This window comes from Notamacropus eugenii, chromosome 3, assembly GCF_028372415.1.
Source record: "Notamacropus eugenii isolate mMacEug1 chromosome 3, mMacEug1.pri_v2, whole genome shotgun sequence".
Classification (NCBI taxonomy): domain Eukaryota; kingdom Metazoa; phylum Chordata; class Mammalia; order Diprotodontia; family Macropodidae; genus Notamacropus; species Notamacropus eugenii.
Genome location: NC_092874.1, coordinates 37,998,667 through 38,070,755, shown reverse-complemented (window position 1 = coordinate 38,070,755; position 72,089 = coordinate 37,998,667). Strand labels below are relative to the sequence as shown.

At 41.0% G+C, this 72,089-nt stretch overlaps 1 long non-coding RNA gene across 2 annotated transcripts; it reads left to right on the top strand.

Moving 5' to 3' along the window:
• Positions 1 to 21,209: 21,209 nt before the first annotated feature.
• Positions 21,210 to 37,912, top strand: LOC140532607 (uncharacterized). Of its 2 annotated transcripts, none has more exons than XR_011976600.1 (3): positions 21,210 to 21,459; positions 35,022 to 35,133; positions 35,791 to 37,912. It is a non-coding gene; the product is annotated as an uncharacterized lncRNA (long non-coding RNA). The 2 variants fall into 2 exon arrangements; XR_011976599.1 differs by having other exon boundaries at positions 35,022 to 35,589.
• The last annotated feature ends 34,177 nt before the right edge of the window (positions 37,913 to 72,089 follow it).

Below are 72,089 nucleotides of genomic sequence, written 5' to 3'. Positions count from 1 at the left end.
AACCATCAGTTACAACAAATGGAGAAGTTCTGAATGATGTGGATAAGTTCACTTACTCTGGTAGTGTACTTTCCAGAGATGTACATGTTGACAAGGAGGTTGATGCATGCATTGCCAGAGCTAGCTCAGGGTTTGGGAGACTCCAAAGAAAAGTTTGGGAGAAAAAAGGTATCAGACTGACTACCAAACTGAAGGTCTACAATGCCGTTGTGCTGACTTCATTGTTGCATGCCTGTGAAACATGGATAGCCTACCAGCACCATGCCAGGAAACTGAATGGCTTCCACTTGAACTATCTTAGGAAGATTCTGAGAATCACCTGGCAGGAGAAGGTACCAGATACTGAAGTCGCTTGCCTGAGCTGAACTGCCAAATATTCAAACTATGCTTCAGAGAGAGCAACTCTGATGGGCTGACCATGTTGTTCGAATGCAAAATGTATGCTTGCCAAAAAGACTATTTTTATGGAGAACTTGTATTATAAATAAAGAAGCTAAGTCACAGAGAGGTTGAATAATTTGCCCAAGATTATATACAGAATAAGTGGCCAATGTGGGACTCAAATCTAGATTCTCTAGTTCCAAATACTGTGTTATTTCCACAGCACTACTGATTCTCAAGGTTATAGGCCAGAGGTTTCTGACTAAATATGCCTCATTTGAGTTTTTTTAATCCTAATTTCAAAGGTATAGAATGAAGACCTTGATAGCAATTTAGAAAATTAGTAAAAGACTTGACAATTATTATAATCATAGCACCTAACAACCTTGGAAAATAAATTTAATCCTATTTCAACTGAAATATTTAATATTTAATTTGGAAATGTCTAATGACATCTTGTGAGTATGAAAGAAATGCTGTGTGTGGAAAAATGTATTTGAAAATTAGTTAGTAGTTGTGTGACCCTGGGCAAGTCACTTATTCTCAATTGCCTTGTCAAAATAAAAAAGAGAGAGAGAGAAAATTAGTGACAATAATTGGCGAAGCATTGTGATACAACAGAAAAGGTGCTGGTTTTAGCACAACAGAACTGGAGTTCAAATAGCAGTAAATCTACTTCATCTGAGCTGTGATACCTTTGGAAAGTCACTTTATCTCTCTAGCCTCAGTTTCCTTTTTTCTAAAATGAAGGGGTTAGGCTAGATTATCTTTAAGTTTCCTTCTAGCTTAAAATCTATGCTCTTATAATTTATTTTTCCACCTTATAAAGAATGGCTAGATTCCCAGCTCCAGGAGTATGCTAGAGCCCGCTTGAACTTCCTGGTAAGAGCTGATTGTTAACCTTTCAGCTAGAGCATTTAACACCTCAGAAATTGACAAATCTGGGTTTGATTTATTGTTTTGTTGATTGCCTAGACTTGAGAAAGTGATGAAGAAAATGTTAATCATGCAAATTAAAAGTAAAAGTGTATTATGCTTTTTCAGAGAGCTGGATATTAAAGTTTTATGAGCCCTTATAAAAGAATCCTTTCTTTCACATGGGTTTGAATTTTTGCTCTGCTACTTATTATGACTGTGACCTTTTGGCAAGACACAACCTCTGCGGTCTTCCATTCCTTACTGATAAGACAAAGGGGCCAGAGGATATATGCTTGCTCAGTCCCATTCATCTCTAAATCTATGAGCTCATGACCTAAGATGATGATAAAATAAATTTAAATCCTAATTTTAAATTTAAAAAAAGAATCATTTCTCTTTAAGATCATAGATTTAGCCCTGAAAGAGACTTCAGAGTATTCTGGTCCAACCATTTCATTTTATAGAGGAGTAAACTGAGGTCAATAGAGGGTGAGTGACTAGCCCAAGGTGACATATTAAGTGGCAGAGAGAGGATTGAATCCAGTTTCTGACTCTCAATCCAGTGCTCTTTCTATTATGGTATTATCACCAACACAAAGATTCAACTATGTTTCTCAAAATTTCAATATAAAATCATACTTATAAATAGTCTACCCTCAGTAGTGATGGCAGAGAGCTTCCCTTCTCTTACTATTTCACTTACTATATCCCCAAACTGGGAATGATAAAGAATGCCACTATTTGGAAGGAGTAAGCACTGGAGTCCCAGACATAGGTCAGGTAGATCTTAGGGAGAGGGGATATAGAAACCTTCTCTCCCCTGACATCTTTTCAGGCTCTGTTGCAAGGAAACTGGTGAGGAATTCTGTCAAGTTGCCACTGAATCTGTTTCGTTATCTAAATTTAACTTTTCTGTCATCCTTCTCACAGTTAATCATCTAGTTGCTTGAACCAAACCTCCCAGCATTTTCTGTAGCCTTGCAGGTGGGGCAGTGGACAAGACCTGGGGAGACAGTGTCCCAAAATGGAAAAAATAAAACAAAAACAAACCACTGGCTATGGAGTCAGAGGATATGGGTTCAAATTCTGCCTGCAATGCTTAATACCTGTGTGACCTTGGGAAAGTCACCCTCACTGTCAGTTTCCTCATCTATAAAATGAGGGAGTCAGATTGGATAGCAGCAAGGGTCTTTTCCAGCTCTAAGTCTCTAGTTCTTTGATTGTCTGACTATTTATGTATAATCATAATTATCATCTCCACCTTCTTTCAGCCTCCTGAGTCAGCCAAAAACCTTTGTGATTCTTCATGCAGGGATATTTTCCCAAGTACATCATCTATCTCCTTTGCCAATTTCCCTTCACAGAAAAATTTAATCTTTTTATTTCATACCAAGTCACTCATTTTTACTTAAATCTCTTCTAATCACCACAACTGCTAGCATAGATTAGTTGGATGACTTAGACAATACAGTGGGGGTTCTCAGGTGTAATTCAGAAAGGAACCTACTATATCCTGAACAAGGTGAGATGTTATCTGGATTAGGGAAACTTTTTCAGCCAGAAGTAAATTCTCCTTGTTTTGACTCTTTTTCACCCCACTCATGAGGCCTCTGTTCTGAAAGTGACGTGTGAACTTGACATGTCTTTGGTTACATTGATTTCAAATTGATAACAATTGATGATTTATGATCCATGACTTATGATTTAAAGCTAATTATAATATCTCAGTTCTGCCCTTGGATTTGGACTTTGCTGGAGACAGAGAGAAGAGAGGGGATACTAACAGAAGTATGTTTAGGTGCCTGAGGAGAGACTTGTATAGTTGTGCAGGTCCTCCAGAGAACCATGTGCAAGAAAATAAGTAAGTGGAGGAGTTCCTAGATCAAATGGACCCTGGAATGGAGATGCATCAAGGAACACAGTCATAACACAGAGGAGTTAACCTAGGTCTTGCCTTTTTCTGATATTCTGAGTTATTTATCCCAGAAGACCAGGGGAAGGGAACTGATTCTCCCTAAACTCCAAGTACTTCCCCTTGTAGTTGATCCTTGAGTTATGCAGTACTACATTGGTGCCTGAGGAGGCTAGGGACCCACCAGAGGGATAAGGAGAAGGAAAGGGAATATAGGTCCTTTCCATTTTTGTCACTGGATAAAGCTTGTCTTATATTTAAATCTTATTAGTTTGCATGGGAACCAGGACCTTTTCCCTATGTGATGGATACTTAGACCAAGACATCATGACAAATCTTGATGAAGTCCAAGAAAAATTTTATGAAAACCTAGAGACCCTTATCATCAATGTGCCAAAAGAGGACAAGCTTATAATTCTGGGTGACTTTAATGCTAGAGTAGGGCTCAGACTACCAGACTTGGTAGGGAGTCCTAAGGAGGAATGGAGTTGGAAATAGCAACAGCAATGGTCATTTATTCCTGAAGATTTGTGAATTTCATGACCTTCTCATCACCAACACTGTTTTCCATTTACCTAAACACAATAAAACTTCATGGATGTACCCTCACAGCAAACATTGACATCTAATAGATTATATGATTGTAAGGAGAAGAGACAGATAAGATGTGAGAGTGACAAAGGCAATGTGTAGTGCAGAGTGGTGGACTGATCATAGACTTATTCTTTTCAAATTAAATATTCTCATTCATCAGACGTGCCACTTCCAAGACAAAATGACTACCAGAAAAATTAATGTCAACAAGTTAGAGCTCTTCTCTGAGCATGAGCAGTTTGTTGCTAACTTGGAGGGAAAGTTGAGCCAATAAATAGTTGGCAACAGTGGAGCAGAAAAGGAGTGGGAAGCTTTCAGAGATTTGGTATACAGCACTGCATTTGCTCATCTGGGTCAGAACATTTGCAAACACCAAGACTGGTTTGATGAAAATGATGAGAAAATTCAGAAACTGCTACATGAAAAAGGAGAACTCCACAGGATATACCAGCAGTATAGTTCATCCACTTCTAAGAAGGCAGCATTTAATTCCATCAAAAGCAAAGTACAAGCAAAGCTTAGAGAGATGCAGGATTCCTGACTCAGTAAGACGGAAGATGAAATTCAGTTTTATGCTGATAATAACAATCCAAAGCACTTTTATAATATGAAGTGCTTAGTCATCAGAGTACACAAATCCATAGTATTCCCAAGTGTGCCCAGACCAGATTAAAATGTAATTGGGAAATGTTTAACAAAATAAATAAATGATAAATGCAATACAGTATAGGTAATATTAATTTCTGGTTTTCTGAGCCAATATGTGTAGCAGAAGTCCATCTCTATTTGCGCTTGATTTCACTTCATGACCTCTCAAATCTCATCCAGGATCCATCTTTTTTCCCAAGTAAGTTAGTTTAGTATTTTAACCAATAATTCTTACTAACTAGGCACCAAAAGTTATCTTGTTTCTAAGTGAAACAAATTTTAAATTGCATGCTCTTAATATTCTAACAACACTTTGTTTCTTCTAAAGCCTCATCTGTAAAATTAGTTGGAGAAGCAAAAGGCAAACCACTCCAGTACCTGCCAAGAAAATCTCAAATGGGATCAGTAAGATTTGGACATGACCAAAAATAACACAACATCAATCCTCTAAAGTAGTGCTAATATCCCCTTTAGGACTGTTTTCTTAAAGTTAATATAAAGTTCTCACTTAATACTTAGGTTGGTCAGTTGTGACTGATGCAAAACAGAGTCCTTCCATAGCCTAGCTGACAGTCTTTGTGAGTTGTTGTGGCCAAAAGAATTCATCTCTACCAGGTGGTCAACTTTGTGAAATGACCCTCTCCAGACCTATGTAAACTGGTCCTCAGATGACCCAATCCCATACTTTCTAGCTTGGTACTATGACCTACTAGAGCTTAAGCTGCTTCTATAGTGTTTGAGGACTCAAGGTCCTCTTCATTCAAGTCAAAATGAGTCATTGTAGGAAGAGCCAAGTAGAAGATCACCATAGCTAATCCTAATTATTTATTACTTAATAAACAGTTAAAATAGATCAAAACTGGATCAATAGGTATAAATAACTAAGTATAAATAACTGTTGATGTAATTCAATTCATTAAGTATTTACTAAGTGATTATCATGTTCCAAATACTGTGTTTAATATTAGGGTTACAAAAACCAAAACCAAAAGTCTCTTAGTCCTTGCCCTGAAGGAGCTTACAGTCCAGGAGCAGGAAGTAAGATACATGTGGCATGTACAAAGACAAATAAATGCAAAAAATAAACAAAGGAAATAGAAAGTAATTTTTGAGATGAGAGCAGTGGCAGCTTAGGATACAGGATGCACTTTATAAATGCCTACTGATTGATCAGGAAAGACCCTATAAAGGAAGTAATATTTGAGTTAAGAACTCCAAGAGACAGAGATGAGGAAGGAAACATTTTAGGTAGGGGGAGGTCTCTGAAAAGAGGGAGACTATGGAAGGTCACATTTAGCAAGTAGACTGATTGGCTATGACACAGATTGTGTGACCTGGGGTAATGGGCAATTATTCTAGATAGATCAGTTGGCACGAGATCATTAAGGATTTTTAAATACTTAACAGAGGAGTTTATATTTCATTCTAGAAGCAGTAGGGAGCCATTGAAGCTTCTATAGCAGTAGAGGGACATGATCAGATCCATGCTTTAGGAATATCAATTTGGCAGGAGGTAAGAGAATTAGTTAGGGAACTATGGTAATAGTCCAAGTGAGAGGTGATGAATCCCTGAACTAGGGTGATAGCTATGTGAGTGGAAATTTGTGGACGAAGGAGAAAGATGGTATTGAGAGAAAACTGATAGGATTTGGTGGCTGATTGGATCTGTGATGTTTAAAAAGTTTGAGAGACATAATTCCTGAGTAATTAATCATTTTATTAATAATTCTAGCATGTTATTAATAAAAGAACTCAGTGGTGCTCTTCAATGCCAAAGATAGTCATGCTCACAGGTTATATGCCCTTGGAAAAGTTGGTGTTCCAGAGGATGGCAATCAACTCTGATTGGTTAACAATTAATGAGAGAATGAATATTGTGAAGGTTGGAAGTTCAATTCCGTGTGGACGGTCTCGGGCAGGTAAAGGTGGGAGCTTCTAAATCTTAGAGTTCTTACGAGGCCCCCCAGGAAAAGTGCAGGGAATCGAGAAGGTCAGACCGAGCTAGCTCGGCTAGCTTGGGTATTTCCGCCTCTTCCCGGGAGATACGTGATGGGTGGAGCCTCCCTGCTCTTGAGGCTGTCCCGGATTGGACACACCTGTTGTCTCCTAACAGGCTCGATATTGATATGTAAACTACGCAACAGAGGGCTTAAGTAGGTCCAGGAAAGCCCGAAAAAGTCTCTTGGGAGGAGGGGCGCGGAGCGGACAGGACACTAGGCTCCGCTTTTCCTCTCTCTTCTCTCCCCTCCCCCTCTCTCCCCACTTACACTTCTACTTTCAATCTCTTATTGTAAGATCTTTGCCTCCTTGGGAGATTCTTCGTTCCCTCCTAAGGAAGAATTCCCCTGCACTTGTAACTAGACCCTGAAATAAAGCTCAACCCTTGTTCGACTCTGGAATGTCCTTTCTCTCATACAAGCATCCGGTTTGGCCAACCAAAGACCTCGGGATAGAGGTAAGAAGACTCGGGTAGCCCTCAGGCCTCTAGGCCTGGCAGAATATCACAATGAGATATAGGGTCATTCTAATGAGGGGCTGAGAGAATGACATTAAATTACTCTTGGATGAAGAGACTATCGCTATACTCAGACCCACCCCCCCTAGCCTTGGGCAATCTAGACAATGGGTCCATCTCCATCCAGTCTTGTTTGAATGGAACACAATGGGTAGGAATTCATCTTAGATTAGAGATTCCTTATAAGGTTGGATGGGATTTGACTAGCATTGAGGAGAAAGTTAATTCAACCTTCAGAGAACAAGTTTTGAAAAAGAGGATTTTAGAGAAGGGGCAAACTCTGGATCTCCTCCAATCATTGGTTGCTAATAATCATTTCTCTCAGATCTAAGAGGGGTGATGGAGAATGAACTGTTAAGGATGCCTCCAAGTTTGTGAATGTGGAGAGTGTAATGGTAAGGGAATTTGAAGATATTCCCTGCCCCTTAATAGATCCATGTGACTTTGAGCACTGGCTCAGGCCACAGTTTGACTCACAAGGAGCAGATGATGGGAGGATCTTGCTAAATGGGTGCAGCAGGAAGGGTGCAGCAGGAAGAGAGAGTAAAGTAGAGTTGAGAGAGAGAGCAGGCAGAACAGAGCAACTAGCCTGAGTGAGAGAGGGAGTGATTTTGCCTAAGGGAGCTTGTTTGTGGAGAGGCCTGATGAAGGGAAGGCTTGGGGATGGCTGTGCTCCCTGCATTGATAATGTGTATAGATTTCCTTGTTACTATGATGGATTTGGCTTTCTGGTGTTTGAATAAATATTTTGGTTTTGTCTTTGAGGAAGAGAATTTATATTTTGTGTATTGCATTAGTATTACAGAGAGGAAGGAAACAAGTATTTATTAAATGACTATTACATATTAGCTATTCTCCAAGTACTCTACAAATATTATCTCATTTGATTCTCATGACAATCCTGGAAGGATAGGTACTGCTATTATCCCCCTTTTATAACTGAGAAAACTGAGGTAGATAGTGATTACATGACTTGCCCTGGGTAACCTAGCTAGTAAGTGTTTAAGGCAGGATTTGAACTCAGGTCTTGCTGATACCAGGTTCAGCTCTATCCACAGTATCACCTAACTCTTTCTAGTCAACCTAGGTGATTGAAAGGATGGCATGCCTGTGACAAAAAATAGGCAAGTTAAAAAGATAGGTTGGTTTAGGATAGGGTAGGGGTGGAGATATTAAATTCATTTTGAATATGTTGAGTTTGAGATGTATATGGGATATCCAGTTGGAAATGATGAGCAGATGATTGATGATGTGGGACTGATGCTCTGGCAAGGGATGAAATGATAATTGAATCCATGGGAGCTGATAAAATTATCAAGATTTAAATTTTGTTACTCCATATAATCTCTCTCTGTCTCTCAATCTGTCTCTGTCTCTGTCTCTTTCTCAATCTCTCTCTCTTAGACTGGATCTGTGATTTGGACAGTATGGGAAACTTTCCATGAAGACACAGATGATGAAATTATGAATAAATATTCTAAACCCTTTGGAAACCCATAACATAAAAAAAAAATGATAGGATTTCAATCTGGAAGAGACTTTATGTATCATCTAATCCAAATACTTCATTTGGTAGATGAGGAAACTTGAACTTTGAAAGATGAAGATGACTTGCCCCAGATCCAGTAACTTGTAAGGAGCAGATTCAAGACTGAGACTTTTTTCAGACAACAGTAAACTCTTTGTAGAATGGAATATGTATTTTACATTCATGCAATGACATCTATCCGCAGCCAAACATATTTCATAGGAGATACACGTTCCTCACCTTCAAGTGTCTTCGCCATATGCTTATATTGTCCCATAAATCCTTGATGTATGTCCATTGCTCCCTCCCCAAGAATGTAAACTAGCAGGAAACTCCAATAACCAGTCCCTTTGAAAGAACCTGAAAAACACTAAATCTTTCCCCATACTACTCCCAGATATGTTAATAGAGCTGCCAACCAGCTTCCAATTCCCAAGTCTTCTCTGGAGAAGGAGAGGCATCATCAGCCTTCTCATTTGGAGGATGTTTCATTGCCAGTGGAAAGAAAGAGTCGTTTGGTGGATAGTCAGCTTTAAAACTCCTGCCCTTTGAGTTTTAAAAGCCATTCAAAAGGAGCCTGTTTTGCTGTTCCTCATACTGGCTGCTACTGGCTCCCAGTATCTTTATAATAGCTGCTTCCCAAGTCTGTGTAAGTCTGGAAGAGTGATTGAACTGATTGAACCAATTTTGAACTGAATTTATTTGAATCAGTCAATCAAATCAAACCATCCCCTCTTAAAGTAAGTGTTTAAATGCTATTCTGATACTTTAACCAGATGAGAACACTTCTTTAGGAAATGAACCAATCATAAACTTCCAAACTTGAAGTATGGAAAAAGCCTTTGATCAATTGAGCTGCCCTTGAAACTCACAAGATGAACTGGAGACAAATTACTTTGAATTGTATTCAGATAGGTTGAAGAAACTCAGGTATGCCCAGTGGGTCATCTATAAAATGGCAGATGGTTCACAACCCAAGGATTGGAGTGTCTGACAGCAGATAGGATTCAGAGCGAAGACACTGAGAAGGCATTTCTGGAGGAGGAAGGAGAAGAACTCGGACCTCAGCCTCCACTCTGGTCTGCTTCCCATTCTTGACCAGAGAAGACCCTTGTGAACTTGTCTTGAGGATTTGCATGTGGGATGAGCACCTTCCATCCTTTCAGCCTCTCTGTGCACTGGAGTTGAGGGCAGACTAGAAAAAGGAAAAAAGGCATAATCAAGGCTGTAGAAAGAGCCCAAAAGAGAAGCCATACCACACCCAACAGGAAGATTTTGAGGATTCTACCACAAGGTCTTCTAAGAGCTCTGAGTTCTCCCTAATTTGCCACATGTGTTCTGAAAGCTGGAACTTATCTTCTGCTGGACTCTATATTTACTAACGAGAGAATGTGCCCCTAATTCAGGCAACACATATCACCATAATTAATAGCTTTTTCTAAAAGCTAATTAAGTCTGACTGACTAGATTTTAATTAATCATTTATTTTAACAAACACTTATTTTCTCTTCTTACTTCCTCTCTCTATTGAAAAAATTGGAGAAAAATAAAACCTTGTAACAAATATGTATGGTTAAGCAAAACCAATTCCTGCATAGGAAATGCCAATATCTATATCTATGTCTGTATGCCTATGTGTGTACATATGTGTATGCATGTATACACACATGTGTATATTATTCTGCAATCTTAAGCCAATCAACTCTCTGGCAGGAAGTGGGTAACAGGCTTCATTATCAGCCTCTTGGAGTCATGCTCAATCATTCCATTGATCAGAGTTTTTAAGTATTTTGATTGAATTATCTTTACAATATTGTTGTCTTTGTATAAATCGTTATCCTGGTTCAGCTCACTTCACTCTGTATCAGTTCATGTAAGCATTCCTAAATTTCTTTGAAACTATCTCTTTTTCTTGTAACCCAATAGTATTTAGGTATATTCATATTCCAAGGTCTTACAAGATCAGCCCTACATTGTGGAACTAAATTCTAGGATTGTCCTGGAGCCAATCAGTATTGATATGCCCAAGATCACCTCACCTCATCTCAATCTCTAGCAGAGTATGGAAATTGAATTTATAATAGAAGTGGTGATGGGTTTGCATACCCCTAACCCCCCTGAACACTAGTGACCTCAGAAATCCTTAAGTAAGGAAGTCTGATCTCAGCTGAGAATGTGACGTGTATGGGTATTATTAGAGGGTGGCTAGATGGTGGTATGGTTGGGGGAGGGACTCTGTAGTTAGGGTAGAGGACCAAGCTCAAGAATATTGACTTACAATTCTTTTCTGAAGTTAATGTCAAGGTCTTAATGAGAATGGTTAAAAAGAAATCTTCAGGAGAGACAGCTCATTTTATTGGATAGAAATCTGCCCTTAAAACCAGGAAGGCCTCTGATACCTATTGACCATATGACCCTGGTGAAGTAATTTCGATCTCTTCCTGCCCCTAAGCAATTCTGAATTGCAGGATAGTTACAAATTTACATTAGCAGGGCCCTTCACTGGGCTGTGATGGTATCATCAATCTAATAATTAAAAAAACAAAAAGAAATCTTCAAGTACATAAACAGACCAGTTCTAAAATCTCTGACTCTGCATGTCTCCAGGCAGGGTGAAGTTATGGAAAGAACACTGGGTCTTGGGTCAAAGGAGAAAGAAATGGGAAGGGAAGAAGCATTTATAAAGAGCCTACTATGTCCCAAGACACTATGCTAAGCATTTTAAGGGCCTTTAGTTCTACTACTTGTCACCAAACCTAAGGCAAGTCATTTCTCTTCTCAGCCTCAGTTTATCTGTAAAGTGAGAGCTGGATGCATGGATAGGTGAGAGAGAGAGAAGAGAAAGAGAGAATAGGTGGACAAGATAGATGAATGGATAGATAGACAAACAGATACATGATAGATAGATAGACAGAATGGATAGATAGAGAGAAGAGAGAGAAAGAGAATAGATAGGCAAGATAGATGGATGGATAGATAGAGAGACAGAAAGATAAATAGACAGACAGAATGGGTAGGTAAAGAGGTAGAATGAATAGATATACAGAGAGTGAGCAGCATTGATTAAGCCCTTATTATGTACCAGACACTCTACTAAATACTACAAAATACAAGTAAGGATTGAGAGACATTATTTTACTATTATATTAATATCCACTCACTAACTTGAGATCCAGGCTTTTCTCCTTTATTTCCTCATTTAAAAGTAAAGTCAGTCTCTATAAAAAAAAAAAATCAATCTCTGAAAGACATGACTAACTGATGAGATTGTCCTAGTGCTCAAGGTACATGCTCCAATCTTGGGCAGGACCCCACTCAATTAGGGTAACTTATTTCTGTTTAGAGTGAAAATAGAATTTTATCTAGGTGAGTTCTTGGGGAGGGCGGGAGTCTCTGTCCTTGCACTCTTCCATTAGAGTTTAGGGTGACTCATCTCATGAAAGAGAAAATCAATTAGAGTGATATGGATGGAGATGGAGATGGAGATCGAGATGGCCAGATTGCTGGAGGCTGCTGAGTCCCATGATCAAACCACATTCTCAGCAGAAGCCCCCTAGCCTACTTCCTCATTAAACATCCACCAATGAGGATTGATTTTCACTTGCCAGGGGCTTTCCCTTTTGAAAAATATTTAAGGCTTTCAGGCTCTCCATGTCTGTCTTCGGTGACCAAGAGAAACCACTGACTCTAGCCTAAGAGTCATTCTACATTTCCAAAGTAGAGAGGATTGGAGGCCAATGATTTAATCTACAAGAAGACAGACTCATGTTTGATCAGAAGACCTTTCGTGGAATGGTTATGAGATGCGAGAATGCCTCATTGTACCAAAGGAAGCTTTGGCAGACTGTTTGATGAGTGGGGGTTTCTTTTTAGTATATACAAATTTCAGGTTACCAGTCCTTTGTCACCTCCAAAAGAGAAGAAAGGCTTGGGTGCAATGACCTAGCAGGAGAATGAGCTTGGGCTATTGGTTGTAGTAACAGAAGGGGAGAAGGAAGCAACATCACTGCCTCCATATCAGTAGTGCTGACCCAGGGCTAAAGGTGGAGAAATAAAAATGCCATAGGGTTTCATTTCACAGGTAGATTTAGTATGGCTGAAATGATTACATATTATATACAGTCATAAAAGATCAAAATAGTCTTCAGGATCTCAGCCAATTTAAAACTTTAGCGTAATAGTCTGTCATGCTCTCTACCTGTTTTCTGTTTCTCTGTCTCTATCTCTCTATAAAGCTATATACATACACATATATGTATATGAACATGTATATTTATATTCAGAACTAGATGGGACCTTTAAGATCATGAAATTCAGTCTCTTTATTTTATAGCTGAGAAAACTGAGGGTCAGAGTGGCTAAGTGACTTGCCCAGAGTCACACTATTAATGTGTGAGGCAAGATTAAAAATTCCAAGATCACTTCCATTCTTTATCCATTGTGCAACTCCCTCTCCACTCCTCCCCTTTTCTCTCCCTTTCTTTGTCCTCCCTTTCTATCTCTCCCTTTCTCACTCCCTCCTTCTCTCATTCTTTCATACACACAAACACGCACACTATATGTATTATATATATAAATCTATATTATATATTTTATACATACATGTATACGTAATATACACATAAACCTAAAATCTCAGAGAACCTGGGTTCAAATCTCAGCTTTTTCACTTACTACTTGTGCGATCATGGGCAGTTCAGTCTCTTTGGCCCTCTTATATAAATGAAGTGGGCTGGACCAGATAAATGACCTTTGTGGTCCATTACAGCTCTGACTATGATCCCAAGAGTCAATTCTCAGAGATTATACATAGAATTAATGACTAAACTCCTAAATATTCTCTCCTTCCAAGGCTTGACTCAGGTGCCCTCTCTCTTCTTGAAAGTCTTGATTTTCCCAGCTCTTAATATTTTCTCTCTCCTCAAGTCATCTCATATAGATTTTCTGTCTCTAGGTTGTACCACCCTCCCTCCACCATAGCAGAATGTCAGTTTCTTAAGGGCAGGAATTGTTTTGGTTTTCTATCCCTGTGGTTTGTACATGCTAGGTGCTTAATCGGTATTAATTGGATTTCCTGGTGTTGAATATTGGAGTGGAAGAGACAGAGGCAAAGGCAAGCTTGCTTACTTGGCACATCTGCTTAGGGCCATGGCTGCTTTCTTTCCAGGATGCTTTAAATACAGTCCCGCAAACCAGTAAGTTGTCCTGGGTCCTACTGAATTCCACCAGCCTTCAGGTCTGGGCTGCATTTAGCCAGCTAGCTCACATTCAACTTAGACTTAGCACCAGGGTGTGGCAATGAATTCCAGTCTATTCCCCAGGAAGACATTGATCACCCATGTCAATACAGGACAGCAGACTTGTTTTTCTCTGGGGGAGTAAGCATCATGAGTGAAGGAGATTGGACCTGTAAGTTTGTTAGTATAAGGAACTTTGAGGTGAGCAAACCGCCTTCCACCAATGCTGGCTGGTGCCTTTTAGGCAACTTAGAGTTTCCTTGAGCACTGACAACGTTTAGTGACTTGCTCAGGGAGGCTGAACCAGGATATATCAGGGTGCAACTTCAATCCAAGTTTTCCTGGCTTTGAGCCCATCTCTCTATTCATTAAGCCAGGTTATGTCTCATTAGAGAAGAGAGCTCTATTTAAATATGTATCTCTGCAAGAGGCCTTTCCTTTCTACCTCCATCTCCCTTTCCCTCTGAGATGACCTTCCATTTCCATTGCATCTGTAGCTCATAATTATTTGCATATTGTCTCTTCCATTAGAATCGGAGCTACCTCTGGGGCTTTTCCTTTTCTCTTCCTTCCTTCCTTCCTTCCTTCCTTCCTTCCTTCCTTCCTTCCTTCCTTCCTTCCTTCCTTCCTTCCTTCCTTCCTTCCTTCCTTCCTTCCTTCCTTCCTTCCTTCCTTCCTTCCTTCCTTCCTTTCTTTCTTTCTTTCTTTCTTTCTTTCTTTCTTTCTTTCTTCCTTCCTTCTTTCCTCCCTCCCTCCCTCCTTCCTTCTTCCTTCTTTCCTTCCTTCTTTCTTTCTTTCTTTCTTTCTTTCTTTCTTTCTTTCTTTCTTTCTTTCTTTCTTTCTTTCTTTCATCTTCCTTTCCTTTTTCCTCCCTTCCTTTCTTTTTCTTTCTTTTTGCCTTTCTTTGTATCCCCTATACCTAATGAGCGTAATACCTGACACATAATGAACACTTAGTGAGCACTTGCTCACTTGCTGCTTAGCGGAGATCGCTCCGACGTGACTAGCACTCCCATGGCAGGTCAATAAAGATGATGCTGCTTAATGTAATTGGAGTTTGTTGATAAGTTAATTAATCAACCAGAAAGCATTGATTAAGTCCCTATTGGGGGTCAGTTGTTATTCAATTGTTTTTTTTTTTCAGTAAGTGGCCCCACTTGGGGTTTTCTTGGCAAAAATACTTTAGCAGCTTACCATTTCTCATTTTACAGATGAGGAAACTGAGGCAAAGAGAGTTAAGTGACTTGCCCGGGGTCATGTAGCTAGTAAGTATCTAGGGCCAGATTTGAATTCTAGTCCTCCTGACTCCCAAGCTGGCACTATCCACAGTGCCATCTACCTGCCCTTTACTGTGTGCCAGACACAGTGATAAGCACTGGTGATACAAAGACAAAAATAAAGCATTGCCTGTTCTTTAGCAGCTTACTTTCTGTGGGTGCAGAGGTGGGGAAGAAAAGTCTTGGTGGATCTGAGACGTTTTCTCTGCTCTGGCCCAGCCTGGCCCCTCTTCTCCCCCTCCATGAATCCAAATCCTCATTCTTCATTTTTTAAAATATATTTTTATTTATTTTGTTTGCTATTCTCAATTGCATGCAAAACATTTTTAACATTCATTTTTTTAAAATTTTGAGTTCTCAATTCTCCCCCTTCCCCCACTTCTCCCTCACCCTTTGAGAAGGCAATGCTCGTTCTTTAGAGCTTTGCTCAAGGCCCAACTCTCCCATGGTAATTTGCCCTTCTCATTAGAGAATGAAAGATATTTTATATTTAAAGAGGGATGGAACAGTTGAGGTACAGGAGCCATCTTTGCCTCGGTCAACCTCAAGCAGAATGTGAAATCGGTAAAATTTGCTTTTGGTGCCTTTCCTACTGGATCTCCTGCCCTTACCCCTCCCATTGCCATTGGAAATAATACTTTCTTGTTTTTGAAAAAGTGAGATTTTTTGAATGGACATTTCTATATGCGCTGTGACCTTGGGCAAGTCACTGGACCTTTGTTTGCCTATTTCCTCAGCTGCAAAATGGAGAAAAGAGTAGCACTGCCTTCCAGGGTTGTTGTGAGGAGCAAATGAAATAATAACTGGTAAGTGCTTCACACAGTGCTGTAAATGCTAGCTATTAGCATTATTGTCATTTATTAAAGGCACATGTTGGGAGCAGAAGTGATTTTTAAAAACATTACAGCAAAGACATGGATGAATGTGTCTGTTCGTTGGAACAAGGGCTTAGAAATTAGAGGTAGAAGACAAAAGGTCATTGAAGAGTTCAACCCTTCTTTTATACAGACAAAGAAACTGAGGCCTAGAAATGGATCTGTCCATTTGCAGTGGCACACACAAAATATTAAAAGAACCAGTGGTAGATCTCTAAGGAATGTGATAAATACTTTACAGAAGGAGGGGGATAAGAATGGTGTAGAGGAGAAGGTATGGATGAATTTGTATTGCATAGTGGATAGAGTGCCATACTTGGCATCAGGAAGGCCTGGGTTTCTTCCTGCTAAAAGCTGTGTGACCCTAGGCCAGTTTTTGAGCCTTTCTGTGCCTCTGTAAAATGAAGGACTCAGTGCCCTCTAAGGTTCTTTCTTATGACACTAGCATTTCACTCTGCGTTGATGGAGGAGGAAGAACTCACATTCCATTTCATTTAATTGAAATGTATTAAGATGCTACTCTGTAGCAGCAAGGTTCTGAACTGGGTGACTGGATGGCTGGGTTCTAGAAAAAAAGTTCTCTGGGAAAGCTGTGGATGTGGAGGTAGTCAGGAAAGGCCGCCCAGGGAAGGGAGCATTGGAACTGAGCCTTGAATGAAGGTAAAACTTCTGTGCCAGAAGGGAAGGCATTCCAGGCATGAAGAAAAACCTGTCTCAAATCATGAAGCCAGGGGATGGAATGCTGAGGCCAGGTAAGAGGAGGAAGCCAGTCTGGCTGGGACATAGGATGGACAGAAACATGTGCCAAACCTGGAATTGTGGGCAAAATGCAGACTGAGAAGGGCTTTTAATGCCAGTCTGAGGGAATTTGAACGAACTTGAGAGCCACACTGGTCCCATTTGTGTGGGTTTAGTAGTTTCAGAAATTTCTTTTCAAGCATTTACTTTCTCCAGTTGAGGAGTCTGAAGGGAGTGAAATGGTTGGAAAGTAGAGACAATCAGCCAGATCCAAAGAGAAGTGCTTGGAGATTGGGTGGGCATAGAGTAGGGAACCTGCCCATTTCCTTAGCCAGGTGGGTGTTGCCCTCTGCCTACACCATTGCCCTGTATTTCTCCTCATTCAGAGCCTGCTCTCTGTGTCTGGCCGCCTCCCTATGGTCCTCTGGCTGCCTGCAAGGGTTGCGATGCCCCTCCCAGACCTGTCCTCCCAAGGTAGTATCCTTTGTTCCTGAACTTTCCTTCCATCTACTTAATCTTCAGTATCAAGATGTACCTCTCCGGTGTCTTATTCCCTAGGACTCTGTTCTCTCTGCTTTTGGAGGGTGACAATGGTAAACAAAAGAATCTCTGCAGTGTTGGTGAGAAAGAGATAGCCCCCTGGCTTTCCTACCCTCTCAGGTGACAGATGCTTGTTTTTAACAGTGGCCTTTTGAAATGGTACCACACCCTGTTTGGAGCATCCAAAAGATCACCTGGCTAGGATGCTGCCCCTGACACTTACAACCTTGGGACGAGTCACAAACTACTGAGGTTTCTGTTTCTTCTTCTGTGAAGTGTGGCAGCTGAACTAGGTGGCCCCTGAAGGCCCTTCTCTCACTGAACCACACAGAATTACAAGTCTTTATTTAAATTTCCCCTTGTGTTCATAGGATTGTAGCCAGGTATGTGCTCTCAGAGCCTGTTGTTAAATGTTCAATGTGAGCATTTACAGGTTGGAAATTGGCAAAATTACAAATCAGAGCTTGATTGTTTTGTTAATTGTCTAGCATTAGGAAACTGATGGAGAAAAATGTTAATAATAAAGACTGAACTTAAAAATGTGTTATTGTTCATACGTATTTGCCCACACCCATGATTATTGCAGGGTGAGCAACTCTGATCAATCCACAAGCATTTTTTAAGTACCCAGCTTTTGCCAGGCACTGTGCTAAGTGCTGGGAATACAGTGACAAAAATGAAACAGTTCTTGCCCTCAGGGAGCTTATATTCCATTGAGAGAGACAACAGACTCATATAGAGATATATACAGGATAAGTATATACACAATAACAAGTGTTGGGGGCTAGTTGCTGGAGGAATGTTGTAAAAAGTAGTTTCACACAGAGAAGATGGCATTTGAGTTGAGTCTTTAGGAATTCTAAGAGGCAAAGCTAACCAGAGAGAACATTCCAGGTATGAGGGCTAGGCAAAACATACAGACACCAAAACAAAAAAAAACAAGCAAAAAAACACAGAAATAACCAATACACAGAGACACAATGGAATGTGTATGTGAACAACCGAGACCTGCTGGACCATCAAGTCCAGCAGGAAGGAGAGTAAGGTATACTGAGTCTGGAAATAGGTTGGGGCAGGTTGTATGGGTTTTTAAAAGCGAAACAGAGCAGTTGTACTAGGTCCTAGAGGAGTCATTGGAGTTGAGTAGGAAAGGGACACGATGAGACCTATGTTTAAGGAAAATCATTTTGGCAGCTCTTTGGAGGGGAGTGAGAAGTGGGAGGGGAGTGAGAAGTAGGAGGGGAGGGGGGAAAAACACAAGGCAGAGAGGACCAATTTCAAGGCTGTTGCAATACTCCAGAGGGGAGGTGGTTCAGATTCAAGAGATGTTGTTGAGGTAGAAATAGTTAGTATGGGGTTAGCTGGGGGTATAGGAATTATTTAAAATTTAAAATGCATATTTAGAATGTCTTTATTAAGAACCAACCACCTAAACCCAGGTCAACAGTGAAATTTCAGTTTTGTATTTAGGAAGTTAGCTTCATTTGGGAATGAGGGTGGGGAATATCCTATTGCTGGAGCAGCTGGTCAATAACACTTGAAGGTAGCTATTTGTTTAGATGCATGCTGGACCTGGCATTAGGAAGTCCTGGATTCAAATCCTGCTTCAGACACTTACTAGCTAGGCAAGTGACAACCACTCAGAATGTCAGTTTCCTATGATCTGTAGAAAAGTAATAAAGATGGCAGTCAACTCATAGGATTATTGTGAAGATCAAATGAGATATTGTATATAAAGTGCTTTACAAATCTTTCTATTAATGACCTTGGGCAAGTCACTAGATGTCCCATCCCTCTTTTCTCCTCTATAAAATGAGGGGATTGGACCAGTTGACTTCTGGAGTCTCTCCCAGTTCTAATGATCCTGTGATCTTTGGGTAGATGGCCATTTTATTGGGCTCATAATGGTTCTACAAGGATATTCACAGGTTTTGTTCACAAAGAAGTCAGCTAAATCCATTTTCAGTGATTGAGATGGCCTTAGGCTTCGCTGATTGGATGTTTGTATTTTAAAAACAGATGGTGACCAAGTAAGACTTTGGGAACTAGGTTCTGATACCCCTCCTTCCCCCTTGCAAATGGTCAGATTTTGGCAGAAGCGAGGTTGGTTACTTTTCCTTTCTAAGCGTCTTTTCAGACAGATTTTCAATTACTGGATGTGAAGATTGCCAAGCTCCACCTATGCGGAGGAGATGTTTCCTCCACTTTCCTAGTATGCACTGCAACCTTGACATGGTGTGATTGTAGAGCTTATAAATAGAAAGTTGTGTTGTTGTTGTTGTATGTGCATATGTTTTAATAAACCATTTGAATAGAGCCTCTACCTGGGGCAAGAAGAAAAGCTGCTTTGCTTTTATTGTTTTAAACATACACATATACACACACAGAGTCTTTTCCTATATTTTTGCTGTGTTGACACTTGTGGAGTCCAGGAATTGTCCTTTCTGATCTCTGTTCTTGGCACTGAACATTCTTTTCATGTGTACGTTGATTTTGTAAACAAAGGAGTCTGGTGTCATAAAAAAGAAAGAAGAAAACCCAACCAACCTCTTTCCAGGATGTAAACATCCAGGCAGCAGAAATACCAGGAACTGAAAGACCGATCAATGTGAAAATACTTTTTTCGCCCTTTAGATTTTATTAGACTTTTCCTTACCTAGTAAAGCTTCTCCTTCAACATTTTCAACAAGCATTAGTATAAATACTTGTTGTAAAATATCTTTGCTCCAAGGCAACTGCATAGTGTCTCTTGAAATCATTATTTTATGGAACTAAAGAATTTAGAGGTAGAAAGTTTCTGAGAGAGGACCTAGTCCAACCCCTCTATGTTACAGAGGGAAAAACTGAGACTCAGAGAGGTGAAGTTATTTGCCCAAGATCAGATAGATAGATAGAGAGATGATAGATAGATAGATGATTAATGGATGGATGAATCGATAAGTAGATGGGTAGATAGATAGATGAATATAGATGATAGAAGGATGGATGGGTAGACAAATAAATAAATGGATGAATAGATAGATGGATAGATGCTGAATAGATGGATGGATGAATAGGTAGATGATAGATGGATAATGATATATGGATGGATGGACAGATGCATTAATGGATAGTTAGATGGTAAATGGGTAGGTAGGTAGATGGATGGATAGATGGGGGGACAGATAGATGATAGATAGAAAGAGCAATCATTTATAAAATTCTTACTATGTACCAGGAACAGTGCTAAGCAATGGGGATATCATTACAAGCAGTGAAGCCCTTAAGGAACTTTATAGTTTAATGAGAGGGGCTGGAAAGGGGAGATGAGAAGCTGGTAGAAAAGAGGACTAGAATTGAGAATTCATTGATGGAGAGTACCTAGAAGTGACATGGAAGCCTACATCTGCTCCAGATCAGGTAAAAACAAGTCTATCAAAGTTTAGGGTGGGTTTAAGGGATGGCGTCCAAGGTTCCTGCGGTGCAGAGGTGAAGATGATGGTTGAAGACCCTATGGTATGGAGATTACAGGGAGATAAGTAATTTCATAATAACTAGTAACAGCTAGTGAGTGGTAGAGCCAGGACTAGTCCTCAGAGTCCTTTCTAGAGCTCTTTCTTTTACCTCCCAGTTCTGCTTCTTACTATCTGTATGACCTTGGCCAGGCCATTTACCTTCTCTGCGCCTCAATTTTCTTATCTGTGAAATGAGGGAGCTGTGCTAGATGACCTCTAAAATCCCTAGATCTAAATCTATGATTTTCCTTTCTTTATTTATTTAGTTCGTGCCTAATGTGCCTTTGTTACTATTTGAGTGTGATTTCTTGTTAATGATCTATTTTGCTTGTTAAGAAAGCACCATAGAACCAAATGTTTTTGTAAACACAATGAAACCTTAAGACACTTTTAATGAACCCACTATTAACCTTTTTAATAGGGAAAATGGAAACATGTTATTCCCAATGTTCAACTCCCAAGTCTGAATTAACTAAAAACCTGTTTGGCTGGAAGTCACAAGACTATGTTTATGAGCATGTTCTATGAACATTCATTCATAGAAGAGATTTTGCAGGCAGATCAGCTAGACTGACCCCAATTATTTTTTGGGTGAGGAAATAGAGGTCCCCCATAACGAGCTGGTTGAATTGATAGTTAGAGGGAGGCCTACAGCTGTAGAAGGCCATGAACCACACCCTTGGTTATGGGTTTGCAGATCTCTGCTGACAGAAGATATAATGAGGTGGAAAGCGTTAGATTAAAAATCAGGATCTGGGCTGAAATCCTACCTCTCCCTCACTAACTTCCTATGTGACCTTGGGTAAGTCACCTTTGCCTCAATTTTTTCCCTCCTCTCTTTTCCCTCCCTTTCCCTCCTCTCCTCTCTTCTCCCCTTGCCTCTTCTTCTTTCCCCTTTCCTCTCCTCCCCTCCTCTACTCTCCCTTTCTTTCTTCTCCTGTACTTTCTCCTTCTTTCCCTGTATTTTCTCCTTCTTTCCCCTCCCCCTCTTTCGTCTCCCTCCTCTCCCCCCTTTTCCTCTCCTCCCTATTTCAGATCACTCATGTGTAAAATGAAGGGATTGGACTGTATGACCTCTACGGTCTCTTCCCACACAGAATCAGTTGTCTCTCCTTCTAGTTTTGTTTGTTTCTGTGAATCTCGTTGCCTTCTCAAGGAATTAATACGCTGATATTACCAAAGTACTGTTGCCTTGCTCCTGTGCCTACTGGGGCTAAGACCACTCACTGAAAAATGTCAAAATATCTTGAATATACTATGTTAACACTTGGAAAGTCTAAGAATTCCACATGGGCTGATGCTCCCAACTTTCCATGTAGTTGTGGACAAAAACCTCATCCCCAACGGCCAGCTTCTTGTGGATGGACCCTTCTGAGTTTAGCTAGTCTCTCCCTCAAGTCAACAGACAAATGTTGTTCTCTGAGCTCCTGGTATGACCTGCTAGAACTTAAGCTGTCATGGTGGAATATGGGAGAATTTTTCTTCTCTTTCTCTTTTAAATCTTTGCTCTCTCTTTCAACCCTCCTTTGTGGATCAGTTTCCCCAACTCAACAATTCCTTAATCCTTCCAGTATAAATGTATAGCGCAACCATTCCATCTTTTTTGTTATGTCTCTTTGTGTGGCTTTCTTTGTGAGCATCTCTGTCCTTGTTTCTTTCTATCTCAGTCTCTGTCTCTGTTTTTCTCTGTCTCAGTCTCTCTCTGTCTCCACGAATGTCTTTCTGGCTGGCTGTCTCTGAGGGTCTGTCATATTCACACCAGGTCCAGAAGGTAGTTTTGTCAGCAACCCACTAACGCCCCCTTTTCTTCTTTTCTGAAGCCTGGGCAATGCGAAGTCCTGCTATGCTCTGCCATTGTAGTGGAGGAGGCCAGTCAGGGCAGTGGGAGCACATGCTACCCTGGTCAGTTATCTGGTTCCTGCTCTTTCAATGACCCATCCTCGATGAAGCCACAGTTTGGGGCGCTCTCCTCGCAGAGCACGTGGGTTGTACATCAGGCATCTGCTAAGGAACTTGGGGGGAGGAGGGGGAAAGCAAGCTCCACTTTACACTCTCAGTGCACAGAAGGATTTTGAAACAGTTCAGAATTGCTGTATCTAGCAGAGCCCACCCACTTACACTCCAGGAAGTAGGAGGTAGAGCCAGGTGGGTGTTTTGTTCCCAAGAAAGATGGAGGGGGGCTGGCTTTCATTTTTGTCAGTCCCTTATTATGGTTCTTGAAGCTCTCTCGACTATGGGAGAAATCCTACGAAAAGACTGAAGTATTAAAACTGTAAAGCATCATTTGTTCCATCCCTTACGTAACTATGTGATAATTTTTATTTTGTATTTTCATCGATATCCTGTTGTCTTTGCATCACTTTCTTTCCTGAATATATCCAGCCTCCTTCCCCTTAGCCAATAAACCATTCTTTATAACAGAGAGAAAGAAAAAAAGAAACAGACAAGATAACCAGCCAATATGTCTGTAGGAAATATGCAACATTTCACACCCATAGGTCTCCCCCTCACCTCTCTAAAGGGAGAAAGGAGACCTCAAAGTGTCTTTTAGACCAATCAGTTATTATCTATGAACCATCTGCTATATAAAGGACATGGTACTAAGCATCGTGAATGATAGGGTGAAGCACATTACGGGCAATCTCTGCCCACAGGGAGATCGTATAAACTAATTGGAGGGTGCAGACAATTGTAAATGAAAATTAACTATGAATATAAATTAGTATAATGATAATAATCAAATCAGTCAGACTTTATTAAGCTATGAGCTTTATAATTATCTCACTTGATCTTCATAACAATTCTGGTAGGTAGTTGCTATTATTAGCCCAGTTTTACAATTGAGGAAACTGAGGCAGGAAGAAGTTGTGACCTGCCCAGGGCCACACAGTTAGTGAGTGACTGAGACTGGATTCAAACTAAGGTCTTCCTGAATTCAGGATTTGTACTTTGTCCATTGAGCCAAATACCTGCACATAAGTATTTATTGACTGACTATAGTACTTAATTTGGCACTAGCCATACACTTATTGGTGCTGACAGTTAACTTGAATTTGTTCATTCATTTCATTCCCTGGAGGTAGCGGAATGTGGGATAGGATTTTTTTTATTCTCAGCCTATAGTTTAATAATTCAGGTGTGAGGCTCTGGAGTCAGGAATCTTCTTGAGTTCAAAATCTGGCCTCAGATACTTCCTAGCTGTGCAACACTGGACAAGTCACTTAACCCTGTTTGCCTCAGTTTCCTCATCTGTAAAATGAGCTGGAGAAGAAAATGGCAAACCACTCTAGCATCTTTGCAAGAAAACCCTAAATGGGATCACAGTCAAACATGGAAAAAAAGACTGGAAAAAACCCCAAAATGATTAAACAACAACAAAGAGGTGATAGCTAATAAAGGAAAGGAGAAAAGCAGAGATAGAAACAATGAAAGGTAGTAGTTGATCAGTTGCCAGAAGCTAAGAAAAAAAGCAGAATGAAAGAAAACTATAAGATTCTATATCTGGTGACTGGAAAATAGTTGAATAAATATCCATTTACCTGTTTTTTCTTTCTATTTATTTGTCCACTCTATCTATCGTATATATCTATTCATTCTATTTATCTGCATTTTCTATTCATCCATCCATCTCTTTGCTGAAAAATTATCCACCACCTGACGGATGATGTATTCAAGATATAGGATGAGACATACATTTTGGGGATAGCCACTGAAGAAATTTATTTTGCTCAGTTTTTATATTTGTTACAAGGACTTTTTCTTATTTCCTAAATAAGAGGTGGTGGTAGAAGGGATGGAGAACACATGCCTATTAGTTGAAAAAATTTTTTTTTAAATTTAGAAAAAGAACGTTTGCTTTTACAGAAATAGGAAAGTCCTGAAAATCTCATTGAGGAGGCAGGATTTAAGCTAAGCTTGTTTTAGTTTGGCAGGAAAAGGTTAAATTTCATTTTAGACATATTGAGAGTGAAATGACTCCAGGATACCTCCAGTGAAGATCTAGCAGGCAGTTGGAAGAGAGGAGTGACAGAATTTTGGAACCGAAAGAAACCTTAGGGGTCACTTGGTCCACCTCCCACTTAGTGAATAATCCATTCTCCAACATTCCTGACAGATGGTCACCCAGACTGAGCTGAAATAACTCTAGTGAAGGAGAGCTCATTCCCCACTCTTCCAGGGCTGAGTATTTTCCTATTAGACAGGCCTATTTGTTAGAAAAGGTTTGGGTTTTTTTCTACCTGTGTTAACCTGGACCCTGGCTCCATATATCTTTCACAGATCGGTTCTAATCTGCTTTTTAAGGAGCACCACAAACCGTCTGCTTCCTTTTCTAATTGGTAGCCATTCAAATTAGAAGATTTCAGTCATGCCTCCTTCTGATCGCCTTTAAGCTAAACACACCCTATTCTTTCAACTATCCCTCCTAGGACAAACTTTTTGAAACCTCATTCAAGTTGTTGGATAAGTGTTCTAGAATTTTTCAGATTTCTGGGTTAAAATTTAGAAGAGTTTTTTTTTTTTAAAGATGGGAGAGATAAACTTGTTTCCCAGCTATCTTGATCACCATATTCATTTTATTTGCTAGTGAGAGTAAGATCCAACCTGAAAGTTCCCTTTTGTGGTACCCCTACTTTTTTTGAGGCAGTTGGGGTTAAGTGACTTGCCTGGGGTCATACAGCTAGGAAGTGTATGAGGCTGGATTTGAACAACTCAGGTCTTCTTGACTCCAGGGCTGGTGCTCTATCTACTGCACCATCTAGCTGCCCCTTCTATGGATGGTATGATTAATGGATGATATTACTATTAAGATGATTTGAGACGTTATTAGCTCTTCTGCTTTGAACTGAAAGTACCAGCACATGTCCCATATCAATACAATATCATATTTTTGTGCTGGGTTTATACTTCAGCTCTTTGTCTGATTCTTTTTTCTGCCTAGGTGGTCTGTAGCATAACATTTTAATGCCAACCTTGCTTTTGGTCTCTATGTATTTTCACCAAACTGCTCTCAACCACACTTCCTGGATTTCTTCACAGGAGAATTTTAAAAGTTTGAGGATTCATGAACAGTGTGTGTTTGTGCTGGTTATGTAGGTTATATGTTTGTCTACGTGGATTTATCTGCATGAGGCTCCAAGGGAGGCTTTGATACAAATCTTAGCAATCTTGCCCACCCTTTTTCAAGGGAGACTGTGATTCCTACCTTAGGGGGAGGAGGAGAAGCACCCATGAGGCTAGCTGCTCTGCTTTCCTCAAGTGGTACTGAACCATAATTGTATCTGTTTGCTACCATATTACTAATCTTGGGGAAATGATTTTTTCTTAGGTTCAAGCTACTTTCTTGGTCAATATTCCTTAAAAAGGAAGGGGTACTTCAATCTTACATCTGAAGAATTGGCTCCTTTCCATCAGATGCTAATTTCACAAAAAACTATCACAAATGATAAATAATGAGTGAACCCATTTATCCAAAGCTGATAGCAAACAGAAATCAGGAAAGTTATACAGAAGAGAAGATGCCAGACATTACAGAGTAAATGAGCTCTCCCACTTGGAGTAGATAGCTCAGACGAGAGAAAGAGACCTCAGTCTAATCAAGAGAAATCCCTCAAAGACTCTAGGAAGGCAAGCTAGAAACAGCAACATTTTGAAGCCCTGGCTTTCTCTTATCTATCTGTATTTATTGAGCATCTTCTATTTGCCAGGCACTGGGGTAAGTTCTGGGCATACAAAAAGGGGCTAAAGACAGTCCAGGCCCTCAAAGAACTCATAACCCAAAAGGCAAGAAAACAAGCAGAGAAATATACAAAGTGAGCTATATACAGGACATATAGGAAATAAATAACAGTGAGAAAGCACTATAATTATAAGAGGTTAGGGAAGGTCTCCAACAGAAGATGAGATTTTAGTTTGGACTTAAGTGAAGCTAAAGAGGTCAGTAGTCAGAGCACAAGAGGGAGAGAGTCTCAGGCATGAGAGACAGCCAGAGAAAATGCCTGGAGCAGACAGATGGAGTATTTTGTTTGCGGAACATCCAGGAGGCCAATGTCATTGGATTGAAAGGAAGTGTCTAAGAGTAAGGTGTAAGAAGAATGGAAAGGTAGGAGGGGTTTAGTTTAGGAAGGGCTTTGAATGCCAGACCTAGGATTTTGTATTTGATCTTGGAGATGATAGGGAGCCAATGGAGTTTATTGAGGGATGGGTGACATGATTGGACCTGCTCTTTGGGAAAACCACTTTAGTAGCTGAAAGGAGGAAGGATTGGAGTGGGGAGAGACTTGAGGCAGGCAGACACCCCAGCAGTACTGCAATAGTCTAGGCATGAGGTGATGAGGGCCTGCTCCGGGAGGTGACAATGTCAGAGGAGAGAAGGAGGCATACTGGAGAAATGCTACAAAGGTGAAATCAACAGGTCTTGGCCACACCTTGGATATGGTGAATGAAGGAGAGTGAGGAGGCCAGGATGACTCTTAGGCCGTGAGCCTGGGGCACTGTGAAGATGGTGTTGCCCTCTATAGTCATAGGGAAGGCAGAGGAGTCAGCGACAGTTTAGAGAAAAAGATAGAGAAATCTGTTTTGGACATGTTTCACTTAAGATGTTCACTGAACGTCCAGTCTGAGATGTCTGAAAGGCAGCTGGAGATGGGAAATTAGAGGTCAGTGGAGAACTTGGGCAAGACAGGTGGATTTGAGAATCATCAGCAGAGAGATGCTCATTAAATCCATGGGAGCTGATGTGATTACCCAGTGAAGCAGTGTAGAGCGAAAAGAGAGGAGGGCCCTTGAGGGACGTCTATGATCATAGGATGATCTGAAGGAGGATCCGGCAAAGGAGAATGGGCTGATAGTTAGGAGGAGAACCAGGAGAGAATAGTGTCCTGAAAACCTGCAGAGAAGAAAGGATCAAGAAGGACAAAGGGATCAACAGGGTCAAAGGCTGCAGAGAGGCTGTCCAAAGTCGATTTTTCTCTTTCTCTTCTGATTTCTCCCAAAGGGGGTCTGGAACCCTCTGTGTCCTCTCTGAAGACAGAAAAGAAGTATGCCTCTTTTTCCCTAAGGCACCAAATTTCTAGTTGTTATTCTCACTACTACTAGATTTAAATATTTTTTTCAATGAACAAAAAAATCTTTTTTTCTCCCTCACCATTCCTTTCTCATAGCAAAAGAAAAAAAATCTCAAAACAAAACCCATGGCACAAATATGCATAGTCAAGTGAAGCAAATTCCTGAAATGGCCATGTCCAAAAACTGCGTGTCCCTCTCTGTATTCTGCACACATTCATTACCTCTCCATCAGGAGTCACAATCTAGCCCCCTCCTACCTTTTCTGTCTTCTTACACCTTACTCTTGGACACATTCATTTAAATCCAATGACATGGGCCTTCTGGCTGTTCCACCAACAAGATACTCCATTTCTCAGCTCCTGCCATTTTTTATGGCTGTCCCCTATGCCTGGAAGGTTTTCCCTCCTCAGCTCCACCTCCTGACCTCCCTGGCTTTCTTTAAGTTCCATCTTACTTTGGAAACCTTTCCCAACCCCTCTTAATTCTAGTGCCTCCCCTCTGTTAATTACTTAAATTTATCCTGAACATGGATTTTTATTTATTTATTTACAAATTTGCTTGCATGCTGCCTCCTCCCGTTAGATCATAACCTCTTTTAGTATAGAGACTATCTTTTGCCTCTTTTTGTATCCCTAGTACTTAGCATAGTGCCTGGTACATAGTAAGTACTTCATTAATGTTTAGCGATTGGTTAACTGAGGAGAGAGTCTTATGCAAGCAAATACCAAGGCTTGAACTCAGGGTTACAGCTGATTCTTTGTTATAAAGATTCCCTCCATCAATGCAAATTACAACAACCCTGGGAGTAGAGAGTTGTTTTTTAGGAGTTATTGTGACCAGAAATTAATCACCTGAAAAAAGCCTACTGATGAACCGCTCTGACGTTAGCTACGTTGTTCTATTACTGGGTCTAAACCTGACCCTTTTCCATCTTGATCTAAGCTTCTATAACATTATTCCACTAACATACCCTTTGAGAACTCTCAAAAATAGACCTTTTTTGAAAAAATTAATTTTATTGCTATTTAAAAACTTTTATATCTCCTAAATTTTTCCGTTATCTTTCTGTCTCCTCCTCCCAGGTAGCCATCTTATTTTTAAAAAAATAATTTTTTAAAGAAAAAGAGAAAGATGATATTTTAAAGATCAGTAAAACTAATCAATACATCAAAAAAGTCTGATGATATAGGCAATGTCCCACAACTGTAGACCTCCTCTCTTTACAAAGGAGTTGGGGAAGAAGTCTCCTATCTCTTCTTCTGGATATCGTTTATTCTTTGTAATTTTACAACGTTCATTTTCCATTGTTTTGTAGTTGGAGATCTTTCCATTTACATAGTTGTAGTCATTTTGTTTATTTTCCCTCGAGTTCTGCTGATTTCACATTGCATCAGCTCATAAAGATCTTTCTATACTTCTCCGTATTCATCATTTTTACAGCGCAGAAATATTCCATTCTGTTCCACTAATTTACCACAATTTGTTTTACCAAACCCCAATTGATAGGCATTTACTTTATTTCCAGTTCTTTCTGCCACAAAAAGTGTTGTTCTAAATATTTTGGTGTAAATGGGTGTTCCTTCTTTTTTTTTTTGGAGGGGGACATTTCTTTTTAATCAACAAACACTTGGGTTATATGTCTAGTGGAAACTCTAAATTAAAAGATATGGATATTTTAGTCATTTCTTTGGACAATACCAAATTGTTTTCCAAAGCAGTTGTGCTAATTCAAAATTCCACTCACAATACCTGCCTATCTTCCCACAGCCCCTCCATCTTCTTACTACATATTACTGTTCTGCCTTCCTCCTCTTCTGTGTGTTCTGTTTCTTTTTAATAAGGCATCAACTTCCAGAAACATATTCTAGTCATGGGTCTTATACCACCCAGTTTCAATATCCTACTGTGTTAGGATAAATATTACCTTAGAATCATAGTATTTTAGAAAGGAGGGGATTGAGAGACATAAAGGGACAAATTATATCTGTTCCTTTTCCTGGGGATAGCGTTGATTAAATGTCTGAGCACAAAGAACAACCTGACCTCATTATTGTGTTTAACATACATTTGGGGGTATAATTTAGTGCTGTCAGGATTTCAATTCAGTACCCAAAAAAGATATGTTAAAGGTAGGTCCCACAACTTATTTTTGCTTAAATTGCAAGAAGAAAAAGTATGATTTCCATTTACCAAGCTGCACTGGTTCTGCGTAATAAATAGATTGATTTTCTTGGCATTCTTGGCAAATGAGGTATTTAATGGGAACACCATGCATTCATGCTGTGTAGATAAGATACCAAATCATGGCACTTGAAGAAACCTGAGAAAATCAGACTGGTTTCAGTGGAAATACTATTTTTCTCAACACTTACAAGATATGTGTTTAAGTCTCTTAAAATCTGGCATCTCATATCCTACATTACCAATCCAGATGCGTATTTCATATCTGGCTTTGTCTTCGACCCAGTTAATATTAAGGAGTCCATTTTCCTAAATCTAAACTCTTCCTCTGTCAGCTGAAATCATCAGGAACATTCCCCAGGTCGTTGAATGAGAGAGATTAAGGCATCTATCAAAATCTATAAAATTGTATAAAATCAAATATGAATTGTTTGTATACCACAAAAACAGTAAGATTGGGGGGGGGGGAATAATCTGTAACCCATTAAGTTTTTGTTCTATAGAGAATAAATATACACAGTTTTCCCTTCAATGGAACAATTATTCCTCTATTAAATTAAGGTCTGTTTTTTATATATTCATAATCATACTGATAGCTGACATTTATAAATGGCAATTATAATTGTAGCATCCTTTTGATATAAAAACAGGCCTAATTTTCTCCATTTTGCTTTTACTTCTCCCCAACCTTGCCTTATTCGAAAGAATTCTGGATACCTCTGGGGAGTACTTCTGGACTCCATCAATATATTTCAACCCAACAGTTCCTCAGTCAAATTAGTTTGGGGAATGCTGCACAGATCCATTATTTAGTAGCAACAGTTAGATATAAAATCATTTTTACAAGTGCTTGAAAGGTGTCCTAGCAAATGGTTCCCATGTTTACCTTATTGATTGGCCTGTAAATACTTTTGGGGGGACAAAGATAAATTTTAGCCTTGTCTTTTCTCCCCAGGCTGACTCATACAGATTCAAAATTGGGCATTCTGCTTGACATAGTTAGAAAGAACACAGGATTTGGAATAGAAAACCCGGATTTGAATCTGCTGCTTACCAGTCATTCAGTTTCATTTTCTTCATTGGTCAAATAAGGGAATTGGATTAGATAAATTATGAGCTTCAGTTTCCTGATCTGGAAAGTAGGGATAATATGACCTGTGAAATATGACAAGAGTAGGTAAACTTGAAACTTAATCCATACTTTAAAGTATCTATGCTGTTATAAGTATGGGTATACCTTCTAAGAATGCAGATTGAATACCATTCATGCCATGTGTCATCCTTTTCACTGTCCCCCCATGAAAGAAAGTCCTACATAGGTGTGTTCTATTGAGTCAAGATAACAAACATTTATTAAGAACTATCAGGGAGGACTAACACCTCAGATGTGAAGGCTTTCCAAGTTCTTTGCTCATCTATTTTTGGGATCCATCTTCATCCAACTCTCACCTGTTGACTCCAAGAAGCTGTAGCATGTGCAGGAGCCATACTCTGCTCAAATTGTCTTGGTAGATGGGCTAAGCTAGGTTGAGGGTAATTAAGGACTCAAACCTGTCAATGAATAAGAGGGTGGGTGTCTGTGCCAAGCATGTGAAGACTTCCTCCTACAGAATGGGCAGATGAGAACAATTTGCTCTAATGACAATGAACACCAATGATCTTGGTCATTTATACTGATAATATATGTTTCCTAGTGCTTCATAACTTGGGGAGGAAGATGGCAGGGAGGGAGTGGAGAGAAGGTAATGATTCCCTAATTTAAATCCTATCAGAGACAACTCTTCCATGGTACTAAATAAATGTTTTTTTAATTTATTCTTTTGATCTATGGAGATTTTAACATTTGTTTCTTGAATTTATCACACCTCTAGGTTAGAATTAATAGAAGTTTTTTTTAGATAGGAGAGAATCCCTAAACTTTTGGCTCTTAATTCTTAAAAATTATCGAAGTCCCCAAAATATTTTTGCTTATGTGGGTTTTATCTATTGATATCTCATGTTAGAAATTAAAATGTCTTATTATTATCATGAAAATAATGCCTCTTGGACCTCTCTGAGTCCCTAGACTATACTTTGAGAACCACTCATCTAGGCCAGTAGTGTCACACTCAACTAGACAATGGCCACTAATCTTACATATGGATCCCTGCAGACTATGTAGTGATTTAATTTTAAAATGTTATGTTATCTATGCTTTATTGTATTTTGTTTGTTTTGTTAAATATTTCTCAATTACATCTTCATCTCCCTTCAGGAGTGTTGTGGGATTCAGAGGGGCAGGTGTTCACCAACCCTTTCATTTCCCTTATGAAGGGAATGAGGCCCAGAAAGGGACCCAAAAACCCGCAAACTGTGTACAGAAATGTGGAGTTGCTTAGGATCCTCCCACGTTTCTCAAATATAGAGGCAGAATGCAGATTTGAATGTGCACCTCCTGACTCCCTGGCTGGTGTTCTGACATTCCAGATAACCCTGGCTGTGGCATATGGTATCTGGGGTCAGAGGTTATGCAAGAGAAAAAATGTCAGATTTTGTTAAGTGGGAAGGAAAGGAGCAGAGAGAACTTTCAGGACTGGGCTAAAAGAAGGCCAAGGAAGAAGATCCAAATAATTTTCCAGTAAATGTGATTCTTACAGATAGACAATCTGCAGAATTTGTTCAGCCTCTTTTTTCTCAGAGTTAATTTGCTTGAATTCCTGTATAATTGTATCTGCTTTCCATTCAATTTACCTACATACATGAAAAAAAATGAGCACCTAAAAAATGGCCAACTCACTTGCAATACATTGGAAGGAACCTGGGATGGGTACTTTGTGTTCTGACAGTTATTGCTGGGGTTGGAGAAATCTTCATATCTCTAACAAGGGGATGGAAGGGAATGAGCATTTACATAGCACCTACTATGCGTGCCAGGCACTTTTAGAAATATTATCCTCTTTGATCCTTACAACAACCCTGAAGTCAGTGCTATTATAGCTGAAGAAACTGAGGCAAGCAGGGGTTAAATGACTTACCTAGGTCATACAGCTAGTAAGTATCTAGATCACATTTGAGCTCAAGTCTTCCTGATTTCAGACCTAGACTGCCTACCAGTTGCCTCTGAGATGTAAGTAAGCCCTGAGATAGTATATACTTATATAAACCTATGTACTTAACCTGGATCTGGACTCAAACAGACTTTACTCAAACTTAAAAAAAAACGTTTTTCTTTTTTTTCTCAATTATAGGTTAAAAACAATTTTTAATTTTTTTTAAAGTAATTTTTGAGTTCCAAATTCCTTCTCGCCTTTCCCTTCCCCCTCCTTGAGAAGGTAGGCATTTTGGTATAGATTATACATATACAGTCATGTAAAACGTATTTCCATACTAGTTATGATGCAAAAGGAAGTACAGACCAAAAAAAAGAAAGAAAAATAGGGAAAGCTAAAAAAAAAAAAATGCTTTGATTTGCATTCAGACTTTGTCTATTCTTTGCTTGGAGGTGGATGACATTTTTCATCCTAAGTCTTTTGGAATTGTCTTATATCATTGTATTGCATTTTGAAGGCTTCTCACATATTTCTTTGGTTCTTCTTGAGATTCCTGCCTCAATATCTTCTAAGGACCCTTAAAGGTCCCCAGGCAAGCACTCAAGCTAACAAAACTCTGAATATAGAACTCTGAGTACAGAAGCTTAACTAAACTTGACCAAAAAAAAAAAAATGCAAAGGACTGACATCCAGCCCTTAAATAATCAGACAACTTCCCTTTCATCTCTGAAAGATCTCTGCCTTCCCCAAGGGCTGCTCCAGAACTCCAGGTATAACATTACCCTGAGTGGGGCCTCCCAGCAAGGGGTAGAAAAATCTGTATTGCCAGAGAACCAAATATTTCCTCCTCCTGGTGGGTCCCACCTTTCATCTGGACCCACACAGTTCACAGGATTATAACATGCAACCAAGGGACAGGTCCTGGCTGCTCCTTTATGATTTGGCTCCCTTTTCTATTGATCATTATTCCCTTTCACATCTCCATCTTATCATAGATTCTCCTGCCTCTCTCCTGATCTCTCATTCCTAATCAGTGTCTCCCTTTTTGACACCTGTTCTTACTCTTTGTGACGATGGGGGAGGGAGTGCTACCTCTTTCCTTGGAGGGTCTGTGTAGACAGTGAAATATCTCTCCAGGTAGCCAAGTCCAGGTCTGTGTGTTGGTCCTCTCCACGGACTATGTCTCCAAGGGCAGAGCTTCAGGTGTGGGAACCTGAGTCAGTATCAAATCAAAGGTCTTATTGGGGAAAGAAGAGTTCACACCTAATTCAGGGAAGTCATACCTTTACCTCCATTTTGGGACCCGATCCACTACATATAGGGTATAATAATAAAGAGTTACCTGTAAACAAGGTGTGAAGAAGTCAGCTCAGAAATAGGCTTGAGAGACCTGATTGTTAAATTTTCAATGGGGACATTTGCACCTCAGAAATCAGCTACAAAACAAGGTTTGGTTTATTGTTTTGTTGATTGTTGAGACTTGAGAAAATGATGGATAAAATATTAATAATGTAGACTATAATTAAAAGTGTTGTTGGAATGTCTTTTTTTTCCTGGAGAGCTGGTTGTTAAACATTGACCGCACACCTCAGCTTGTAAATTATCTAAGGAAGTATGACATAGTAGGAAAAAAAAGAAAGCCCAGACTAGGATTCATGAGCCCCAGCATCTAGAAATAGCTCTGACATTAACTAACAGGGTCACTTCATTCGAATCACTTACCCCCATCTGGAAATACATTTACTCCTCTGACAAGGAGACTAATAAACTCCAAATTTAAAGGATTCTTTGAAAGGTCAAAGGTCCCTTCCAATTTAAAAAAAAATTCTACAAGTCTATGAATGCGAAAAGGTTTTGCAGAAGAGAATGTACTCTTCAAATGAAATACTGCTGACAGACAGCACAGGGCAAAAGTCCCTCTGGCCAAGGGATCAGATGACCCTCACGCCTCTCTAAGGCTTAGTCCTTGATCTGTAAAACCAGGATTATATTTTCAGTGTCTCATAGAGATGTTGGGATATCGGATGAAATCACGTAAGCAAGAGGGTCATATGCAAAGTGTTATACAAATGCTGCTCTTGTATTACAGAGTGCAAGAGAGAGCCTCCTTCTCCCTTAAAGGACCGTGCAACCTAAAATGTTAAGGGTCCAAATGTGGAGACAGGAAGGCCTTTGGACCAACGCTTAAAAAGAAAAAAAATGTAAGTTCTCATTCCATTTCCCTATGGCTTGGCTGAACAAAGAGAGATTTGTGCCAGGGATCATATTTGCCCTTGGCAAAAGGAAGCTGACTGTAATCCTCCCAGGGTGCCCTCCCATGCCTACCCTCCCTGTGGCATTGTAGAGTTCAGTGGGAACCCTTCATTTGCCTGGGATTGAGGCAGATAAAAGGAACGCTGAATGTGGAGTCAGAGGAAATGAGTTCCAATCTAGGCTGTCACTTGCTGCCTTTGTGATCTTGGGTGAGTGACTGCCCCCACCGTACCTAAGTTGCTGTAAAAGGAGGGCCTTGGATCAGGAGTTCTTAACCTGCAGTCTGGGAGTTTACTTTTATAATATTTTGATAACTTCAATAGGCAATGCAGAAGAGTACTAGACATTGAGCCAGAAGACCCAATGACAAAACCTGCCTCAGATATTAACATGCATGACCGTAGGTAAGTCATTTAACCTCTCCTAGCCTCAGTTTCCCCATATGTAAAAATGGGGACCATGTTAGCACCTACCTCACTAGTGGATCAAATGAGAATATCTGTAAAGTGCTTTGTAAACTTTAAAACACAATAGAAATGCCAGTTATTGTTATTATTATCAAGGGTTTCTTTGTAATTCTATGTATTTTAATTTGTTGTTTAAAGGTATTATGCAGAGGATGCCAAAGGCTTCACCAGAATGACAAAGGGATCTGTGACCATGACACAGAAAAAGTTAAGAATCGGGACTGCAGGCTGTCTAGAGTGTGTTCTGACCCCAAGTCTATGGTCCATTAATGAATGCATATAAAGTACCTGCAAAATGCCAAATGTTGTTGCTAACTCAGAATTACATATTGAAATAACTAGAATTCTCCTTTGGGAGGGAGAAAGAAAGAAAGGAAGGAAGGAAGAGTAATTTATCTACTGGGGAAAATCAGGAAAACATCCTCACTGTGGATTGTAACTACCTTAACTTCTTCCTCCTACGCTGCAAAGGCAAAGCCTGCAGGTCCCAGTGGCCCCTTGGTGGCTGCCTTCTCCATCCATGCAGAATGAGATGCAGACGGTCTTCAAGATCTAGCTCATTGGAATAAGCTGAAGAAGTAGAGGAAGATAGGAGCACCTTAGGAGAGGACAGACAAGGAGAGAGATGCAAAGAGCAACTTTCATTTAGCTAGATTTTTTTCCTTCATCGATGTTGGCTGGGGTTTCCACTGGGACTTTGGGAGGAACATGTTAATTGACCATCCAAGGCATGTAGGTGACAAAGCTCTTCTCAGCTTGGTGGAAGAAGTGGGCAGATGGCCATCGATCGAATGCCTAAACCTAGCTTGGAAGCTTCTGAGGGAGGAGAAACAGTAGTTTAGAACAGGTGCTGTTCGAAGGAAGTTAGCCACCAGACCCAGAATAAGAAAGACGAAGTATCTCTGAGGAGGTGTTAAGACCTTGTTAGTTTGGTTGAACTGTGGAGTTTTTTTCCTCTTGCTTATACTAAGAGGAAAAGCTCTCTAGGAGTGGAGGCAGAGGTTACACGTTGGAAAATGTAGATGATGTAAAAACAAAAGGTAGGAATACTTAAAAATGACAGCAACCTGGGTATCTATCTCTTTTCCTGTACCCCTGAAGATAAGAAGAGTCCTGTATGACCTACATGGAGCATGTGGTGTTTCTCTTTCTGCCATGGCCAAGGAATTGCTGTCTATGCTTTGTCTCCTAGACATTACACTGAGTCTTAGAGGTGACTTCGGAGCCAAAGAAAAACCAGCTCTCCACATCCTCTGACTTGATGTTGCTACCCAGATGCTACACACAACCATGAGGAGGCTGGTCGCCATAGCAACCTGCATCTAACCCCCATTCTGCTTCCTCTTTGTATTCCGGTGGCATCAGAAGCAATGTCTCCACTAGCAAAGGTACATGCTTCAGTAGAAGTCAATCAAACCAGTTGGAGTGGGGTCCCAGCCTCCTCAAATCCTCTGGCCTTCATCCTTTATTTTTAGGGGGAGGGGGAGGTTGAGGAGAGGACCTGCCTGAATCTGTGATTTCTTTAGAGTGAGGAAGATTCCAGTATTGAATCTCCATCCATAATTATTTATCTTATAATGTATAGCTTTTAGTGAGTTGCATGGAGCACTGAGACATTAAAGGACTTACCCAGGGTCTTATAGTAGAGGACAGCTAGATGGCACAAGGGATAGAGTGCCAGGCTTGGAATTAGGAGGACATGAATTCAAATCCAGCCTCAGACGTGTAAGTTGCTTAATTTTGTTTGCCTCAGTTTCCTCATCTGTAAAATGAGCTGGAGAAGGAAAGGGCAAATCATGCTAAGAAAACTCCAAATGGGGTCATGAAGAGTCAGACAGAACTGAAAACAAGAACTTCTAACCTTTGGGCTCGAATGACCATAATACACAAAAGTCAAGCTTACTACATACATGCATGTCCACCATAAAATGCCTCCTCGTTTTATGTTCTGCTTAATACATCGTCTATCTCAGTCCTGAGCCTCAACAAACACACACACAATGCTGTGTGTGTGTTTGTATTTTACAGATGACTCAGAACACTGGTGCTAACGTCCAAAAGGTGAAACCTTCTCCTTCCCTGTTCCAGCCAAACCGCATTGTAAGGCACATGTTCGTAACTATGTTTTTATGCGACATGGATCCTCTGGAAGTAAAGCCTATGCCCCTCTCCCCCAGAATGATGTTTTTAAGTGCATAAAATAACATAATAAATAAAAATAAATAACAACAAGAAATAAAACAGATAAAATAAAATAGAATTACAAAGATTATGTTGAAATATAATTATCCATTTTTTTTTTAAGTTTGCAGACTCTTGGTTATGAACCTTGTTTTAAAGCATTTCCTCTGAGTGAGAATATGAGGTTTTTTGGTTTTGTTTTTAACAAACCAGAGGCATGGTCCTGTGTGATATTCTTGATTTAATTTCATTCAGGATTGTAAGGTTATTAAGGGCAGGGAGAGTTTCTTTTCTTTTCTTTTTTGGTCTTTGTATCCTGGTACTTAACTCAATGCCAGCCACACAGTTATTGCTGAGTCATTTCAGTCATGTGCGACTCTCTGTGACCCCATTTGGGGTTTTCTTGGCAAAGATACTGGTATGGTTTGTCATTTCTTTTTCCAGTTCTTTTTACAGATGAGGAACTGAGGCCAACAGGGTAAAATGACTTGCCCAGGGTCACACAGCTAGTCTGAGGCCAGATTTGACTCAAGAAGACGTCTTCCTGACCTCAGGCCTGGCACTCTATCCTCGTTGCCACCTAGTTGCTCCTGGTACCCAGTAGGTACTTAATAAAAGCTTGGTGCTTGATTTCAATTGCTGCTTGAAGTCGCCCATTCCTAGCTTTCGTGTCTAAATATACTAGCCATGCCAAGTAAAAGCATAAGAATGGAAATAAAAATATAAATACATTTTCCTCTCCCTGGCCACCAATATATCCTAGTATTAGGGGCATGTAAATCCTATAGATTCAGTCCTAACCCTAATGAGAACTCAGATATTTCCTCCCTTTTTTTTCTTCTCCCATCTTCCCCTCCAGAATAGAAGCAAAAAAAGAGATACAGAGGTGAGGTCCTGTGTGGCTGCCATTTCCCAGATGGACAGGGATGTCTTTTTCCATTGCGGGAGGCGCCTTCACACTCTACTCCTGCTAGTTACTTCTTAGAGTCTAACACTTAGACACTTGTTGAGATCACATTTATCCTCAAATATGAAAACTCATGAAATCCTAGGCTTTTGAAGGTGCTCAAATTAAACCAGTGAGGCAAATGTAACGGTACCTTGTCAAAAAAGGAAGGGGAAAAGGAATCCTTTAGTCAAAGATGAGTTTTGAACTATAATCCCATTATTTAATTCAATTCCACAAATATTTATCAAGCATTTACTATTTGCAAGGCACTGCGCTAGGTACTTGGAATAGTCTCCCCACCCCCAAATACCTTCTTCAGGAAGCTGCACCATATCAGAGCAGGGGGCCAGATTTGAGCTCAGGTCTACCCTGACTCCAGCAAACCACCCAGCTGAGTGATTGTACTCTGGTCTCCTATCCCAGAATCATGTTGTTACGTCTCTGCTTGGAGTTCTAGGGTGACCTTGAAGCATTTTGAGGGGTGTTTTTAAGACCACCGGGGAGTGCCAGTGAGTAGCTCACCTTTTAACCATAAAACATTAACTAGTTTTTGTACTTATTTTCCTTTGGGGGTGGAGCAGTATAATCTATCCTATCCCAAAATGGCTTCTGGGGAGAGTGGGCTCACTCTTAGCTGAGTTCTTCTGTAGCTCTGGTCCCACTCACCAAGTTCAAGTGGAAATTCAGCAGCACTTCTAGGTGGGTCCTTTAGATGGTCATACAGGTCCCTTCTGCTTCTTAAAGTCTTTAACTCCCCTAGGGTTCCACTCATCATCCATGTGACTTTACAAGCCAAAGTAACCCTCCCTGGGCACCAACTCCCTGACAGACTAGGTCTCTCCTAAATTCCATGAGGGCAGGGAGTGCTTTCACTTTTGCAAATGTATGCTCAGCCCTGGGCACTTTATAAATGCTTCCTAAATGTTTTTGACTTGTTCATCCCTATGGCAATAATAGTAAATGATTAAACAAGTCAATGCCAGACCCTCCCAAGTCCTCCAACTCTTTCCTAGTTAAGGATTTTTTTTTGGCATCCCTTTTCATATTCCCCTGACAAAAGAAGAGTCCTTTGGCTCTATTTTTCTGCAATGTAATTATACTGATTAGTGTTCCATATGGAATGCAAGTCATTGTTTCCAAGCACCCTGGTATCCAGTAGCCCAGAGAGCTGTACATGTTTATGTTTCTCATTTCCTGAACATTCTCTGACATCGCTAGATAAAGATCAAGTCTCAGTGTTTGTTGAAAGTTACAGTTTGTGATAAGCTTAAAGGCTGAAATGCAGTAAATGCCTAAAGTCATGACTGGAAACAAAGGACTTTTGAGAGCTTTGCCAGATCAGAAACACCAGAGAAGATGATGAGATTGGCCATAATCATTAATGACAACTTAGTTTGCATTTTCACTCCTAAAGCTAATTTTAAAAAGCCAGAATCGGAGTCTTTAATTCAGTCTAGGTAACATTTTTATTTGGGCCCTGATTGGCTCAGAGTGAAAGTAAATGGTAATTGTTTCTCTTTTGTCCAGAAACCTTGAGGATCTTGCCTTACCAGCCTGATTTTTTTATATTAAAGGGGTCATCCATTGGCTCACTTTTTAAATAACCCTGATCACTGAATGGGCATTGCCTCAGTCAAAGTGAGAACTTGGAAAGAACTTAAAAAGGCCAAGGTCTCCCGCTGCATTAGGCATCATCTCTAGTTGTCCTGATCTATATCTGGTCACTGGACCCAGATGGCTCCAGAGAACAAAGTGAGGCTGGTGACCTTGCTTAGCCCTCCCTCACTTAAATCCAATTCATTTTGCAGGTCAGGGCATCATCTTCCTGATACCAACATCCTCTTTGAGAATGAAGGACAAACCACACACAACACAACAACCACACACAACCTATCGTTTAAGATTTGGTCTTTAGTGGAGAAAATGAATTGGCACAGTGTGTAAAATTCTGGGATCAGAATGAGGAAGATCTGAGTTCTAATTGTGTCTCAGAAATATACTTATTAGTTGTATGAGGCTGGGCAAGTCAATTATTTTCTGTTAAGCTTTGTTTTCTCTTATGAAAAAGGAGAATAATGATCCAAAAGAAATAATCCATGTCCAGTGCTTCGCAGACCTTCAGGTGCCCTCTAGATGTTAGCTATTATGTCTTGGGGAGATAAATAGTTCCTGCAGTCTGGGAATCTCCATCCTACTGGTGGAATCCAAAATGTAAACAGATAAATAAAAACAGACTGATTTCCAAGGAGAGAGCCATTTGGAAACAAAAGTGTGTTTTCCTCTATGTTTGAATTTTCCATGTCTTCCCTTTAACAACTGGGATCTAGGTTCAGCAAATACATCCACAGTTAATATCCTCTGATCCAGACCGAGAGACCTTAAACTATTTTTCTCAAAAACAGAAGTTTAAACTGACCAGTAATAGATGGTTATCAGACTGTGTGTTCTTTATCCTTGACACAGATAGGTTATGGTGCAGTGAATTATTGACTTTCTTAAAAATTAACGGGATGAACATAAGCATATAATTGCTGGGGTTTAAACAGGTGCTCTGGCATAGGATTTTTAGCGCTCTTTAAACCAAATTCAGCCTTCTTGGGGGTGGGGGTGGGGGCGTGGCTGGAGGTCCAGGACCCTGGTTTTTTTCCCTTAGGCTGCCAGCCGTCTGAAACAGTCCATTCCAATCCAACGAACATTTACTAAGTACCTACTTACCTGCCAGGTCCTGTGCTGGGTGCTGGTTCTCCAAAGAACTCCAAGTGTATGGGGGAAGGAGGTAGGGTGGGCAGAGATGAATACTCGAAATAGTCTATGAAGCGATGAATAGAAAAGTAGGCAGCAGGACTTATGCAACATAGGTATAGGAGAAATCTCGTCTTTTTCTTAAACAGTACGCTAGTAGAGGTGAGGGAGTTGGGAAAGACACATCTTTAGCGCTGGGAACATGTTTCCATACCTCTTTGATTTCAATAGCCAATGGCCCTGGCACTGATGGCATTACTCTTCCCTAGAATCAGGGAATGGTAGAACTGGAAGACCTCAGAGATTTAGTCCAACTTCATTTGACAGATCAGGAAGCTGAGGCTCAGAGAGTGAAAACTGACTTGTCCTAGGTCTCGTAGATCATAAGTGTCAGAGCTGGGATTTCAGTCCAGGTCCTCTATACAGTACTCTTTCCATTGCATCCCAGACTCTCATCTGGTCCAGTCTCCACAACTCCTCATGCAAAAGAGGAAGCTGGAAGGAACTGTCCTGAGATCAGTTAGGAAGGGAGCTGAAATTAGAATGGGGGTCACCTGACTTCCATGCTCTTTCTAGAATATCAGACTACTTTTCACGTGTGAGCTCTGTGTAATGGCCCTGGTTCTGCTTTTGAGTAAGGAAAACCTAACCTCCAACACTAATGGGATGGAAAACTTGCTGGACGAGGAATCAAGGAACTTAAGTCTGAATCTTGGCTCTGCCAATTTGGGGCACTTTGGAGAGTTTCTCTCTCTGTCTCTCTCTTCATCTGTTAAGCAAGGAGGCTTGTTAGGCAATCATCAGAGCCCTCTAAGCTCTAAAATTCTATAATCTTGTGGACATGTATTCTTTAGGGTGCAGAAGCTCTCCCTCATTACCACTAATAAGAAGCAGGGCAATTGATCTGGGCACCAATCTCTTGTCCTTCCACAATGACTAGGAGTCATACTATCAAAGCAGAGATAACAACCCCGGGGGCTTCTGCATTAAAGTTTCCAAACAGATCCTCCTATGGCAAAACTGTGTGGGCTGCTAACAAGTACCATGAGAGAACCAGGTGAGATCTTGTGCATGTAGCTTTGGTGGTCCCAGGGACCAGAGTGATTTTCCTTGTGTGTTTATATTTCCCTGTGTTGGGTTTATCCTCATGGGGAGAGTTCGGGGGAGGTGATAAGACACAGCCCACACTAAAGTAAAGGACAAAAACCCTGTCACCAGGTAAGTGACGGCCTTGTCCTTAACAATATCCTCTGAGCCCTTCCCTATTTCCCTAGGTGTGCCTGGGTAATAGGTTAACAGAGCCTGGGAAAAGGAGGTTGGAGGACTTTAACCCTCTCTATATTGTTTAGGGAATGATGGCCTAGTTCATGGTTCTGTTGTTAGTCATCTGCTGAGCAGAATGCTTTCCTCTTATCCACCCTGTGAGATGGGCAGAGTATCTGTGAACACTGATGTTGTAGGTACAACGGTGGCAGAGTTGTAGGTGATAAGACTGTGAAGAGAAGTTGGTCCCATGTTGGGGCTTTAAGAAAATGTGTTTTTAACTTAAAAAATTACATGCTTTATCTATTGAAGTTGGTTTTTGTGACATAGGCAATGGGGAATTATTGGAGATTTTTGAATAAGGTGTATCCTAAGAAATGATGTTTTGGGAAGATGAATTTAATAGCAGTATGCGGGAGATGAAGAGGAAGACTAAGGCTTGGAACAAGGAGAGCAGGTAGGAAGTGACAGATTAGGCACGAACACCTCAACTGCAGTATTGACAACAGGAATTTAAGCATGAAAAATTCATTCAAGGAAGGACCAACAAGATTTGAGTAGGACCCAATCAGAAATGAGAAACCAGAGAGAAGAAAGATCTAAGGTGATTGAGATTTTGAGTTTAGGTGAGAGGAAGGTTAAGTTGTTGGGGAAAAGTAGGGAATTCTAGAGGGAAAATCTATTTGGGGGCAAGATGATTAATTTTATCTCCTGAAACATTACATCCCAGGTGATGGCAGAACTGTAGGAATCAGGTAGAACCAGATGAAAAATAGAAGGTGTAAAACTGGACCTGAGCAAAGGGGTCAAGTTTGGAAACATGCATTTATGAGTGTAGTTTCCGGACCACCTACTACTTTTCACACAAAATCTCCTCCATCCATCCCAGAACTAAGGTGTTCTATAAGTCAGTAGCCGCCCAAAATTATAGTTCACACATTTCTACTAATGTGTTAACTTTTCACAGCCCAGTTAGTTAAAAATGAAAGACATTTGATCATGCAGCAAGGCAAATGAGACAAGAAAAAGTCCTTTTGAGCATAGACAGGGGATACTCTCCCACAGATTACCAGTCAGTAAAGAAGGGTACACATGCAGAGAACATATGTCATCAGAGTTATGCATGGAAGGCACAGACGTCAGGAATCTGTGTGACCAGAACATAAGAAAAGAAGGCACACATTTAATAGAGGCATTTGTGCCTCTGATTTCTCTGATTTCAATCAATCAATCAACATTAATTACCTACAATGTTCCCTATCCTATTTTACAATGCTCTTTGTTGCAAATCATTTCTTTGACATCTGTTGCATTGCCTCTGCTGCATCACTTGTTGGTCTCATGGTTATTTGGCTTCTACTCTTGAGGATCATCTACTGTTTTCTATTCCCATTTACTAAGGTGCGGTAGCCAGAAAGCCTCTCGCTGACAAGAGAAGGTTGAAGTTCTTTTAGTGCACAGCCATAATCCATCACGCCTCACCAAGAGAGATCGTCTGTTCTTTTCACTGCCTTTGTCTGGCGTTGATTTGCCAGACGTATGATCTACAAAACTAAATTAATTATCTTAGAAAATTAAATTACTATTATGTCCTTGATTATGAGTCTTTATTCCCCATCTAAGATCCTCTTTGATTGGCCTGCAAATGAAACTAGGAGAACAGAAATTCAGGTGAATTAGTTGGACTAAATTCTTTCCTTTATTATACAGATATATCAGCAGCTGACTTGGCAACTTTGTGATCTATCTTAACTATTTCTTACTGTATTTGTCATTGTTGTTTAGTCATTTCAGTTGTGTCCAACTCTCACTGACCCCATTTGGAGTTTTCTTGATAAAGATGCTAAGATGCCATTTTCTTCTCCAGCTCATTTTACAGATGAGGAAACTGAGGCAAACAGGGTGATGTGACTTGTCTAGGGTCACACAGCTGGTAAGTGTCTGAGGGTGGATTTGAACTAAGGTTTCCTGACTCCAGACCTGGCTCTCTATTCACTGTGCCCCTGAGCTACACTATAAGTCTCATAGAGGCAGTGATCATGAAAGTGGATGAGAGAAGCTAAAAGAGCAAGGGAGAAATTATAAGAGAGGAAAAAGCAGAGGGCTGATCACTCACATGATGGGGCTTTGTATTAATATAATCAATCATTAATATATCATATATATGAATTAATCATTTATGTATATTAATAGAGAGTTGGGGGAGGGGGTTAAATAGCAAACAGCAAAAACATGTACTTCTCTATTTTGGTTTTGAATACGTTCTTCCTGGAAGAGGCAGATCTGGAATAAGATGGAATTATGGGAATAAAATTAATTTTCAAACAAGTAATACTTTGCTTTTTTCTTTTTTTAAGGAGATGGTTCCTTCAAATTGCTGGTTCTATATTTGTTTGCTAAGTGAGGAACCAAATGCTTTTTTCTCCCTTTACTTGATATAGAAATGTGGAGAACAAAAGCTCTCCCTTTAGGTAGAGAATTGAGAGTCACTGTAATCCAGCAGATGTGGAGAAGGATTTGATCTTCAAGTCTTGATGTTTTTGAGTTTAGGGTTCAGCAGAGAAAGAACATAGATACACCTACTGCCCTAAAAGCCACTGTGAGATCCCTGATTTGACATAATGAGAATCTTGATTTTGGATTGTTTAGAGCGTGCCAAAACAGCAGTTGCAATGGCCACCTGCCAGTCAACTCGTCCATGGGGCAAGAAAGCACAATTTCATTTGATTTGACTTAATTTAATAAACCTTTATTTCAGTACCTACTATGTATAAGACCTTGAGTAAAAGGACAAAATGTCCTATCAGGAAAATGCAGAGTCAGATTGAGCCTGTATCTAGGAGAGCGATATTAGAGCCAAGAAGCTTTTATATCTTCTGCTAAGTAATTACTGCCACTCTTTTTTCTTAAAGACATACAGACCCCCTACCTCCCATAGCATTTTCTCTTAAACTGTAGGGGCAATTTAGCCCCACCCTTGACAGATGCGTTAATGACTGCTAATGTAATAACCTTCCTTTTAATAAATGAGAATCCACATGAAGATAGCCAGATAGGAGGCGCCAGGAGTCCCAAGTGTCTTATCATAGTCGTTAATGGGAATATTAAGGGCACTGAGAAGAAAAATGGTATGTTGCTGGGATGGAGAGTTCTATTTTTTCTTTAATGTAATATAAGTTCACTGCTGGGAAGGATAATTCATTGATCTAGTCCACTCGTTGTAAGAAGATGGTGATTTCTCAAGCTAAGGGAAGCATTTCCTCTCGGAAGCAAAGAAAATTATGGTTTGCTTATACAATGATCATATGTATGTAGGAATGGAGATGGGTGCGGAGTGCCTCTGTATACAGGAGTGCTGCATGAAGAGGCCCATGGCTTGCAATCCCCAGGTGGGCTCATTGGGAACTCTGACCCTGAGATTTTTAGTTGGAGGTACAATGATATCTGTTTAACTTCAAATGAGATACTACTTGTAAAATGCTTAGCACAGGGCCTGGCACATAGCAGGCATTTTATAACAGTTCTTTTCCCTTTCCTTTAGTCCTGTGTTCAAAATATTTGCTTATGAGTTGGGCCCTTGCTTACTTTAAATGGTTTCTGAAGATCCTGAAAAAGCAGGAAGTTAAAAAAATTTAACTGGGAACCTAGTTCTTCCCTTACAATTTTCAGCTAAGGAAGTCCAGTAACAGTGGGAGGGAGTGGGTGGTTTCAGGCCTCTTAGAGAAAATAAAGTGGAAGGAAAGAAAACAATGTCTTTAAAAGGATCCTAGGCAGAAGGTTCATCTGTCATCTTCTCTCAGAGGAAAAGATGCTTTGGAGAAAGGAAGAGGATAAAAGCACAGAGTCCTCGCCCCTGCCCTGCTCTCTCCCTGGTGGTTAACAGAAGGAGGAACTGACGATAAAGCCCTTTGGCTAGGAGGACATAGGCTTATACATTTAGAGTTCAAAGAAAACTTAGGTCATAGAATCCAATCCCCTCATTTTATAGATGAGGAAACGGAGGCACAGAGAGGCAAAAGGCAATCCAATAAACTGTTATTAGGCACCTACTGGTCATACATGGAAGATGCCAAGGTCATCCATTGCATCCCAGGCCATGGCCAGTCATCTTGACTTTTGTCCTGCAGCAGGACTCTGGAAGAGAGAGTGAGGCTGATGATTCTGTGCCCCTCTGCCTTACTTAAATCCAATTTACACAGGAGTCAAGACATCACCCCATGATGTCACTGGTCATCATGGAAAATGAAGGACCTACAACAACAACTATGTGTTTAGCTTACAGGCACTGTGCTAAATCCTAGAGATACACATGAGCAAAAGACAGTTCCTGCCTTCAGGGAACTTACTATCTTAATGGGAGTAGAAAACCCACAAAGGAAGCTGGGAGTGGGAGAGGGAGGCAGGCAGAGCTACCTATGGAAAGTCAGTCCAGGGGGCAGTTGAGTATTTCTCCCTCCAGTCCTCCAATCAGACCAAGAGGAAGCTGAGGGAGGGGGGGAAGATATTGAGTATTCAAAGCTGAGTTAAACACTATATTCACTCAGGATCATACAGCAAATAATCCTGTGATGTGTTTTGAGTCAAGGTTTTCCTGATTTCAAGTCCAGTGATCTAGTCACTAAAACATGCCTCCCATGTCAGTCTTTTTAGAATCAGATTTCTCTTGCTCTTGCCCCAGTTAACATCAGCTCGTTCCTTATTCTTTCCCAGAGGGCAATTCTTTCCTTTGTACATCCATCAGGGCAGCTAAGGTGTACAGTGGACTGAGCACAAGACCTGCAGTCACGAAGATTCATCTTCCTGAGTTCAAATCCAGCCTCAGATACTTACTAGTTGGGTAACCTTGGGCAAATCACTTCACCCTGTTTGCCTCAGTTTCCCCACCTGTAAAATGAATTGGAGAAGGAAATGACAAACCACTCCTGTATCTTTGCCAAGAAAAACCCCAAATAGGGTCATGAAGAGTTGGATGTGACTGATCAACTAAACAATATCAACACATCTATCCAACTCACAGAATAGAAGAGATGGAACAAGTAAACAGTGACTTACTTCTGGGTTTCTATTTGCTAGCTGCTTGACTCTATGGATCCCTGACCTCTACTTGCCTTGACTGCTAGAAACTCCAAGGTCCCTTCAGTTCCAAGGTTCTCTATGGCTGATTTTCTCTCTCCTGCCTTGACTGATTTCAGACTTTTGACTTGCCCCTGACCACCAGCAGAATCAGCCTCCTTAGCTATATGAGACTTCTTGGTGGCCAGACCAAGAGACTTCTTGGTGACTCTTGATCTCAGAGTCTTTAAACTTCTGCCCAGCTACATCCCTCAATCCCCCAGCTCTCATCTTGGTAAGCTGAAGAGACCCAGAGGAAATCAACTAGGGGGGTGATGGGTCTTAAGTTCATGTCATATGAGGATGGGCTGAAGGAAGTAGGGAAATAGAGAAGAAAAGATTTGAGGCTGAGGGGTGAGATCGCTGTCTTTAAGTAACTGAAGTGCTGTTAGGTCAGAGAAAGATAAATTTGTTCTGTTTGGCACCATTGCCAAGAGAAGCTTCCTATTAATCAGAACTGTCCTAGAGTGGAATGGTCTTCTTGGAGAGGAGTTCCCCACATTGGAGGAATTTGGGCAGCAAGTGGATGACTACTTGTTGGCTATATTCTAGTGGAGATGTCTCTGGATTATGGATCATACTGGATGGCTACTGGGCTCCCTTCCAATTCTCGAATTCTGTGACTCTGTGATGGGGCATATTAATCCCCCAACATGACAGAAGGAGGCAGTAATGTTTAGAAACCAGGCTAGCAAGCTGGTCTGGAGCAAGTAGAATTCTGATCCAAAAGGAAGCAGGTGAGGGCAGCTCTTTGAAGATGGAACATCAAGATAAAGGAGGAAAATTAACTAGGAACCATGGTTTAGTAACCGTGGAGAAGGCAGTTGAATTGGATCTTGGGAGTGTTGCTTTAAAAACTTCCTTTGAAAGTATTATCTGCATTGATGATTGTCTTGTTTGCTTACATTTAACTGTTTTAAAAGATCTGTTTTTTATATTACTCAAGTACAGAAATTTCATAGCATTAAATTCAATTTTAAATGGTCATCTTTGGGTTTCATCATTTTTTTTTTGAGAGAAAATAAACCCCAAGACTATTCTGGGCTACCAAGAGAATTCCCCAGCCCCTGAAGAGAGAGAAAGGGGGAAGGAAGAAGACCCAGAACAGGGGTAGAGCTAAAAGACACTTATGGGAAGTGTCCATAAATAACCAATTCAAGACTCACAACCTGGGAGCCTTGGAGCAAAGTGATGAGGGTAGATTGGGCTGTAGGATACCGGAGGCTGGTCCCAGCTTTGTGGCCTTGGGTACATTACTTCACCTCTCTAGGACTCAACTTCCCCATCTGTAAAATGGAAGAGTTGTATTGGATAGTATTTACTATCTAAGGCTTCAAAGGTCAGAGGAAAGAAGAGTAGATTAACCCAGGCATCCTAGTGTCCCTTTGACCTCTTCCAACAATGATTTAAATAAGTTTTCCTTCAGAGCCAGCCTTAAGCTAATGTGACGTCAGGGTCAAGGGGAAAAAAAAGAACCTTCCTTCCCAGGAGTCTTCTTGCAACTCCTCTGTTTTGCCCTCCCACTGGTGCTATTTGCCTGCTGGTCATAGGATTGTATTTTTAGAGCTAGAAGGAGTCTTAGAATCTACAAAGACCAACTCTCTCAATTTATAGATAAGGGAAACTGAGGCAAAGTGGAGGGAAAATGATTTGCCCCAAGAAATGCAGGCAGGAGGTAGCAGAACAGAGACTCCAAGGTCATGAATTTTTCTCAAATACCCTGGTGCCCCTAAGTGTTGTCCACCAGCCAAGCCACAAGGGACTTATCCAAAGACACCCCAGCAGCAAGAAGCAGAGCCAGGACTCCAGAGCCAGTTCCCCCTCCCATCATGCCATGCAGTCTCCCTTCTACACACCTCTTTTTTTTTTATTATTGTCATTATCATATGGTGAGAAGAGCACCTTTATTTCCCACCTCCAGCTGATGTTGAAGAAGACCCAGCCTTTAATTATATCCCCAGAAAAGCTTGAAGTGCTTGTGCTGTTGCAGTTAGCACCCTGGTGTGGGTGAGTTTCATTCCAAGGGCCACTCTGGTAGCCAATGCTGCCCAGTTTGGGATGGGGGAGAGTTCGAGAATAGGAAGATATGGGGCTCTGAAAGTGGGGAGCAAGGTCACCAGTGGGTCATGGAAGGGCTAAGAAAAGGGAAGCTGGAAGAGAAACCGCTTTCACTTTACACATTGCCTTGGGCTCTGTGACGGACAGCTCGAAGCTGTGGGCGAAGGCACTGTGTGTCCTTCCTGGCAGCAGAGGAGCCGCCCTTGGCAGGACCCACTGTACCCAGTTAGTTGTGCTCTGGGTCTTTGCCAACCCAGTGTCTACTCCTGTTGCTCCTGCCCTTTGACTTCTGGGCGAGCCTTACCTGGGAGAGCCACGGTGTGTCAGTTTCCATTAGGTGACTTCTCTTGGAATTAGCCCTTTCTTCCCAGGTACCTTGGCCTCTGTCCCAGCTCCTGACTATGATCCTCTCATCATCATTCCTTCCCAGTTTGCTGTTCTCCACCTTGCTTGAGAAGTTTTAGAGTAAGAGCAGCGAGGTGGTACAGTGGATAGAGCACTGGCCCTGAGTGAAAATCCTGCCTCAGATACTTACTAGCTGTGTGACCCTGGGTAAGTCACTTAACACTGATTGCCTCCAAAAAACCCAAAGAAGCAGACTCAGGGTCTCCCTATTGCTTCTAGGAATAAAAAAGAAAATAAACTCTTTCCTTTAGCATTCAAGCCTTTCACAGTCTGACTCCAGCTCACTTTTCCATGATCATATAACATTACTTAGCCAAATTCATCTATTTGCTGTTTTCCTGCTTGTACTCACGTGCCTGCTTGTTATTCCATTTCCTACCTCCTTACCTTTGCCCCTAAATAGGAATGCTGTCCCTCTTTACCACTCTACCTCTTGGAATCCTTAGCTTCCTTCAAGGCTTGGCCATTTCCTTTAAAAATCCTTTCCTGGTCCCTTTGGTGGTTACCACTCCTCCTTCTCCTTCAACCCAATTACTTTGGATCGATATTCTAGAACTCAGAGGCCATCTAGTCTGTTTTACAGACAAGGAAACTGAGACTTTGTGACAAATGACTTACCCAAGGTCATAGAGATAATAAGAATTCGAGGTAAGATTTGAATTCAGGACCTCTGACTTTAGAGTCAGTGGCCTTTTTAGGTTCCTATACTACTTCCCTTATTGGGGGCTGCTAGGTGCTAGGAGGTGGCTAGGTGGCACAGTGGATAGAGTTCAGGACTCATCTTCCTGAATTCAAATCTGGCCTCAGACTCTTACTAGCTGTGTGACTCTGGGCAAGTCACTTCACCCTGTTTGCCTCAGTTTCCTCATCTGTCCAATGGGGTCAGGAGGAGTTGGACATGACTGAAAAAGGACTCAACAACCTCAATGTGCAGGATATATCCCCCAGCTCCTTGAAGGCAGGGCTAGCTTTGCTTTTTGCCTTTGTATGCTCAGATCCTAGCATGGAATGCCTTATCCAAACTGGGTGCCTTTAGATTGAATTCAGCTTAATTCTCCCCAGATCTCTACCCTTGTGGCACATATTTGAGTAATGGTGAAAACTAGTGACATTCTGAAATTAAAAAGAACTTTTTTGCATGCTATTTCAGTGAAGAAAGCACAGTTATGGGGGTGGGGGAGATATCACTTGCTGAGCAAAATGAGATGTTAATATCCATTATTGTGTCATCTCTTGAACAGCACGCATACTGAAATTTGTTCCTCTTCGAAGAATTTGTTCTACAGCTGGAAGCCACATTTTTCCCTCAAAAAACTCTCTTGCGGATTTCACAGCATTAGTGGGATCATATTTTAGTGGCTAGCTCCTCCCTCGCCTCCCCTTAGGGCAGCTGTAAACACAAGCAGTGGACCATTTACTAATGTAGATCCAGGGAACCTTATACGGAGGTATTTTTTTTTTACTAGAAGAATATTGCCCCCCTTGGGAAATATTAGCCTTTCCCCTCCCTCCATGCTCCTTATCAGTCCTCTAATATCTGAAAGTATGAAGCCACAGTTTGCTTTCTGAAGGTTTATTCTCACACATTTTCCAACAATGGAAATTTCCTAGCTGGCTACTTTTCTGTGGTTATAATCATCGCTGGCATTTACATAACATAGCACTTGAACGTTTTCAAAATGCTTTACAAATATTCTCTTATCTGATTGGCAGCCCTGTGGGGGTAGGTACCACAGGTGTTATCTTCATTTTATAAACTGAGCAGTAGAGTGATTAAATGACCATGATCTCATAACTCGTAAATACTAGAAGTAAAATTTGAACTCAGGTCTCTCCTGATTTTAAGCACAGTTCTTTCTCCCCTCCACCACTTGCTTCCCTCAGAGTTGATGGGGATTCATTCATTTATCCTGGGCAAAACCATCTATTACATATTGTCAAAGTCTGCAATGCAGGCAAAAGATGCCTCGTAAACTCCCTGTAGCTAAAGATGTATTTTCAGCTTTCTGTAAATCTCTAACTTTATCCTCACCCTAAGGCCATGTTCCTTGTTTCTGAGTTATTACTGCCAGGCCATCACATATGATCAGAATGACTATTATTTACACTGAGTGAAGGCTGGGGGTAGTTGACTTTCACCTGTACGGACTGCTTTTGGTTTTCTTCCTGAGTGCTAGATACCCAAATGGCATTGCCCACCTTATTGGGTGGTATTCTTTCAAGTATTTGCATGTGTGTGTTACATCTGAGAGCTGTGTGCATCTTTATAGGCATAGGGATTAGACCCATGTTGTATTGCTACAGGGAATTCCCCATGAGAAGTCTCACAGCCAGCCGGGGAAATAACTTCTATAGCCATGACTGTCCCCATTTTAGAGATGGGGAAACTGAAGCTCTAAGAGGTTGTGACTTGCCCAGCATCACATATTTAATAGGTCAAAGAACCAAAGACCCTGAAGGGCCGTTAGAGGGCAAATAGACACCACCACCATGGAGTTGCATTCAAATTCTCTCAGGATCCTTGGGGAAACTGTTGTGAGGGCGTATACTTCTCAGATTCACCATTCGAAGTCTCAAGCCCCTATAAATGTGTTTCTGTTTATATAACTTGTCTCTAACAATAATGTCACCTTTAGATCTTAAATATCACCATTTACTTTAAAAGGTAAATGAAATAATACTACTATCACAGATATTCATTTATTAAAACAAATGCGTGAAAAATAAATACAACATAATTCACACATAGACCTGGGTCATATCATCCCCCAAGGGACTCAGTATCTTTGGAGGAGAGTGGGAACATAAAGGAGCTTGCTAAAGTAACCCATGAGTGAAGAAACCCAAGTGTTCAAGGTCATTCACAACTCTGGAATTGTAAACATTAGTGTCCTCAAGGACTGTCAATAAGCTTTTCTTGTCAATAAACTTCTCTGTTAAATAAATGTTAAGTTGAGTTGATCCAGCTGGACTTGATTGACATTTTACTAGACATGATGTCTCAGTCAAACTAGTAAATCCAAGGAGTACCTTCTCTGATTCTCTGCTTCCAAATTGTACCTTTAATCAGCTAGATTTATTTCTCCATAGCAGCTGTAATGTCCATCACTTTTCAGTTTCAAGCTTAACTGATGCACTTCCAAAATCTATCCTTTAACTTCTCTTTTCTCTTATTTTTTGGGTTCAGGTTCTGGACAATCTCTGAGAATGACCCTACCTTAGTTTATGAGTAGTAATAAAATTCTTACCCTCTATCTATAATTAGATAAAGTCGATTTGTCTCACAATCATTTGATAATTCTACTGTTTGTATATCTCTAATTTGCTATAGCTTGTCACATTTAGAACTTAGCAATAACTTGCTGCTTATCTCAGACCCAAGTCTGAGAGTAACTGCTTAAGAAATTATTTTTCAGAGTTACAGTTTCTCTAAGGATTCTGAAAACATTTAACTTAGCAATCAGCCTTAAAGGCTGATGTAAACCTTTTACATTACATGTAAAATGATAGATTTGGACTAAATGAGGTCAAAGATCCCTTTTGACTCTAAATTCTGTGATCCTAAGGACAACTAGCACAATGCTTTCATTTTACACATGAGGAAATCTGATCAAGGAGGTTAAGTATCTTGGGTCACATAGCTAGTGCCTAATGCATTTCACTGCCCATTGTCCTTTCCAGTATATTGTGCTTCTTACGGAGTTCTTATAATCCAACTGGGGAGATCACTTGCACATATGACACAAATGAAGGACATTATAAAACAATATACATTAAGTATTAGATGGTATGATCCAGTGTAGGAGATCAGAAAATAAGATCCATGCGCAATGGAGTCATGGAGGAAAGTCTCATGGAAAAGTTAGAACATGGAGGATGAGCAGAATTTGAAATAGGCAAAGATCAGAATTTATCACTCAATGTCTTTCAGTGGTTACCTGGCTGTTCAAAGGCTATTCAAGGCTATTCAGGTCCTAAAAGTCCAGAGGTGTTATACATGGTCAAAGCCAACCTGGGGGGCTGTTTACCTGAATTGTGCTAGATGAACTTCCTTCCAGTTTCCTCTCCCTAGGGAAGGGATAGGTCTGGTTCAGGGGGTGGGGAACCTGTGGCCTCAAGGCCATATGTGACCTTCTAGGTCCTCGGGTGCAACCTTTTGACTGAGTCCAAGTTTTACAGAATAAATCCTTTTTATTAAGGGGATTTGTTCTGTGAAGTTTGGATTCAGCCAAAGGGTTGCACTTGAGGACCTAGAAGGCCCCCTTGTCTGGTCAGTCAGTAAGTCAAAAAGTATTTATAAAGTGCCTACTATGTGCAGGACTGTGCTAGGACTGGAGATACAAGTATGAAAAAGAAAGTCACTGCCCTCACAGAGCTTATAATCTAGCAGGGAAAGACAGTACACAAAAGGAAGGTAAAAGTGGGGCTACACCTTGACCACACTCCTTTGGACTGGATTCCATCATGCCCTCATAGGGACCTTTACTAAGACACTCATTGTGCTGTGAGATTGTAGTTGTTCTATCATGTCTGACTCTTTGTGATTCCATTTCAGGTGGGTTTTTTCTTTTTTTTGGCAGACTGGATTGATTTATCATTTCCTTCTCCAGTTCATTTTAAAGATGAGGAACTGAGGCAAACAGGGTTAAGTGACTTGTCCAGGGTCACACAGCTAGTAACAGCCTCGGTACCCATACCTCATCAGTACCTTCTGCCCCTCTGACTGGAGGGTGGAGCAAAGAACTCCTCCTAAAGCCTCCATTTAAGAGGGATCCCAGGCCAGCCATCTCCTCCTTCTGACTGGACTCCATCATACCCCCAACAGGTACTTTTCCTCACCCCCTTTTGTACATTAGCTTCTCTCATTAGATTATAAGCTCTTTGAGAGCAAACACTTTCTTTTTCATATTTGCATGCCCAACACTTAGCACAGGTACCCTGCACATAGTAGGTGCTTAGTAAATATTTATTGATTTACTGAGCGACTGATCAGGCCTATCCCTTCTTTAGAGAGAGGATACTGGAAGCAAGTTCACTTAGAACAATCCAGATGAACAGCCCCAGGCTGGTTCTGATCATAACCCTCCTCTTTACTTATTCGGCCAAGTCTAGTGAATGTTCTATGTGGGTATGAGAGCATCTCAAGCTGTGAATCAAGACCAGCATGGACTTTCATTGTGCACTCCCCTCCATGATAACAATTCAAAGGGAGGAAATCTTGAAACCCAAGCCACAGGCATCACTACATCACTGTGCCTCTCAGCTTTGATTGGTCTCTCTTTGGCCCATAGTCCTTTGACCCTGACCACAGTATCCTCTGACTGGCCAAATGGTCCCACTTTTATCACTGAGTTCTCCCATATCTGAAAGTGTAAAACAGTTTCTTCCTACCAGCAAACCACCATAAACACCAACCACCTTCCTACTCTCTGACATCCTTAAGTACTATGGTCTCACCCATTGTTTTCACTGTTGATTAATAAGGATCTCCTCCAAAAAAGTGTTTCCCTTTCATGTGTTAAGATCATACAAGATTCTTTGATAGATGCAACAACAGATATTTTTGCTCCATGATCTTCCAATTGACAATATCAATAAAAACCCAAACCAGGAAGACATTCCCATGCTTGCCACAGTGGGGTTTGCTCCTGTCATGGAGGGCATCCGGTGCAGAGTCCAAATGCAGGAGGAGTTCTCTATAGAAGGTGAGGGTATCCAGATTCTTAGGTACCTAGATGGACATGCTGGTGCCATCAGGAGCTCATCTCTCCAACATGTTCCTCTCCATCCCACACCACAAACACTTAAAGGTACTACCTAATCTGTGCAGGCTCCTTGCTGACCATCTCTCAGCCCTGCAGCACCTTGCTCTCACCCTGATTTAGGCTGTGAAGAACTCAGAAAGCAGCAGGCAGCAGGACAAGGGAATGTCGTAGCCTAACCACCCCCTCTCAAGACATGTTGATTTATTTTCAGCAACTGCAGAAGTCTGAGAAGCAGCATTGGATCCAATTCATTCCTGCCATTCAGTTACACAAGGGTTTCTGTGCAAAACTTGGTTTTAATTAAGAAATTAAGAATATACTGCTTGGGAAAACCATATGCCAAGCCACATGTGTGAAAAATCAGATATTCACGAATGTATCTTACAGTTGTAAGAACCATAATAAGAAACCATCTTCTCTGACCCAAGAGCTTAGAAAAATTCCAAATCACCTCTCTGTAGTTCCACCCCCAGCACTTTGGCTCAAATCTATAACTAGCTTTTCCTACCCATCTCAAATCTAAAGAGTTAAACCTGGGATTGCTTCTATGCAAAATAGAAGAATTCATACCCAAGTAGCAAGTTCATTTATTTAAAAAAAAAAAAAAGACATTCCAGGCTGTGACAGATGAGAGCATAAAGGGGGAGAGGAGGGGGAGAAAGGGGCAAAGGTCAAATGCTAGAACAGGGTCATCTGGGAAGCTGAACCTAGGGATGTGAAGAAGGCTGTTTGTCTGGCTGGTCTATTCTTGCTAGGTTAGTTAGCAGCATTTAGGCTATCAAGAGGGTGGGTGTGGGTGTGGGATGGAAGTGGAGAAGGACCCGACACTTACAAAGATTGCTGCTAATTATAAACAGCTGATGGGCCATTAAGTGTGAGATATGTAGACAGATACAAGTATATCTGTGTATAGCCATTTTCACTACCTGTTCCCCAAATATGCAAATGTATATGTGTATATATGATTGTATATATACATATATATACACACACACACGTGTGTGTGTGTGTGTGAGTGTATGTGTATAAACAGAATTTTAATGTCCCCTTGGGTGATTCGATTGTAGAGCTTGGGAGTAGGGGTGTTAACTCTGGGAATTCTAAGCCACTGTCCTCAGAATCCACTGTAAATTCATAAGTTCATGACATCCTAAAAGTAAGGATTTACATGTTTTATCAGTCAATCAATAAATATTTATCAAATGCTACTTTGTGCCAGATGCTGTGTTAGGCAACAGAGACACAAACACCAAAATGAAACAACCCCTGTCCTGGAGAAACTCATGTTGTCCAGTGGTTGGGACCATCTGTGCACATGTAAATGTAACTTGCCTTTAGCCAGGCCCTCAGTGTACAGAAAGAGACCTACTCCTCTAGTAAGTCAGTCCTCTTCCTCTAGTCTCTCTATGTTCCCTTTGACTCAGACAGTCATGGCTCCCATGATCCTCTCCACACCAAACTCTCTCTTGTCTTCCTTGGGCCTAGCCAAAATTGGGTTATAGAATTATATGGAAAATAAATACAAGACAATTTTTGGAGAGAATGTTTGAGCTGGATTTGCATTCCAGGCATGGGAGATCCCTAGCTCAAGGGCAGGGACTGGAACAGCACAAGGTCAGCATGACTGGACTGAGAGTTGGTGGGGGAGGGGAGGAGTAGTGGAAGGTGTTGGCTCTAGGGTGTAAAGGACTTTAAAAACCAGATGTGGCAGCTAGGTGGCACAGTGGATAGAGCACTGGTCCTGGAGTCAGGTGGACTAGAGGTCAAATCTAGCCTTAGACACCCACCAGCTGTATGACCCTGTGCAAGTCACTTAATCCCAAATGTCTCAAAAAGAATAAAAGAAGCCCATCAATCAACTAACATTTATTAAGCACCTACTATATGCCAGGGACTGGGCTAAACACTGGGGAAGGAAAAAACCAGATGCTAACGAAGTCTAGTACAGATCCTAGAAGAAATAGAGAATCACCAGAGTGGATTGAATAGGGTGCCAAGGTGATCCAAGCATAGTTATTGTTAAGTCATTTTTCAGTTATGTCAGACTCTCCTTGACCCCATTTGGGGTTTTCTTGGCAAAGATACATTTCCTTCTCCATCTCATTTTATGTATGAGGAAATTGAGGTAAGCAGGGTGAAGTGACTTGCCCAGGGTCACACAGCTATTAAGAGTCTGAGTCTAGATTTGAACTCTAGATGAGTCTTCTTGACTTCAGGCCCCGTGCTGTGCTCTATGTCGCCCTCTGGCTGTGCACAGTTAATATAAGGTAATTAGTTGGGAGGCACCAAAGACAGAGGATAAGGAAAGGCTTCTTGTGGGAGGAGGCATTGAGTTTTAAGGAAGCTAGTTAAGTAAATAAAGGATGGACACAAGATAAATACAGAATGATCTGTGTTGGGGGGTGGGAGCAAGGATGCTTCAAGGTTTACAAATTACTTCCTTTAACAACATTCCTGTGAGGTAGGTCATGTGAGTCTTGTCGACCACATTTTACAAACAAGGAAACTGAAGCTCAAATACTGACTGCTCAGTTTACTACTGTGTGATTTCCATCACTTCTTGGTCCCATCGCCTCCTCTGAGGAAGAAGGAGGTTCAACTACATTGGCCTCAAAGGACCTTCTGCCTCATAAACCCTATTACATGATTTGTCCCTGGCCACACAGTGAAGAGGACTTTAGAGATCCTCTGGTCCAGCCTCTCATTTACGGATGGGGACTCTGACACCAAGAATATCAGAGACTTACCCAAGGTCACACACAGGTTCATGGTAGAGCTGGTCCTGCTCCTCTGTACTATTTATTTCACCTGTTCTCTGTTCTTTTTCTTATCAAGTACTTACTATTTCTCTCTTCCCAAGAATTGACCCTATGGTCAATAGGGAAATATGTAGATAGGGAAGAAATGTTCCAAACATACAAATGATTTTTTAATTTGATTCTCTTTCAATTAACAAAAAAAAAATTATTTCCCTCCCATCTCTTCCCACTCAGTTGAAAAAAAGATAAAGGAAAACAAAACCCTTATCACAAACATACATAGTCAACCAAAATAAATGCCCAAATTGGCCATGTCTAAAATATATATGCCTCTTTCTTCACAGGGAATCCATCATTTTTCTGTAAGGAGGAGGGTAAAATGCTTCCTCTGGATCCTTTGGAATCATGGTTGGTCATTACATTATTCCGAATTCTTGTGTCATTGAAATTCATTTGTCTTTTCAATCTGTTGTTGACATATACATTGTTCTCCTGGTTCTGCTCCCTTCACTCTGCATCAGTTCAGAGGAGTCTTCTCAGGTTTCTCTAAACAGTGCCTGTCTTTTGTTATGGAACAGGAGTATTCCACCTCACTCATATGCCCTAATTGGTTCAGTCATACTCCAGCTGAGGAGCGACCCCTGAGTTTTCAGTTCTTTGCTGTTACAAAAAAAGCCAAGTAGACAATGGTTCCATTTAGTCTTTGAGGGAAGTGGTGGACACATAATAGACCAACCAAAGGAATTCTGTGCCTCCAGTCATCTGAAGAAAAGAAAAAGACCAAAAGTAGGGCTTGAGGTCTGACTGATCAGTCTAGGTAAAGAATCATCCTTTGGGTTTCTCTTTGCCCAACTCTCTCGGGCAGTTCTTAGTGTATGTTTGATAAATTTCATGGGCTAGCGACAAGCCCTATGTCACATCAGGCAGGAGAAAAGAGACTGTGTTTGCACATGAGCACTTAACTAAAAATGTCGGAAAGTGCTGCAACAAGGGCAAAGACAGGGGTCTTGCAAAAACAGAGTCCCCCAAGTAGTTTTAAGGTACATAAATTTGTAAGTAACTAGGGATGGTGGAAAGGAGGAGCATGATGATTCCCATTTGCCCTTCTAAAGGAAGGAGTGCTCCTTTAGGGGTCATGAGCCTGAGCTGAAGGGATAAAGGCATGCAAGGAGGGGAAAGAACAACCATACTGAAGAGACTAACAAGGAAAGAGATGGCTCTCCTTAGCTTTTTTCAGACTCTGGCTATAAATGAAGATGTTGAGTTCCTTTTCCTAAATATCCAGTGTTAATTTAAGTCAATGGACTTCTTGTTACATTAATGATATTTTAAATATTCAAGTCAAAATAATAGAAATATCTACATTTGATTTAAAATTAATATTTAAGAATATTTTATTCAAATAACTCCTGATCCAAAGCCTGTGTGGTATAGAGAGAAGAACACTAAATGTAGAATCCAAAGATCTTCGTTTACTCTTTAGAATCTACAACCTGTTGTGGTCAAACTCCTGGATTCAAAGGTTTCCCATGGTGTGACACCAGGTGCATGTTCATGGTTGGTTCATCAGCTCTGTTGAAGGTGACATAGAGTGAAAGGAAAGGTAAGGTCTCTAGAGGAACCTTAGCAGGAATGACTCTTCTAAACATTCCTTCTGCCTGGTGTATCACCAAGGCTGGGGATGAAGCGGCCACTGATAGTCTGCTCTGCAAAGACAAAGGCTGGGCTCTTGCTGGAGCAGAAGGACCCACACCCCAGGTAGTGAGGGGAAGGAAGGAGGAGGTTAGCACTAAGTAGGTCTCTAGACAGAGCCTCATCTGGGAGATGGCACTTGGCTCAAATTCAGCCTGGTTCAGGTGGCAGTGCTGACCCAGCTGAGGGGTTTTCCACCCAGGGAAATGGAATGCCTTCTCAGGCCTAGGAGAGATATTTGAGGGAAATTGTCAGGGTTCCTGGGCTGGGACAACTTCCACAGCCCTACCTTTGTGACCTGGAGTAGAGATCCCTTCCCTTCCCTATGTCCCAGGGTCCTCCTCTATAAAATGAGGAGAGAAGCCTAGGTGAGCCCTAAGGCCCCTCTGCCTGTAGGTCTACACTCCTATTTCTCATTCTTATTTGGAAAAGATGCAAACTAGCTGAGGTCCTTTCCAAACTCTAAAATCATGGGATTCAGACCTGAAAAGGATCTTCGCAGGGAAATCCATGGCCTGCAGCACTCCCAAGTGTAGAGATCAAAATGTAATTGGGGGATATTTAACAAAATAAATAGAATTACCATAAAACATAGGTAACATGACATTGTAAAACTAAGCCAATATGTGACCACAGGGATCCTCATGTATAGCCATCCAGAGTGGCCCTTGTTTCTATTTGGGTTTGATACCATTGTCTAGTTCAACCGTCCCATCCCTACAAATATGTGTGTATGTGTATGTATGTATATATGTATATGTGTGGGTACACCTATATATTATATGCATATGTGTATTTATGTATCTAATATATGTATGTATATATCTCTGCTGCGGTGTATAGGTTGTTCCAGGAGGACTGGCACCTTTGGTATGACAACTTGTCTAGTCCTTTTCAGGGCTGCTCATCCACCTTTGGTGTCCACTTGGCACTCAGCTCTCCCTTGTGATTCCAAGAAGCTGTAGCATGTACAGTTGCCCCATCCCGGTAAACCATCTTGGTAGACGGGTTAAACCAGGTTGAAAGTAACTGACAGACCTCAAACTGGCCAGTGAGTTAGGGGGGTGTCTACCCTAAGCACGTGAAGACTTCTGCCAGCAGAATGGGTGGATGAGAACAATTGTCCCAGTGACCATGAGGGCTGAAGCAGATGCTGTGGAGAGATCCGAACTCGGTCATCCATCGAAGATGCCAAGGTCATCCACTGCATCCCAGGCTATCGCCAGACATCTGAACTTTTGTCCTGCCACTGCGCTTCAGTGACTCTGGAAGAGAGAATGAAACTGATGACTTCATGCAGTTCTATCTCACTTAAATCCAATTCACCTGCAAGTCAAAACATCACCCCAGGATGTCATTTGTCCTCTGAAAATGAAGGCCAAAGAATAACATATGTTTCTGCAGTGGTGAAGAATTTTTTATACCAATTAAAAATCACAGATTTGAGCCACAATATATGTGAGAGCTGTGGGTCACCAAGAAGATACGGACTTGTCCTGGTATAGGGGATTTCTTCACCTGGAAGTTTTTAATATCTGTGAAATCAGATATCCAGAACCTATCCATATTCCATGGCCACTATGGGAGAAAACAGTCATGTGGTGGTTTCCATACCTTTTCCAGAGAAATGATAAAGCCCAGCTATCACTGGAACCTCCATCCAAGCAGGGTGGGCCTGCTTCCTGTAGGTAGCCTGACCTTGCCGTGTGCCAGATGACACTTGAAGGTTTCCAAATCTCTTTACAAAAATACAGTATCTCATGATATTATACCATCATCTCCATTTTACAGATAAGGAAATTGAGGCTCTCTGAATCCTTCATGCTGCTTCTGGACACAGAATGTGTTTTTTTTCCTAATTTTAATTTTTAAAGTTCTGAACTTAAACTTTAAAAAACCTGAATATTTCTATAAATCAAGTTAAACCCTAAAGAAGACTGTACAGGAAACTATGAATCTCTTTCCCATACTGCTCACTTCTTAAAAAGGTATATAATGCATTCATTATGTCACTTTCAAAGCTGTCCTCATCTTCCTGAGCTTCTAATTGTTCTGTTTTCCTCAGTAGCCCCTCTTTTATTTTTATTTTTCCTTTTCCTCTTCGTTTTCTTTTTTTGGCTATTCCTCTACCTCCCAATTAGAAAGAGAAAAAAAATCTAACAAACAAAAAAACCCAAACAAGTGGCCATTTCCAAAAATGAATGTGTCTCCACCCACCTTGAGGCCATCCGCTCTCTTCAGGAAGAAGCCTAAGGTCCCTCTTCATTGGTCCTTTGGAACTATGATGGGTCATTGAATCAATCAGAGTTCTTCAAGCTTTCAAAGGTGTTTTTCTTTACAGTTCAAGGGCGGGGAAACTGCCCCTCAAGGCCACAGGAGGCCCTTTAGGTCCTTTTATTAAAGAAATTTTTTTCTGGGAAGTTTGGATTCAGTCAAAGGGCCACACTTGAGGACCTAGAGGGCCACATGTGACCTCAAGGCTGCAGGCTCCCTACTCCTGCTACTAACGCAGGATTCTCTGAATTGAGTCTTTCACCATTTCTTATAGCACAATAACAGTTCATTTAATTGATACACCATTATCAATATGCCATTTTATTGATGTATCATATTGATATATCATTTGCTCAGGCATAATCCAATTTATGGACATTCCCTTAATTTTTGGATATCTTTTCTTCTTTTTTTCCTTTAATCTCTTGGGAAGTTAGCTTTGCTTGGAAGTCTTTCCTCACTGCTACTCTTGTTCCCCTTAACCTCTTATTCTCTGTGTCTCTACCAGTTGAGTTTGGTGCATTTTTCCACGCAGCTCTGTGTCTGTGTAAGGATCTGGGTGTGTGTGTTCAGCCCTCCTTTGTCTTGTTGAGATAAGAGTGAAGTTCACCAGATGCCTGCTCTTTCATCCTTCTCATGAATCCTAATTAGGAAAAACAGCAAATTCTGATATCTCTTTCTTCCTCCTTTCTACACTAGTGATCTCCTTTATCCTTCCTTCCTTTACCCCTCTTACAATCCTTAGAACAATCAATCCATTTCCAGGTCCTTTTTTTTTTAAATTAACTTCCTCTGTACCCTTTCAAGATCTTAAACTTCTGCAGCTAGGTAGCACAGTGGATAGAGCACTGGAAGTCCTAAGTTCAAATTGTGCTTCAGACACTTATTAGCTGTGTGGCTCTGGGCAAATAACATAATTGCTGTCTGCCTCAGTTTCCTGACATGTAAAATGGGGATAATAGTTGTCTCTATCTCACACAGTGGTTGTTAGGATAAAATGAGTAATTTTTATCTTACTGTAAAGCATTTTGTAAACCTTAAAAACTATAAATTCTGTGATGATGATGATGATGTTGGCATGGAACCATCGTATAGTTCCTTTCAATTGCTCAAATAAATTTACCTTTCTGGTTTCTCTTGACTCCTGTGTTTATATTTCAAAATTCCATTTGGCTTTGTCCTTTTCACTAGAAATGCTTAAAGGTCTGCTGTCCCTCTAAAGGTCTTCTCACTCCCTTTACTGCCCAGGAGTATATACTCAGTTTACTCCAGATCACCTGAGTTCCTGAACCTCCTCTTGGAGTTGGACCCCCTCTGGATCTTTGAGGTTCAGAATCCTGGATCTTCAGGACCCTCTTGGGCATCACAGGATAGAGCACTAAAGAATCTCAGAGCCCAAAGGACTGGGCTATCTCCCTCTGAGAGCTGTAATGAGCACAACCCATTTCACTGGTTGCTCCCACTCCCACTTTCTTCCAAGGTACACACTGGGTTTCTGTCCAACCTGGTGCTTTGTCTGGGGAATTCTCTGCTCTTGCTGCCTCTGGATTCAAAGCCTCCAAAGCTGCACCTGCCCCTCTTGGGTTTTCAGGCTGCTGGCTTTTCTTGGTGGCCCCGTTTTCTCATGCCTTTGGGTTTCTGGAAGACTTTTTATAAATTTCCATGATGAAAGAAGTCACGTACAGTAGTTGCTTCTTGGGTTTTTTGATTGTTTTTCCATCTGGTCCTATCTTGTGGTTTTTGCTGGAGTGGGGGTGTGGGAGTTGGATGGTCTGCCTCTACTCAAGGCAGCTATCTTGGCCGGAAGTCCCACAGAAAGTGTTGCTATAAATATTTTGTTATGCAGGGCTCCTCTCTGTCTTTGATTTCCTCAGGCTATGTGCCCAGTAGCAGGCTCTCTGGGTCAGAGATTGTAGCTCTTCCTTCGTAATTCCAAATCACCTTCCAGAATGATTAGACCGATCCACAGCTTCAACAACAGTGGACTAGTGTGCTTCCTGTGATCGATGGTAGTGATGATAACAACCAGGTGTCCAGGCTGCTACCACATCCATCATTCAGTTCCAAAGGAATTATTGCTCTTCTCTTTTTACCATTCTTAGTGCTATTAGGAATATTGACCTGGAAGTCCTACTTTTTGCCATAAAGAACTTTCCAATCTGTGGGTCCCCATTGCCTCCAGGATCAAACATAAACTCCTTCACTTGGCATTTGAAGGTCTTTACCACCTGACCGCTTTCTACCTTTCCAGTTTTTTTATATATTACTCTACTTCATGTACTCTATGGTCCAGTCATACATACCCATTTGCTATTCCATTAACTTTTTTTTCCTTAGCAGCCATTATACTATTTTATATTCAACTTGTGGTCAATTAGACCCTTAGTGGCTTCGCTGGTGTTTTTGTTTTTGAATTGCTGAGGAGCCAAGCCTCTTCCATTCCATCTGGTACTTAAAAACCACTAAATTTTAGTGATGAAAGATGGGAAGAACATCAGAGTTGGAATCCTAAGACATGGCTTCCGTTGTTCAAGTAGAAGAGAGTTTCTCAAGTTCTATCTAACAGAGAGATTCTTTGATTTTCTGATCATAGGATTCATATTGGAAGGGACCTTAGTAATCATCTAAATCGTCTAAACCCCTCATTTTACACATAAAGAAGTCAAGAAAGGGGAAATGACCCTTAATCCAATGTTATAGAAGTTTAACTACAGATTTGGAGTTTGAGCCCACTTCCTCTTCCTCCAAATTTGTGATCTTTTCATCATTATTAACTGTGTAAAAGCAACAAGTCATTTTCCTTCACCAAGCCTCAGTTTGCTCATCTATAAAATGGGAAAAACCATATTTATTCTATCTTCTTCTGAAGTGATGGAGACATCAATATCTGTCCTCTGGGACCATTATGAGTGTTAGCTATCATTGTCATCATCGTCATCATCATCATCGTTGTCGTCATCATCATCGTCGTCGTTGTCATCATCACCATCTTAGTTGACTAGTAGTCTCTTGTAGGAGGAGAGAGTACATGTCTATATGCAGATAGGTTAATTAGATTGTAGCTACCATGTGACACTCCTACTCAGTCAACTTCAATGAGTTTTTTACAGCACTAATTTTTTTCTCTCACTTTTTCCCGACAGAATGTAAGTGCCATGAGAACATTTTTAGAAAATGATGCAAGTTTTTAATATTGACACAGAACCAATAAGCAAATAAATGGTATATAATTTTGTATATAATTACAGGAAAACAATGAAACATCTACCGAGGAACTACATGCCTGCTGCCCTCTGGACCCTAGAAAACCTCAAAAAGGTCAGAAAATGGCTTTAAACTCAAGTTTTAGGACAGGTGTAGCTTAGCCTTCCTTCAAGTGGGGAAATCAAGTGTAGATGATACAACATAGTTCAAGATTCAGTATTCCACTCTTGCATATAGGGAGGTCACTTATCAGAGAAGAATTAAGTAACACTGGAACCAAAACTTTTGAGCATTAAAGTAGGGAATGGAATGGACTTAGCCAAAGACAAAAGCTTCATGAAAGCATTTTTATCTTTGTATCCCCAGGGCCTAGCACAATGTCTAGCACACAGTAGGCACTTAATAAATGCTTGTTGAAAACAAAGGAAAGAGTCCTAGAATTTTTAGAACTAGAATTGATGAGAAATTGTTTAGTCTGAATCCTTCATATTAGAGATAAGCCATCTGAGATCCAGAAAAATGAGTGATTTCCTCAAGTCCTCACAACTAGTAGGTGGCAGAGCAGACACCAGACCACCAGGCTCCTAACTTCCAGGGGTTCTTTACACTAGGTCACACTGCCTGCATGAGATAGGCAGTGCAGCTAAACCAGCCTCCAACACCAGTATTGTAACCCAAACGTGCCTTCTCCAGGCTGCCTTCCTGACTGGCTGGTCCTTCTCTACTATGCCACAGAAAAGTCTTTATTCTGGAAACTCCCTCTATCCCCTTGACTTCATACATTGGAAATACCCTTCACCCCTTCACCTCTCTCTCTGATTGGCTGGTCCCTCCCAGAATCACTCATTGTTTTAAAGAGGATGCCCAGGCCAGCCACATCTTCATTACTCTCCCATCTGCCCTCCTGACTCTAGAGTTTATCATGCTCCCTGTACCTTCATCTATCTCTCTCCCCCCACCCTTCTTTAGATCCTTTTAATGTGTTGTCTTAACCCATTAGAATGGAAGCTCCTCTAAGGCAGGGACTGTTTCTTTTTGCTCTCACTTCAATCCAATTACCACATGGTAAGACTTTCCAGGTTTTTCTAAAACCATCCCCTTCATCATTTCCCTCCTCACAATAGTATTCCATTAGATTCATACACCACCATTTGTTCAGCTGGCCCCTCACTGATGGCCAGCCTCTTAGTTTCCAGTCCTTTGCCCCTACATAAAGAGCTGCTATAAATATTGCTGTACGTGTGGGACTTTTTCCTTTTTTTTTTTTTAAATCTCTTGGGGACACAGGCTTGGTAATGGTATGGCTAGGTCAAAGGGTGTAGTTCCAAGCTGCTTTCCAAAACAGCCCAAATCTTTTAATCCTTCAGGTCCAGTCTTGCTTCCTCCATGAAGCCTTCCTTGCTTTGTTAATTAAACATATTGTAGTGGAAAGTTAGCAATGTCACTGTAAAGAGGACATTATAGTACTAGCTGTGTGACCTGGGCAGGTCACTTTACTCCATTTGCCTCAGTTACTTATCTGTAAAATGAGCTGGAGAAGGAAACGACAAACCACTTCGGCTGCTGATCCTTCACAAGCAGGACTAGTGACATCAGAAGGGTAATGTATTGACTTGTCTGTGAATTGGACTTAAGTGAGGCAGAACTGTGCAAAGCCATCAGCCTCACTCTCTTCTCCGGAGTCACTGGAATCCGGGGGCAAGACACAGGTCCGGAAGACTGGACTTTGGCAAGAAACCCCAAAGGATGTCATGAAGAGTCAACCCAACTAAAACTATTACACAACAACAACATAAATCTCATCCCCTTCCTCTCCCCAGAGACTGAGGTAGTGGGGGAGGGGGAATAAGTTGAGAAATTTGCGATTATATCTTTTGAAGTGAATATTTCCTTGTCAAAGCTAATCTGACTGTTGGTGTTAAATGGAACAAGAAGTCAGGGCACCACACCCTACAACTGGAAGAATGCTGTCCATGGAGGCCAGTGCCATTTACAGAAACCCTGCATGCTCCCTAATACTTTTAAAAGTACTAGAGAACCCTGGGGGAGGAGTGAAATGGAGCACAGTTGGCCTACGGGTAGCAGGGGCCAGGATGGTTGGTTTGACACATGTAATTACCATATTTTTAGCTACCCAGGTATAATGGAAATCACTAAATGTATCCCTAAGAGAATAAAGAAACCAGGCCTAGAGCCTGCTCAGCATCTGTCCTTTTACTCCAGATTTATGACCAACTATATGCTAGACTTCCTGGACTCATTCAGGTAATGAATGTGTCTTTAAGGTATCACCGCCTCTGCTACCAGAAAATTAATTTTTCTGAGAGGTTTGATTTAATTCAATAGTTACAACCTGGGCCTTTTGGGTGTCAATCTCAGCTTTAATTAAGAGTTCATAATTCTGTACTCACTTGGATGCTTCCAGGATCTGTGATCTCCATACAGACTACAGATACCTCCTTAGCTCAATAGAAGATCTTTGAGAGTTTATTTGGTTAGAGAATCCATTTATTTGGTTAGGGTGCTGCCAACCTGCTTAGCGACCTCTCTGGAGGCAGTCAGTAGGCCTTCAGAAAAGACCCCCAGAGTCTGTTGAGAAAGCCAACGTTTAATTTTTGCAGCTTGACAGGCTGTGCCTGATAGGCACAGCTTTTGAGAATTCAGGCCCAGCTTCTTGTTAGGATGAGGCCCTGGAGGAGCAGGTTTAATTAAGTATTATGATCATTCTCATTTTACAGATGTGAAAATTGAGGTTTGGAGAGATTGTCAGTGACTTATCAAAGTCACACAAGCTAGAAAGTGCCTGAGCTGGGCCTCAAACCCAGGGCTTCTGAGGATCTTTTACATTTAAAAAATGTTTATTGGCATTTTTTTCTTTTACATCCTCTTAAATCCCTTCCTCCTCCCCGAGTCTTTTCACATAATTGTGGAAGCCAATCCACTAAGGGCTCAGGAGTCTTGTAGAAATGAAGAAATCCTATTAGGACTATTATGACAGTTTCCTGACCTAATCAGCCTTCCCTGAATTGAAGACAGACAATCTATTTCCAGGAGGAATCTTGACTTCCTGAATCTAAGGCTTGTTTATGGCAACCCAGCTGGGAGTGGGAATGTCTTCTAGTTTAATCCAATTACGAGCAGTTCGTCTCCTTCCCCCTTGACCAGAATGAAAGGGTAAAAAAGTTGATAGTTTCAGGAAGATCTTTCCCCAAGGCTGCGCCAATAGTTAGCTTCGCTATGGCTCTATTTAAATGAATCAAAACCCCTAAACCTAAATGTACTTTTCTTTTATTTTGTTGTGGAATTCTATCTTGTTTCATGATGCTCTACAGGGGAAAGGGACACTCCTCAGGATCCTCAGTATCAGAGACTTCTAGTGAGCAGGGGGAGGCTTCCTGTTTAGACCTCTCTCCAAGCAGGAAGGATGGACTTGGATTAAAATGTAGAATACACAGTTTCCTTTCTATGTAACAAACAATCAAAAAAGAGGAGGTTCAGTAGAACCACCAACTCATCAAGTGAGTTGTCAGCCCCCAGATTTAGGTCACATCCCTTAAAGTCTTGCTTCGGTTCCTATCCAGCTGCAGGACCTAGAACAAGACACTTTTCATCTTTGGGCCTCATTTTACTTACCCTTAAAATAAAAGGGCTATATTGGATGATTTCTAAATTTATACTCCAGCTCTATGATCTGCCATTTACTACCAGACAGTCAGGAGGCAGCTAGGTGGCTCAGTGCATAGAGTGCTGGAGCCTAAAGTCAGGAAGACCTGAGTTCTCACCCAGTCTCAGATACTTACTAGCTATGTGACCATGGGCAAGTCACTTAACCTCTGTTTGCCTTAATTCACTGGAGGAGGAAATGACAAATCACTTCAGCATCTTTACCAAGAAAATCCCAAAAGGGATCATAGAGAGTTGGATATGACTGAACAGCAACCAGAAAGTCACTTAAACTTTCTTAGCCTCAGTTTCCCTGTTTGTAAAGTGTCATAATTGGACTCTCATTTGCTTTTATTTCATTATCCCTACAGAACTGGAAAAGACCCAGTACAAGTATGACTGGTTGGTTGTTGTCCTTTGTTTCTGAAGATGGCCAAAATGACGTCACTGTGTTGGGGTCAGTGTGCGTCCAACTATGGCTGATCATCCCAATATGAGCTTGGAAGGCTCTACCACAGGTCAGGCACAAATAGTCTACATGAACATTTGAAGAAGAGATGTCTCTAAATTTGGGCACCTCAGATTTGTTTTTGAACTACTGAAATTCTTCTTTCCTCATAGAGCACAGCGCCTTCTTTGATTGGGGCAAGCCATGCTGGGTGGTCTTTTGCCAATGTTTTCTGTGATTGTGAAATGAGGACTTGGGTTCATATCCCAGCTCTGCTTCTAACTCTTTGTGTGATCATGGGTCAGTCACTTCCCTATTGAACCTCAGTTTCCCCATTTATGAAATTAGAAGGTTGGATATCTAAACTTTCATTTCTGTCATCCTATGAGTGTACAAATGACAGAAATCAGAGCAGTCTGGCTAACTCCTCTGTCTTCCCCCCACCCCCCACTCCTAGCCCCGAGGCATGTCCCACATTTTCTAAGAGCTCAAAGCCAACTGAACTTTCATATGCTTGCTGAACTATGATGCTAAGGATGTAACACTTAAATGTCCCCCCCCCCCTCCAGCCTTCACTGTCAGAAAACCTTTGAACAAATCACAATCAAAGAATGTTCTGCTCCAAAAGGTTCAAATGCTGCACAGATCACTGGTTCCTATTTAAATCATCCTCCCATCTCAGCATGTGGGAGCCCCATTCCTCAGAGCAGAAAACCAACCTGGAGTTCTTCACCTATGTCATAGCGTAATAGGACGGAGAGCTGGAATGTACTTCATTTTACAGAGGAGGAAACTGAGGTCATCAGTCTGGAATCACACGGTAGAGCTGGAATTTGAACTCAGGTCCTCAGATTCCAAACTCAGAACTCTTTCCACTATATTAAGTAAATTTCTCTCTGCTATGGGCAAACCATTGCAAGAATCTGGAGGAGAAGCTAGTTTCTTGTGGTCCCATGCGCTCCCTTTACCCCAGACATCTTTCAACAAACATGTTGTTTCATACAAATTGGTTACTATTTTTTCTGTCTCACTCCTGTGATAGAATAATAGTTAATATTTGTATGGGGCAGCTAGGTGGTGTCATAGTGTATAGAGCTGGGGGCCTGGAGTGAGGAAAACCCATTTTTCTGAGTTCTAACCCAGTCTCAGATACTTACTAGTTATGTGACCATGGGCAAGTCACTTCACCATGTTTGCCTTAGTTTCCTCATCTGTAAAACGAACTAGAGAAGGAAATGACAAACTGCTTCTGTATCTTTGTCAAGAAAATCCCAAATGGGGTCATAAAGACATGACAAGAAGGACAAGGGGAAGGAGAAGGAGAAGGAGGAGAAGAAGAAATGCATTTCAACTATGGAAGACAGCTAGTCCAAAGGCATGAAACTGGGAGATGAGGGTCATGTGGGAGAAAGAAAGAGAAGGTCAGTTTGGCTAGATCACAAGAGTGCTAGAAGAGTAACGTACAGCAAAACTGGATAGATATGGGCCATGTTATGAAGAGTTTTAAGTCAAATCAAATCAATACGCATTTATTAAGCACCTACTATGTGCCAAGTACAATGCTAAATTCTGGGGGTATGAAAGCAAAAGATAGTCCTTCAAGGAGCTTACAGTCTAATGGGGTGTATATAACCCAATGTGTGTGTGTGTGTGTGTGTGTGTGTGTGTGTGTGTGTGTGTGTGTGTGTGCGATCATTCACAAACAATGAGCAAAGATATATACCAGATAAATTGGAGATAACCTCAGAGGGAAGGCACTGGCATTAAGAAGGACCAGGAAAATGTTTTTGTGGCAGGTGAGATTTGAGTTGGGACTTGAAGGAAGCCAGGAGGTGGTGATGAGGTGGAAAAGCATTGCAGGTGGTCAGAAGATGGAGGGTCTTATCAGAGGAACGGAAAGGAGGTCAGAAGCACTGACTGGA